Consider the following 67,934-nt stretch of genomic DNA (forward strand, 5'->3'; position numbering starts at 1 on the left):
AGAGAACTTCTACAAGTTAAATGGATATCCCCCTGACTTTAAAGCTAAGAAGAAGTTTGGCTCAGGAAATGCAGTGCATTATGCTCAGGATTCATCAAATGGTGCAAGAAACAATCAAGTTGCTACTGCAGCTAATTTTGCAGATTCATCACAGGTACAACATGGTGGTACAACTGGACAGGGGACTCAGAATGTGTTGCTCAACATTCCTCAGTTCACTTAGGAACCGTATCAACAGATAATTCAACTATTGGAAAAAGGGAGTGAAGGCAACAGTTCAACTACATCAGTGTCAGTAGGTATGGCATCTTGTGTAGTGAACTCATAAGTGTTGGCTAAGTGGATAGTAGACTCCGGTGCTTCAAGCCACATGGTGCATAGTCTTAATCTATTGATTAATCCTAAATTGCTTGCTGATAATAAGGGTGGCACAGTTAAACTCCCTATAGGAAACATAGCTCACATCAGCCATATAGGATCCTCCTATATTATTCAGGGTCAAATGATTAGTAATGTCCTACATATACTTGATTTCAAATACAATTTACTCTCTGTCTCAAAGCTAACAAAGGAGATGAGATGGGCAGTGATTTCTTTCCCGAATTCTGCATTTTTCAAGAGCTCTCCAGTGGACAGGTGAAGGGGATTGGTAGAGAAGATGATGGGATGTATGTGTTCTACTCTGGAGGTGTCAGTACAACTGGATTTCAAGTTCCCCGAACAATTCCTAAACCATTGGTTCCTAAAACACCACCACCTACTATAAATATGATAAAAAATACTGAATAATGGATGTAGCCTTATGGCATAAGAGATTAGGGCATACACCTGAAAAGACCTTGAGGGACATAGATATATTTCAGGACTGTGAATGCAAGAATACTACTGAATTTTGTACTGTATGTCCTTTAGAAAAATAGACTAGGCTTCATTTTCCTTTGAGCACTACTAACACTAATGTTTGTTTTCATACATTGCATAGTGATGTGTGGGGACCCTATAGAGTTCCTACTTATGATGGCAAGAAGTATTTTCTTACTCTTGTAGATGACTATTCTAGATATTGTTGGATATTTTTGCTGCCTACTAAGGCAAAAGTGATTGTTGCTCTTATCCTTTGTTTTAATGATTCAGAATGTCTATTCAGCGTCTGTGAAGATCTTTAGGTCAGACAATGGGAGTGAATTTCTTAACTCTCAAGTGGCTAAGCTACTAAAGTCTAAGGGAATTGTTCATCAAAGCTCTTACATATATACTTCACATCATAATGGAGTTGCAGAGAGGAGACACAAGTACATTTTAGAGGTTGCCAGGTCTCTAAGGTTTCAGGCAGTTGTTCCTCTTAGATTCTAGGGAGAGTATATTACCACAGCTATGTATATCATAAACAGATGACTTCCCTCAATTGTAACTCAAGGGAAATCTCCTTTTGAAGTTTTACTTGGTCATGCTCTTTCATTAGAGCATATGAGAGTGTTTGGCTGCCTTAGCTATGTTACAGATGTGAGGAAGTCTGATAAATTTTCTCCCAGAGCAGTTCCAGTTGTCTTCTTAAGTTATTCTATAACACAAAATGGCTACAAATTGTATGGTATTCACTCTAGGACCTTTACTGTCAGTAGAGATGTAGTATTCAAGGAAGATGTATTTTCTTTCAAGTATGCCCACACTACCTCTTCTATATTTCCTGTCTTGGATCTTACTTCTGCTATTCTCTCTTTTCCATAAAAAAAGTCACCATCTCAACAATCTCAGCACATCCCTTCTACTAATTCTTCATCTAGTGATGATATTCCTCTGAACAACACAACAAGTGAAACTGCAGCAGACACTGGTGACAATTCAGCTGCTGGTGATCTTGAAGTCTCAGTGACTATACATGCTGAGCCAAGCTTGCCCTTCTTTTCACCATTGCCTGCTCCTGAGCCTCCTATCAACAGGAAGTCCAGCAGAGATAGCAGGCCTCACATTTGGATGAGGGGCTATGTTACTCACAACAAAGGGAAGGCTTATTGCTGCTATCCTATCTCCAAATGTGTTAGTTATGGTAATGTTTCCTCATCTTTTGGCAGTGCCTTAGCAGCGTACTCTATCATTGTCGAACCTAAGACATTTGCTGAAGCTGTCAAAGACCCTAAGTGGGTTGCTGCAATGAAAAATGAAATCTTAGCTCTAGAGGAAAACAACACTTGGAGTATAACAGCTCTGTCTCCAGGAAAGATGCCCATTGGCTGCAAATGGGTCTTTAAGGTTAAGTACACTTATTCAGGAGAGAGATGTTAGAAGATTTTTTAATGAACTTTTCATGATGCAACCGAGTTGCCATATTGATACAACACAGTTACTGGTAAAAAGATATAAGGCAAGGCTTGTAGCCAAAGGCTACAGCCAATAGGAAGGTCTGGATTATACTGAAACCTTTTCTCCAATGGCTAAAATGGTGACTGTGAGGTCTGTTTTGGCCATAGCCTCTGCCAAGCATTGGTTCATCTATCAGATGGATGTCCACAATGCTTTTTTGCATGGAGAGCTGCTTGAAGAGGTCTACATGGAGGTTCCTCCTGGTTTTGCCAGCCAGGGAGGGAAAAAGATGTCTTGCAAACTTCATAAGCCCTTGTATGGGCTTAAACAAGCCCCTAGATAATGGAACAAGAAGCTTACAGATACATTGGTTCAGCTTGGATTTACTCAAAGTCATTTTGACTATTCATTATTTACCAAAAGAGTGCAGACAGAATCGGTACTAGTACTAGTCTATGTTGATGATCTGTTGGTAACAGGAAGCAGTCCAAGTCTGATTCTACAAACTAGAAATGATCTAAAGCTCAAGTTTAAGATGAAAGACCTAGGTGAACTTAAGTTCTTTCTGGGGATAGAGTTTGCCAAGTCAAAGCAAGGAATTGTGATGAGCCAAAGGAAGTATGCACTGGAGTTAATTGTTAAACTAGGACTTGGTGGTGCCAAACTTGTTGGTACACTACTGGAGACCAGCTCTAAGCTCACCTCTGTTTAGTTTGATGGTTTCGTGAGCAAAGATTCCTCTAATAAAGCTGATGCAGAAGACAAAGAACTAGAGAATGATGGTCCTTATCAGAGATTGATTGACAGACTTCTGTATCTTACAATGACAAGAATTGACATCTCATATGTAGTTTATGTACTTAGTCAGTTTATGCACATACCTAAGAAATCTCATATAGATGATGCTCTGAGGGTTGTCAGGTACATCAAGACAGCTCCAGGACTTGGTCTGTTGATGCCCTCAGAAGGATCCGGGAAACTTGAAGCCTCTTGTGACTCAAATTGGAGTGGTTGCTTACAAATAAGAAGGTCAGTAAAAGGATATGTAGTTAAGTTTGGTGATGCATTGGTATCCTGGAAGTCTAAGAAATAGGAAATAATTGCTAGAAGCTCAGCTGAAGCAGAATTTAGAAGCATGTCTTCAACAGTTGCAGAATTGACTTGGCTTACAAGATTGTTCTCAGAGTTGGAGTGAAGTTATCGTTGCCTATAGATCTGCACTATGACAACAAAGCTGCAATCCAAATTGCAGCTAATGCCATCTTCTATGAAAGAACCAAATATATTGATATTGATTGTCACTTTGTGAGGGAAAAAATTGTACAAAGTTTGACCAAGACTCATCATGTGCCTACCAAAGAACAAGAAGTTGATTTGTTGACTAAGAGCCTTGGGAAAGTGCAACATGACTATCTGATGTCCCAACTGAAGTTGAAGGGTCTGTTTCAACCATCAGTTTGAGGGAGGGTGTTAAGAAAGTAGTTAGTGGTTAGTTGAGTAGTTAGCCAGCTGTCCAACAGTGCCGGCTAAGCTAAGTTAGTGGAGCATTAGTTAGTTAAGTAGGTACTTAGTGATAGCTTATTTTATATATAAATATATACTAGTGTACAATGTAGTAATAATAAATAGAGAAATTCTTCTCCTCAGTCTCTGCGTAACTGCTTCTCCTTCTCCATAGCTCAGCAACTCAATCTAGATCTAGGATTTCATCATATTCCATGCTTCCTAATTTAGTGCGTGATGGTAGGCTATAATTGCGTATTTTAGTCGTTTATCGCACTCTAATTTACTGCACTTTTATTGTGTTTGAGCTTTAATCACTAGTGTTTTGCACTAATTACGTATTTTATGCCTTGTAAGAGTGATTCTGAGCTATGTAGATATTATGGAACGAATTCGAGCTATTTGGAGCTTTGAAACCTGAGTAAAAGCCCAAGGGAGTAAGCCGGGATCGTGTTCAGGGATCAAAGATCAATTCTGGACGTCAAAATTCAAGGAAGAAGCAACTGCTGAAGAAATGCACTAGTGTGAGGCACTGTGCGAGGCATTGTGCGACGTATTAGTGCAAAGTTTTGTCAAAAATCTTCAAAGTTCAGAGACTGGATTTTTTGTGGTCTGACAGGAAAAAGCATTAGTGCGACGCACTGGGCGACGCACGGAAAGCATTAAGTTTGCAAGTTTTCCTATTTCGGCTAGGAAAGGGAGATTTCGTCTAGGTCCGACCTTACTTAGTATAAATACATGTAAAAATGTTATTTTGAGAGACTTTTGACATACTTTAGACCTAGGGTAAGCACGGAGCCGCCATGGAGGTCGGAATTCATCAGATTCCATCTTTCTTCCATCAAACCTAGTAATCTTTACTTTTTCTTAATGATTTGTTATTTTGCTACCATGTCTATGTGGAGCTAAACTTCATGTTCAAGGGTTGTGGTTATCATGATTATTGAAATATATTAATTATATTACCGTTAATTCGAGTTATCATCTTTCGTTGTTTCTCTAATTCTGTGCATAATTGCTTAATTGTTTGGCCAGCAGTTGAGTTCTATTTACTATCTTTGATATGCTTGGGAAAGCCGTGTTTAGATTAGAGTAGAATTAGAGAGAGTTTGTTTCTGAACTCGTGGATCAGGGAAAGATTTCACGGTTAGGATAGGAATATACCTAACAGTCTTGATTAGTTGAATACTGTAATATATTCGTTCATGATAGATTCAAGACCATAGGAATATAAGATTGATATATTATGGATAGACGGATAGTATTGTGGGAACATGCTATTTATATAAACGATCCGATCAACTAGCAATCATAGATAATTTAGATTAACAGGTGTAATTACGAACTCAATAGGATTGATAAACCGATCACAACTCTGAAAACTATATCTCCCTGGGTTACGTGTTTAAATTTCGCAATAGTAGTTGTAATAGAAAAATCAAACTCTTGATTATCTTGGACAATTAACTGATTTTAGCTTGCTTAGTTAACGGTTAATCTAAGTCTATATGGGTTCGACATCCAACTTTCGAATTATTTTATTACTTGATAGCCACGTATACTTGCGTGTACTTGGGGAACCAACAATGCCTATCAAATAGATTGATCTTATCTATATTTAAGAGTTCGCAATTTTACATTCTGATTTTGTCCTGAATTAGATGATTAAAATGTTCTGTTATGGAATCAAATAATTGGGGAGGAAGGATTAACACGTAGTAGTACAAGCTTTGTAACTACAGTATGAAAAAGTAGAAAGTGACCGACCATAAGTTGGAGTTGACCAGCCGTTCGTTGCTATCTTTTTACTGTGCAACACGTGACCAAAAAATTGACAGGGATAAAAGATGGATCTGAAACTGAGCATCATCAGATGAATAAAATGATCATCATTGTACTCTGTGGCTCAGTCAGTCCACGAGATTTCTGTTAAACGCAAAGCGGAAAAGGTCCAAATGTAATGTGATGAGAGCCCCAGTTATTCCATGGCTGAAAGAGCAGAGGCAGGAACGGACCAGCTTGCTCCCAGAATATCTTGAGTTATTGCAACGTCGTCTATATATATGACTACCAAAGTTCACATGCTGACTTTCGTACTGTTGTAGCTTCTATACAACCAGGGCGGATTTAGGGGCGGAAGGGTGTTCATCTGAAATTTCTTGGCCGAAAATTTTCATTGTGGATATAAGGTTAAATTTATTTTTTACCTCTAGATATTATGTTTTGAATTTCTTTAATACAACTCAAAAGCATAATAATTCAGTGGTCAGGGGGTTCAAAACCTTTGAGAGGTCACTAGTACAATTCTCTCCGCCACTCTATACAAGTATAGTTACGGAAAAGATTTACTTTCAACTCAATACATGCGGCGTCAAATCGAACCACTGCGATTATAAATTGAACGTAATTGAAAACGAAAAATATCAATCGAAGATTAAATTGAAAAACTTTTTGGTATAAAGCGTTTTACCTTCTTTGGGGAGGTTTAATCGAGATGAATCCATATTAGTTGGATTAATCAACTTTGGATATTGAAATTATTAAATTTAAAAGAAAAAGGAAATGAAAATGTAAAATCCTGAAATTGAGATGTACCTGCATCTCTTCAACTCTCACAGAGGGCGCGGATTTATAGTGTTAGCTACAGGTTCACGTGAATGCAATAACTTTTACCCAAATCCTATTAAGTATCCAGAAATTCATTAAATATTGCTTTCTCTGCCCAGTTTATGCGACAACTTTCGCTTTTCGAGCTCCAAACTTCTTATTTTTTATCATATATTGTTCGATCAAGTAAAGGAAACTGAATGGAATTCATAACTGTCTCAATCTTATTTTTTCCGTTTTTCTTTTTATTGTCTAAATATTCAGGAGCTAAAACCATTCCAATGCCCACTTTCGACATGCATAAACTAAACCAATATTTAAGATAAGTACGAAAATGAAAGCTTCTATAAATACAGATATACTCAATACGTCGAAACTCATTGCCCATGGATAAAGAAAAATTTGGACATAGAATCCTTAAGCTTTTTGAAATAAAATTTATATATTTAAAAACTACGTGAAAAGTAAGTCACAATAATTAATAACTTAAAATATTTAGAAGGCATATGAAAAACATATGGTCAAAGAATAATTTATTTTGACTCTTGAAATCCAAACACCTTCACATAAATTAGGACGGAGAGAGTAACTAATATTGATTGTAACACAGTTACAAGTATATTTTAACTTGAGGTCGCCGTAACAATTCTTAACTTTAAATCTTGAATCTGCCTCAACCATCTCTCCACAATTTTGAAATGAAAAAGATAACACAAGAAAACAAACATGTGTACCCAAAGGAAAAAGGAGTGTACAAAAATATAATTGAGATATAGAATGAATGAGCCATGGACTCATTATTGGGGACGAGACTATAATAAGAGCACCCCCCAAACGCAATGGGCATAATTATAGGGGATGGAAAATGATCAAACAAGTCATCAAGTAAATGCCTAACAAACTAAAAGCACAAAAATTTAACACCGAATAAGAGGCGGGGATGGAGGAGGTAAATTTGAGAAGCAGAATACAGCAAATTTTGTGAGATTCAGTGCTCTGATCTAATCAGACAAAAAAATCACTCCAACAATCTATTGTGCAAAACCTTTTCTCCAGTTCGACTTTTCATTATATCTTCAATCATGTATTCGTTGACCAAGTGTATATTAACGCAATCTGCATGATTAACCTTGTTTACTTTAAGATTAGGTTTGTTGATTATATGATCAAAACACGAAAGAAACAAATTGGCAAATTGGCTTATTGATAATTGCAGCAATAAATTGTTTTGCCGTGAATAACACGTGAAATTGCAGGTTGCTTTAATCAAAATTAAGTACAAGTGGTGCTTATTTGAACAGTTTTAAGAAAAAAAGATAGTACAAAAAAGTTCTTTTAGTCTTTTTAAAATAGCATTGAGACACATACTGAAAAACGAAGTATTTCGAAACAAGAAAAAAATCCTGAAACGTAACCGTGTGACCCAAAATTTAGATCTAAGTTCATATACAATTAGATTTTTAGAGAACAAGGTTAATCTAAGTCAATACTAATATCCAAATGACTGATCTAGTGTGTTTGTGATGTATACCAAACGTGTGTTGCTAGATAGCAATATGTTGGAGGAACAATGGAGCAATAAATGATTTAAGAATGTGAGATATAGCAATAAATGACATTTAAGTAAATAATGGAACAAGGTTCACCCAACAAGGATAGAGATTTTTCACTAATTCCTTTGACAATGATGGATAATGATAAGCCCTTGAATATTCTGATTCTTCTTTGATCGGGAGAGAAAGATAGACAAAAAAGTGTAAAGATAAACTTTGTATGTATATGACAAAGACAGAGAATCTGCAGAGAATGTCAATATTATTCTTTACAAAAGTGTTCAAAAAAATCCTCCCTCTAGAACTACATCTTTTCCTATTTATAAGGGTACATGAGTCACAAAACCCTAGATAGTACAACAGAGGGGAATATTCGCTAGGATATTCCCTAGGGAATCTAAATCTTTAAACTATCTGTTACTGCATGCCGAGGACGGATGCTCGTCCTCGTCCTCGTCTTCTGTTAAGCCACCTCGACCTCGACGACGATCTGCCTTCGTCGCGTGATGTCGACCTTTTGAGGTCAGATTGTCATGTCACATCATCGACACATTGCAGCCTTCAAAGGCTTTATCTCCATTGACTTAGTCAACATATAACATGAAGATTTTTGCCCATACAGTTAGTCCTTCCGCTTATCAATGTCGTTCTCCTAGGCGAATTCGGTGAGCGAATAATAGCTGTCATAGTCGTCGTAAAGGGCGGATGATATGGCACCTTGAGAGCCACATATTTAACACTTTTAATCTTCTCGGGTAACTTCTGGAACAAGCCTGTCATGGAAGGGATGTGACGTCATGATGACGCATGTTCTTGATACATCGCGTTAGTGCACGCGCGACCTTTGGATTGGTTCTGCCGTTTCGATTTTGGCTGTAATCATGACGAACCGTTTCAGATTCAATATCTCTCTCCTATAAAGAGGGGATGATTACCATTATTCAAACTTTTACCGTCATTTGCTGCTACTAAGACTTCCTTTGCTTTCCCTGAGATTATTTCTCATTCTTGTTGTTCTCTAACTCCCTCTCCCATTTTCTCAGCTCTTTTTCTCCCTAACATTCTTTGAACCTCTTTAATCATGTCTAACTTATTTTCTGGTGCTCATGGTGGAGAGTTTTTTTGCATGAATGAGGATATCCGGCTACCTTGTTGATTGTTACAGCCTTCGCTCGTGGAGGAGATGTCGCCTTCACCACTGAAGTGGGGGCTCTTCCATTAGTGGAAGAAGTTATTCCCCGCAACCCCGATGTAAAGCCCAATTTGCAGCGACCGCCGGAGCCGGTGACTGAGGTTTTCCGATCTTCTTTGACGACTGAACGCCTAGCGAAATTCAAAGCTAAATATGGCATCTCCGATCAAGTAGAACTTATACCCGCATGCGAGGATGAAGTGTATACCTATTGCCCAGGGTATACCACCCTCTACCCCTATCCCTTCACCATCGGCTATTCTTTTCCTCTTCCGCCTCTGGTGGAGGGATTCTACCATTGCTATCAGCCAGCTTGCACCTTTGGACTACAAGGAGGTCAAGATATTGTCAAAATTTGCCGAGTTGGCCGATGTCGAGATCACTCTCCGGCATATTATGCACTTGTTCATGCCAACCTTCTATCGTCGCACGATGTTAAATATTCGCCACCGTGGAAGCAAATTTCTCATTTTCAGGATGGACGATAAAGGTAGTCAGTAGTTTTGGCTCGACTTCTTTTTCGTTAAGACTGAAGTCGTCGTGACCGATGCCGCAGATTTAACCGAAGCTTGGAACCGTACTCGTAAGTGTTCGTTCTTGCCTTTGCTTTCGACCTAGTCTTGTACTTCTTGTTTGTGACTTAACCCTTTTTCATTTTGTAGCTACAGATCGACCTATTTAATTGGCAGTACACCTCGCTGACTGGGTTAGACAAGTCCTTCATTGCACTGTGGGGATCCGTGACTGTCGAGCTTTTGGCAAAAGTATAAGACGGCTTCTCCCCTGAAAGGTAATACCGTCCTTTAGATAGTGGCGTGTTTGTACTCGTCCATTTTATTTCTCTTTTTTATCATTTTCACATTGTTCTAGGCTTTGTTGCAATAAGGAACATTGTTCTGATGCCTTGCTTTAGGAGAAGAAGGGTTGCTGCATCTTCTACCCCCGCCTCCGTCTCGCCTACCGTGTCTGTCCCCTCCTTAGCTCCGCCCCATGTTGAGGATGAGTAGGTTTCTCCGCATGACGTGGACTTGAGGCCTCGTAAGAGAAAGGCCGTAGACATGGGAGAAGGCATACCTGCTTTCGTCAACTTATTAGGGGCGAGAATGTGGTTTGAGAGACTACGACAATATTCATCGAGGAGGACGTTAGGGCAGCCCCGGAGGTGCCTAAGTTAGAGGAGATCGATGTTGTCCTACCTTCGCAACCTGAAGAGGAGGCGACCATTGTGGATGCCTCTAATAATGGTTCTACGCGTCCTGGGTGCGGGGAGCCCTGGCCTTCTTGGACGGCTCGGGATACTTCTCCTGTTGATGGGGAGAGAGGCAAAATGCCTATCTAACAAGGTGATGAGTCCGACTTCGACCTCGACCTCGAGGTCCTCGAGATGATCGATAGTAGGACTACTCAGGTCAAAGTTAGGATAGAAGGGGGATCAAGGACAATCACGATTCCAGTGAATCATGATTTGCTAAAGGATATTGAGGACGTGGTTAATGCCCTCGGCCCGCTCTACTCTGAAGCCGAGCATGAGACTTTCCGGGAACTGAGAGATAGCACACTGTCAAAGAGCATTGTCGTCCTCGTTCTTAGGGTAAGTATCGTTGTTTTTCATTCTTTCTTCTTTGCTTTGGTTTGATTCCAAGTCTTGTTCTTAATTTCCTTTTCTTTGGCTTGTAGACCATGATCTTGGAGATCGAGAGTGTGCAGAGAGAGAAGAAACGAAAACAGATCTATTAGAGATTCCGAACGATGTATGAGGAGTTCCGCGGGAAGTATGGGGATGCTTAAAGGAGGCTTCGCGAGGAGGGCAAAGCGCCTGCCTTGAGGGAGGAGCTAAGGAAGAAGGATGAGGAATTGCTCGCATTTATGGAGAGGTTCAGCGCTCTCGAAGGCACGTTAAAGAGGAAAGAAAAGGAGCTCGAACTAAGCAAGAGCATGGAGGCCCAGTACAGCGACCTTCAGAGCCAGGTTAACTAACAACAAAGTCAGTTGGATGGGTATCAGTTCAAAATGGACGCGCTCAGGGGAGAGTTCGCTGACAAGAAACATCTGGTCGAGGAGGCAGAGTCCTCCCGTATGGAGACTCGAAGGAGGGCCCACCTTTTAGAGTTGGCGAATGGAACCCTTCGCTTTGAGTGGGACAATATTCAGTCGACGGCTGAAGCTAAGGAGGCCAGTATTGAGGACAGGATTGATGAGTTGGAGAAGGAGAACTCCGAGCTACTTGAGCGTATTTCCGTCGTGGAGGGTAAGAAGACCAAACTACTTGAACGGCTCTCTACTTCTTATGCCTCTAAATTTCCTGCCATTCCTCGAGAGCAGTACGAGGAATGGATCCTTGCCGAAGCTCGCATAGAGGTGATTCGAGAGTTAGGTCAGGCGGGCTTTGTCTTTGAGACGACCATGGAGGAAGCTCGAGTTAAAGCTCGTGAGGCTCGATTGGCCTGCGACTATGATTCTACCACACCTCAGCCTGATACCGAGACGGATGATGAGGGAGGCGTTGACCAGCTCGAGGATAGTGCTTGGTGTGATTCTGCCTATAATCGAAATGAGGAAGGATAGGATGGAGGAGATCAGGGTAGCGATGACCACTAAATATTTAGATTTTGTTTTGCTTAACTTTTTTTTACCCTTCTTTTGTCGGCGTCTTCATGCGCCTTTGTAAAGACTCTTTCATGAATATAAAAGTTAGTTTTTGTTTCGTATGTACCTTTTGATCTTTGTGCATTCTTGTTTTTGTACTTCGGTGAGCCCTTCTATACTTTCTTCATTGCTATCTTCTAGTTGATATGCGGCCAAGAGCCAATAGGTGTTGTTCGAGCTGGTCGAAATTATCTTTAAGTCAAATCGAGACCGAGGTCCAATAGGTGTTATTCGAACTAGCCGAACATACCTTTGAGTTAAATCGAGGCCGAGGGCCGATAGGTGTTGTTCGAGCTGGTCGAATGTTCCTTGAGTTAAATCGAGGCCGAGGGTCGATAGGTGTTATTCGAACTGGTCGAACATACCTTTGAGTTAAATTGAGGCCGGGGGTCGATAGGTGTTGTTCAAGCTGGTCGAACATACATTTGAGTTAAATCGAGGTCGAGGGCCGATAAGTGTTGTTCAAACTGGTCGAACATACCTTTGAATTAAATCAAGGTTGAGGGCCGATAAGTGTTGTTCGAGCTGGTCGATCATACATTTGAGTTAAATCGAGGCCGAGGGCCGGTAGGTGTTATTCGAACTGGTCGAACATACCTTTTAGTTAAGTTTTGGTCGGGGGCCAATAAGAGTTGTTCGAGCTGGTCGAACGTACCTTTGAGTTAAATCGAGGTCGAGGTCAGATAGGTGTTGTTCGAGCTGGTCGAACATACCTTTTCATTAAGTTGTAGTCGAGGGCCGATAGGAGTTGTTCGAGCTGGTCGAACGTACCTTTGAGTTAAGTTGAGGCCGAGGGTTGATAGGTATTGTTCGAACTGGTCGAACATACCTTTTTGTTAAGTTGTGGTAGAGGGCCTACAGGAGTTGTTCGAGATGGTCGAACGTACCTTTTTGTTAAGTTGTGGCTGAGGGTCGATAGGAGTTGTTCGAGCTAGTCGAACGTACTGTTTTGTTAAGTTGTGGCCGAGGGCCGACAGGAGTTATTCGATCTGGTCAAACGTACCTTTTTAAGAGAGCAGTTTCAATGAATGGGTATCTCATTTATTTCAACATCAATGCGTCAATTACATCATTTTGCCCTGAGGCTAATTTTGGAGAAAATTACAAGTTTTGGGTGCTGGCGACATTCCAGTCCCAGTATATCTAGTCCCTTTATTGTTCGATTGGAGATTCTTGAGGAGTCAGACAATGAAAATATGTTTGTTCTCACGTACTCCAACTCGAAATGTCTTGTTCGTTGCCTCACTAAAAACCTCCTTGAGAAAACCCTGTTGGGACAAAACTCAAGTGAGGGAAATAGAGTAAGACTTACGGGGCACTCCTTATTTTTTAGAAGTTGAAGTATTTGAGGTGGCTGATGTTCCAGATGTTTGGTAGGAGCTTCCCTTCCATAGTCTCTAGTTGGAATGAACCCTTGTCCGTCTTGCCTGTGATTCTGTATGGTCCGTCCCAATTGGCTCCTAATTTGCCTTCTCATAGATCTCTTCCTGCTTGTATCTAAGCTTTGAGCACGTAGTCCCTGGTCTTTAGTAACCATACCTTGGCCTTTTTATTGTAGTAGCATTCTACTTGTTGTTTATGTGCGACCATTCTTATGTATGCTATATCTCGTCGCTCCTCGACCTCATCGAGGTCTTGTCTCCTATTCTCATCATTGTTGGTGCCGTTTTCATTGGAGTACCTTAGGTTGGGTTCTCCAACTTCGACTGGTATGACTGCTTCAGTCCCATAGACTAGGGAGTAAGGTGTTTCTCCTGCGCTCGCTTTCAGGGTTGTCATGTGCGCCCACAATACTTCTGGGTGTATTTTTGGCCACAATATTTTTGCCTCCTCGAGTTTATTTTCCATGATGTTTAAGATAGATTTGTTGAAGGATTCTGCTTGCCCGTTGCTGGATGGGAGGTAAGGGGTTGAAAGTTCCCTTTTAATGTGCCATTTTTTGAAAAACTCGGTGGTTTATCTTCCCGTGAATTGGGGTCCGTTGTCACAACTTATTTCTTTAGGTAGGCCAAATCGGCAGATGTTGTTTTTCCATATGAAGGTGATTACCTCTTGCTCGCGAATCTGGGCGAATGCGCCTGCTTTCACCCATTTAGAAAATTAGTCAGTCAAAACTAAAAGGAATTTAACATTTCCTCATCCTGGCGGAAGTGGTCCCACGATGTCCATTTCGCACTTAATGAATGGCCATGGAGAGGTGACAAAGTGGAGGTATTCGCCTGCTTGGTGGATTATTGATGCGTACTTTTGACACTGCTCACATTTCTTTACGAATTCCAGGGCATCTCTCTTCATGGTGGGCCAATAATATCCGGCCTGTATAAGGCATTTGACTAGTGCTCGGTTGCCGGAATGACTGTCGCAGTGGCCTTCGGGGACTTCCTCGAGAATGCGTTGGGTTTGATTTGGGCCCAAACATTTTGCTAAGGGGCCTCCATACGTTCTCTTGTACCAGTCATTGTAAAGGAAGTTATATCTAGCGGCTTGCATTCTCAGCTTCCTGGCTTCATTTTTGTCTCTTGGGAGGGTACCGTCTGGAAAATAGTTTATAATACAATTGCGTCAATCCCAAGTTAATTTTACAGATTTTACCTCAATGTGGTCTAATTCTGAGCTGAGGATATGTATCACGCTCTTATCCCCAGGAGTCATGCTTTTTGTTGCGTCGACCAATTTAGCGAGGATGTCCGACTCAATGTTCTGAGTTTGTGGAATCTAGTCAAGCTGGCATTCGTCGAACTTCGGTAGGTATTTCTGCAAACTTTGCCCTTTGATATGGAAAGCCCCGGTAACTTGGTTGACGACGAGCTGAGAATCGCAGCGTAGCTTTAAACGCCTTGCCCCGTATTCGAGTGTTAGCCTCAATCCTGCAATTACGACCTCATACTCGTCCTCGTTGTTAGTCATATTCGGGCATCTTATTGATTGGCGAATGACTTCACTGGTGGGAACTTCGAGTATGAGTCCCAGTCCGGACCCGCAGGCATTAGATGTGCCATCGGTGTGTAGGACCCAGAGGTCCTGTGTTAGGTAAGAAGCTTTAGTGGCTTGTTTCTCGGTCTCGGGCATCACTTTGGCACTAAAGTCTGCGACAAAGTAGGTGAGCACTTGTGATTTTATCGTTGTGCGAGGCTGATAAGCGATGTTGTGCTAACTTATTCGATCGCCCATTTGGCCAGCCTCCCCGACAGCTCGGGTTTGTGCAATATGCTTCTTAAATAAAATATGGTGACGACCGAGATAGGGTGGCACTGGAAGTACGGACTAAGCTTTCGTGAAGCTAAGACCAGGGCCAGGGCCAGTTTCTCGAGGTGAGGATACCTCGTCTCGGCGTCGATAAGTGTTTTACTGATATAATAAATTGGAGATTGCATACCTTTGCCTTCTCAAACTAGTACTGCACTTACTGCTACCTTTGAAACAACGAGGTAGATGAGGAGATGCTCCTTGGGCTCGGTCTTTGAGAGCAAGAGTGGTGATGACAGGTATTCCTTGAGTTCCTTCAATCGCTTGTATGCATTTAGGCATCCATTAGAGGTTGTTATCCTTTTTTAGCACGTTGAAGAACTTGTGGTGCCTATCAGATGACCCCAAGATGAATCTGGACAGGGTGGCAATTCGACTCGTCAGGATCTGGACTTATTTCTTAGTAGTCAGATGTTCTGATATCCCATCGATAGACTTAATCTGATCTGGGTTGAACTTGATTCCTCGCTTTGATACCAGGAAGCCCAAAAATTTCCCGAAGTTACGCCGAACGCGCATTTCTCGGGGTTCAGTTTTATCTCATATTTCCTCATTATTTTGAATATCTCCTTTAAATAGTCGTTGTGATCCTCGGCCCTCAAGGATTTGACCAACATGTCGTTGATGTACACCTTCATGGTTTTGCCGAGCTGGTTTTTGAACATCTTCGTGACTAGCCTTTGATAGGTACCTCCCGTGTTCTTCAACCCAAATGGCATGACCCTATAACAGTACGTTTCTCTGTGAGTGGTGAACTTAGTTTCTCTTGGTCATCTTCCTCCATGAGTATCTGATTGTAGCCTGAGTAAGCGTCCAAAAAACTTAGTAACTCATGTCTTGTTGCCGCATCGATGAGTTGGTCGATGTGTGGCAATGAGAATGAATTCTTTGGGCAGGCTTTGTTCAGGTCGGTGAAGTCCACACACATTCTCCATTTCTTATTCTTCTTTTGACCATTACCACGTCGTCGATCCACTTAGGGAATTTTGACTCTCTAACGGAGCCATTGGCCAGTAGTTTTTCCCTCATGGATGACCTTGTTGATGGTGGGTTGAACCTTTGTCGGACCTGCCTTATCGGGGGGTAGAAGGGGTCTACATTTAGCTTATGCATGGCTATCTCTTTGGCGATGTCGGGAATATCTGCATGGCTAAAGGAAAACAAATTTGTGTTATCTATTAAGAACTGAATGAATTTACCTGGGTCTTGGAGTTTGCAGCCGATGTAGGCTTTTTGCGGGGGTCGTTGTGGTCTAGCTGGACGGGATCGAGGTCTTATATGGTCGATCCTGCAACTTCGACCACTTCTGGGTCCGTAATGGTATCTTTGGCTTAGACCGTAGGGACCTTGACCTTGCTGATTGTTATGCCTCTTTTTTCTTTTCTTTCTTTTGTTGGATTGTCATGCCGTCCAAGGCGATCCGATAGCATTCTCGGGATGTGCATTGTTCTCCTCGTATGCTGAATATTCCCTAGGGGGTCGGAAATTTTATCACTTGGTAAAAGCTGGATGGGAATGCCCTCATAGGATGTATCCATGGTCATCCTATGATGGTGTTGTATGCGATGTCCTAATCCATGATATGGAATGTGGTCTCCAGTGTCACCCCACAGACAAGGACGGGGAGTGTGATCTCACCCCAAGTCCGTTTAAATCCATTGTTAAAGCCGATTAGTGTAATGTAGCGCGACACTATCTTATCCTCAAGTCGTATTTGTGCGAGGACTCGATGATGGATGATGCACGCTCCGCTTCCATCATCTACCATAATTCTCCTAACATCAGTATCAAGAATTCGTAAAGTAATGCAAGTGCATTATTGTGAGGCAAAGTCAAACCATCGGCATCTGACTCATCAAAGATGATACTTTCTCCGAGGTCGTCATACCGTTCGCGGGTGATTATTCTCTTGAGTTTGTGAGTGGCGGTGAATTTGATGTTGCTGATGGAGGCATCGTCGCTGCCATCAATGATCATGTTGATAGTACGAGCGGGCGAAGGTGGCTTTGGTAGGCTTGGGCGTTCTCGGCCCCTTGCTAAGGTGTTCCTGCCTTTGTCGCTGAACAATTCTTTGAGGTGTCCTTGCTGTAGTAGGTTTTCTATTTCTAACCTCAAGGCATGGTAATCTTCCGTTTTGTGTCCACGTTCTTGGTGGAACTCGCAGAAGGCGTCAGACTTCCTACTGTTTGGGTCAGACCTCATCTTTGGTGGCTATTTTACCTTTGTTCCGAGCTTCTCAAGTACGTAGAGGACACACAACAATTATGAGCAGATATTGGGGGGGGGGGGTACCTTGATCATTCTTGTGAATGTATGATCTCGGCCTAGAGGGTCCGTCTTCACGGCGGAAGTTGGGGACTGGAGCCCTGATGTAGGGTTAATTCCGATCTCTTCCTGGTTGTGCTACCGGTGGGTCTATCCTCGCATTGTCCTTGCATTCCTTCTTGGGTTCGGATTGTACCGAGATGAGTCATCAGGTCGGACCGTTAAGGTGCTCATCATCTGCCCTGACCTCGGCTCAGTAGGCACTGTGGATCTCGTCCCAGGTGGTTGGTGGGTACTTCATCAACCGGCTCAATAACTTTCTAGTCGCCTCCGAACCTTCTCTGCTCATCCCACTTTAAAAGGTTGCCACAGCTATTCCTTCGGAGACGTTTGGTAAGGTCATCCTCACCCTGTTGAATTGGGCGAGGAAGTCCCTCAATCCCTCCCTTGGGAATTGCTTGATGGAGAATATGTCATTCACCCTAGTTTCAACTTTCTTGGCCCCGGCATGTGCCATTCTTGTTGGCCATCTCTTCGAATGTTTATATGGAATAGGCTGGCAACTGTGAATACCATGTCAACGCCCCTCCCGTGAGGGTTTCACCAAATATTTTAAGCAAGATGGAGGACACTTACTCTTTGGTGAGGTCGGTGCCTTTCACGACGGCAACATAGTGAGTTACATGATCCTCGGGATCGGTCATTCCATCGTAGATTCGGAGGTACGGGGGCATCTTGAAAGTTTTTGATATGGTATGAGGAGTCGCTTCTTCCCTGTATGGTTGCTCCATGAACCTGCTAACGTCTCATTTTGGTAATAATTTGGGGGAACCCATTATTGTTTCTACCCGTTTCTGTTGTTCCTTCATTTATTCCTTGAGTGCCTTATTCTCGTTTTCCTTTTCCTCTATTCTTTTCAACACGGCAACGAGAACGTTATCTCATGCACTATCAATAATTGTATGAGTGTTACCTGAAGTAGGAGGGTTTGGTTGGTCGTCTCGTTCATTCCTATGCTGTGTTGCATGGATTCGTGTGGTTTCCACGGTCATGCACGAGGCTTGCTTGATCATTACTTTGACCAAAGTGTCAGTTAACCATACTTCGAGGAGCTTTTTCATAACGGGTGGCGTTCCCTCTCCTGTGGACGTGGAAACCCCTTTTCCATTTGGTTTGTTTGTGCTGCAGAAGGGTGTGGGTGACTTCCCTAATCTGGGGGATGTCTTGGGGTACACCTCCTCATCTTGGGTGTCATACCCTTTGTCGATAGCACTCATAAGGTTGAGCGGGACGTTGTCTGTCATTTTTGTTCCGTTTTCTTGGTTACCTAACATGGAGTATTTGTATACACAGAGAGAAAGGATAACTTTACAGAACGTTGGGTTAGCAAATCACGAGAGTTATAGATCTGAATGGAAACTAAAAACGTGACAAAGAAATCCCCACAAACGGCGCCAAAATGTATGACCCAAAATTTACATATAGGTTTCTTATACAATTAGATTTTTAGAGAAAAAAGGTTAATCTAAGTCAATATTAATGTAACGACCTGACTTGTCATTTTGTGAATTAGCATCTCATTCAGTGACTTAAGGTCTCGAGAAGCTTTTTGATGTATATTATGACTTGCGTGTGTGGTCGAGTTTGGTTTTCGGACGATTCAGGATTAAATTGGAAGAACAATTCTTATTTAAGAAGCTTAAAAGAAAAGAGTTGACCGGAGAGTTGACTTTTGAGCAAACGATTCTGAAATGGAATTTCGATGGTTCCAATAGCTCCATATGGTTATTTTGGACTTAGGAGTATGTCCGGATATTTATTTGGAAGTCCGTAGTTGATTTTGGCTTGAAATGGCGAAAGTTAGAATTGGAAGGTTTGGAAGTTTGACCGGGACTTGACTTTGGTGATATTGGGGTCGGAATGTGATTCCGATAGTTGGATTAGCTTCGTTATGTCATTTGGAATTTTCATGCAAAATTTAACGTCATTCCGGGTTAATTTGATATGTTTCGGCACGAGTTTTGGAAGTTGGAAGATTTGGAAATTTATGAGTTCGATTTGTGGTGTGATTCATAGTTTCGACGTTGTTTGATGTGGTTTGAGGCCTCGAGCAGGTACGCATTATATTTATGACTTGTTGGTATGTTTGGTTGTGGTCCCGAGTGGCTCGGGTGAGTTTGGGGTGAGTTTTGAACAAGTTTGGGCATTTCGACACTCTAATGATGTTTTGGGACAGTTGAAGTGTGGAGGGCACATTTTGGAGTGCGGATGTGCGGCCTCAAACTCCCAAAGTGCGAAAGCAGTAGCAATTGTGCGGACCGCGGTTGAAATTGTGTTGTCCGCAGTTGAAATTGTGCGGTCCACATAATTTCTCTCGCGGCCGCAGAAATGAAATTTTCAGGTTCGATGGTCCGAATTCGGGAGCTTATATCTTTTAATCTATAAGAAATTTTGGAGATAATTCAAAAACGAAAAGTGTTGCTCTTTGAGTCTAGTTTCCAGAAAGGTAAACCACTCATCATTTGGATATTTGTACCAAAAGTTAATGGTCAATTTACTAAAATCTAATAGTAAAGTAGTTGCTGAAGTGCGGACACATAATTTGGACTGCGGCCGTAGAGACCTTAAATGTGCGGACCGCACAAAACAATGTGCGGCCAGCACTTTGGAAGTCAGATGTGGTATCATATAAAATGAGGTTTTCATCTCATTTTTCATTTTTGGACTCAGTTTATGGCAATTTTTCATGGGATTTTCAAGAAAATCATCGAGGTAAGTTATTATAACTCGGATTTGGTTAATATACATGAATATATTATTATTTTCATCATTTAATTAGTATTTTGAAATGGAAATTTAGGAAAAATTGGAGAAATTTCATAAAACGAATTTTTGGGATTTGAATGTCGATACGGAGTCGGATTTGAGTGAAACTAGTATGGTTGGACTCGTAGCGGAATGGGTGTTCGGATTTCGTAAAATTTCTACCGGGATTCGGCATGCGGGCCCTGCGTTGACTTTTTAATATAAAATTTTAAGTTGACGTTTTATTATTTGGAATTGTTTCCGATGAATTTTAATGAAGTTATACAATTAATTTGGTTAGATTTGAGCTGTCCGGAGGTCAATTCAAGCAAGAAGACGATTTTGGAATATCGACCTAACTTCAAAAAGGTAAATATCTTGTCTAACCTTGAGTGGGGGAATTACCCCTTAGGCACTGAGTCCTATGTAGAAAACTGTGTAATTGAAAACCATGTACGCAAGGTGACGAGTACGTACTTGGTTTATATGTGCAAATTATATTGGTTAAAATTCTTAGATACCCTTATGTATTAAATTGAAAATTATTGGCACTTATTAAATCCTCTATTTGTCATGCCTAAATCCTTGTTTGTTGAATTTACTTTTATATGATGATTTGGTGTGATTGCCACCTTGATTTTTATGTGAATCCTGTATTTTTGTTGAATTACTTTCCAGTTCATACTGTTGAAATTGGTATTGAGTTATAAAGGTCGTAAATCATATTGAGACAAAGTGTTAAATTGTGAAATATTATTTTGTTGAGTTGTTCACTCCCAGATATTTTTGTTAAGATTTTGTGCACGTTATGGTCGAGCCATGGGCTCCTTATTGTGAAAAATATTGTATTGTTGATTTCTGTGGCAAGTTATAATATTTGAGCACTTGATGTGCAATCTGTGATATGTTGTAATATTTGAGCATTTGAGGTGTAATTTATGAGATGTTGTGATATTGGCACGTGATATTGTTAGGAGGTTTGTTCGGGTGGTTGCACGAGGTTTATGTCATGCTATTGTTACTATTGATATATGCACATGCGGCGTGACAAGGCGGGCTATATATATATGTGTGTGTCGGTTTGCGCATGTGGCGAGACAAGGTGGTAATATTATTATGCGCGTGCGGCGAGACAAGGCGGACATTTATTTTATTATTACGCATGTGGCGAGACAAGGTGGGCTATGTCGGGGATTGATTTGTGATGGCCTGGGGGCATTTTTGTTTGTTGAAATTTATTTATGATTTAGGACTAAGAGGCGGTACCTCAGGAGTGTACTTTTGTTGATATTTCTCTATGGCTGCACTTGCCTTTGGTTATTTTATTTTTTCGTGATATGTAAATTTATGTGTTCTCCGTGATGTATTATTTGGCTTAATATTAAGTGTTTTATATTTTTTCTGGTATTGTGTTGGCTTTGGCTTTTTCGTACGAGACTCTGAGGATTTGTATTTCTGGTTTGTACTTGTTCTTGATGATTGAGTTGTTTTGAATAAAAGAAATTACTATTATGTTTTAATTTAATAAGTTGTACATCCAAATCAGTAGCTTATCTAATGCTTTATTTTAATTGAAATGCCATTTTCTTCACCCAAACGAGTTCAAAAATAAACTTATTTCTTTGCTGATTTCTTCCTTGGTTTAAAAATTGTAAACTTACTTTATTGAAAATAATTGATCCTGCGGATCTTATATACATTGATATTTTAGTACGTGAGTTGTCTGTGCGGTTGTAATAGAGATATAGGCACGAGGTGCCGTGAAAATATGAAAGTGGGTTGAGACCCGTGTTTTATGATTATGAAATGAGGTGTTAGAGAGTGACTTTTATTTGGAAGAATTATACTCGAAGGATATTTATTTGAATAAATTATATTCGAAAGAATTTTATTTGAAAAACTTATATGTGAAAGATTTTTATTTGAAGGACTTGATTAATTGGTTGTACTTGTGTTCCTTATTCGTTTGAGCAATATTTATGGTGTTCTTGTTACCTTGTCGTTCATATCCCAGATTGATCTTTATTGTCGTCATTGCTACTTGTTTTCTATTATCCCTGCATATTACTATATTGCACAAGTTAAATGACTAGTGAGTATCTTGACTGTACCTCGTCACTACTCCACCGAGGTTAGTCTTGATACTTACTGGGTACCGACTATGGCGTACTCATACTACACTTCTGCATATTTTTGTGCAGAGCCAGGTATTAGAGATATCGGATTCGGACAGAGATTAGAGTATGATCGCAAGGTTTTAAGGTAGGGTTGCTTGGTCGTCACAGTCCCTTGAAGTCTTTCCATTTTTTTGTACTGTCCACTCATATTCGAACAGTATTGTATATTCGATCCTTGGGATCACTGCATGTACTCAGTTAGAGTTCGTGACTCAGTATTACCAGTTTTAGGAGGTTGTTAATTAATTCCGTTGTTAGTTTCAATTATCTTATAAATAAATAAATAAAAAATGGCTCGAAATGTAATTGTAATCGGCTTACCTAGTCTTAGAGACTAAGTGCCATCACGACGCCTGTGGTGGGATTTTGGGTCGTGACAAGTTGGTATCAGATCTCTAGGTTCATAGGTTCTATGAGTCACGAACGAGTCTAGTAGAGTCTTGCAGATTGGTACGGAGACGTCTGTACTTATCTTCGAGAGACTATAGAACTGTTAGGAAATTTCCACTTCTTTCATTCCCGTCGTGCGAAATTTGTTGATTTTGAAATTTGAGCCTTTGTATCTCTATTTTCTCATAAATGGTGAGAACACGTGCTACCGGGTCAGCTGAGCTGACACCCGCGTATTCTGCTAGGGCCGCAAGAGGCCAGGGACGAAGTAGAGGCCGAGGTAGAGGCCGAGGAAGGGCACGTGCCGCAGCTAGAGCACCTGTCAGAGTAGCAGTTGAGGAGCCACCAGTAGCTCCGGTTGGGGGACAGGTACCTGAGACACCTGTTGTCACCCCTGGACTTCAAGAGATTTTAGCACAGTTCCTGAATATGTTTGGTACATTAACTCAGGCATGATTGATCCCCGTTTCACCAAATATTTAACATATTGGGGGAGGAGCTCAGACTCCAACTGCCCGTACTCCAGAGCAGTAGGTTTATATTGGTCAGGTTCCATGTATAGTACAGGTACAACATGTTATTCCAGTTCAGCATGAGGTCAGGCCAGAGGCATCAGAAGAAGAACAAAAGAGACTTGAGAGATTTAAGAGGTATAGTCTACCTACCTTCAGTGGCACAACTACCAAGGATGCCCAGGTATTTATAGAAAAATATCACCGTATTCTCCGCACCATGGGTATTATGGAAGTGAGTAGAGTTGCCTTTATTACATTTCAGCTGTCAGGAGCAGCGTATCAGTGGTGGCAAGTTTATGAAGAAGGTAGACCAGCCGATGCAATGCCGCCAACTTGGGCTCAATTTTTGGAGATGTTTTTGAAAGAGTTTGTTGCCTAGATTCTCCGAGATGCGTGGCACAAAGAGTTTAAACGGTTGCGTCAGGGCACTATAACAGTGTCAGAATATGCCATCAGGTTCACTGAGTTAGCCCTTCATGCACCTAATTTGGTTCCTACCATTAGAGAGCGAGTCCGCAGATTCATTGAAAGGCTCAAACATGATATCCGGTTCAGCATGGCTCGAGAGTTGCAGTCTGATACTCCATTTCAGCAAGAAGTGGAGATTTCTAGGATTTTAGAACGTGTTCGAAGTAAGGAAATGGAGTCTACTGGAGAATTCAGTGGATTCTATTCTGTAGCTATCACTCAACATGGCGGAGGCTCGGGCAGTCGGACAGCCCAGTCCGTAATTCAGAATACTCGTGATGCTCCAGTTAGTACTTTTAGTGCACCACAGGCACGAGATTCTTACAGTGGTTATTCGAGTTATTCGGCACAGTCTCAGTATGAGCAGTCGCGCCCGCATAGGGGTTGTTATGAGTGTGGTGATACCAGGCACATCATGAGAGATTGTCCCAGACTTGGGAGAGGCGAATTTTATTAGAACACTCAGGCTATAGACTTTATTCCAGTTACTACCCCACATACACAACCAGTTAGGGGTGGAGGACAGGCAGGTATAGGGAACCTTAGAGAGGGAGGCCCGTCCCGTTGATAAATTTGATATGTATGGCTAAGGCCGCTACACCAGATGGTGTCGTTACTGGTATAATTTAATTCATAATAGAGGAGCTCTATTCTTATTTTGATTCAATTCTGAGTATCGAGGCGAGTCCTCCTATTATGCTCCACTTATGGGTGAGCTTCGTAATTCTGTAACCTACTTATGTGTTTACCCCTGATGGGAGATTTTATTGTGATAGTCTTATCTATCATTTTGTGTTGTACACTATTGAGGGTGATGAGTCCAAAAGTGACTTTCTATTACTCGCTACAGTGGGTTTTGACATAATTTCGAGATAATTGATTACAATTTTATGAATTATATGCCCTATCGGTATGTGGGTTCATTATGTATTGTGAAATTATTTATCGAAAATTTATTAAAAGAAATAAAATAAATGGAAAGTTTTGGTTTGCACAATGTGCATAATACTTATGATTCAGATTGAGGATGGGATCCTCGCGTTTTCATGTGATTTTGGATATGTTTGAACCGGGCCATGTGCCGCGGTGGAAGTTATATCAGGATGAGATCCTTGTAACTAAATTCATGTGTTTTAAATTCTCCCTTTGTGAAATTAAATTTGTACTATGGTACTAATAGGGAGTCGTGTCTGTTAGGCTTATTTGATAATTTTTGTATGTGTTTTTCTGTGTATATTTAGCCATTTTGTGCTGTAATTTTTGAGTTTTAGCCCATGAAGTGAGTGTCCAGGTGGCGTTAAATGTAACTCGTTAAGTCGGGTAAATAATTATGAGGTCTTCATGCCTCACATTTTGCTGTCAGTGTTGTGAAAATTCAAATGAGGGTTTGATTAATATGAGGTTAATTGATGATGCTGGAATTAATTATGAACATTTATTATGACCAGAGATGTGATTATGGGCATACGTATGATGTGTGCATAGGCACGAGTTGCTACAGCCGGTTGAGACTAATATTGTGTGTTGATGCAAAAAATCAGTGTAAGTAATTTGGTTTTAAAATTTATAAGTATGGATGAAAGAAGTAATCTTCAACTGAGATGGAGTTGTCGGATCCATGTTAAATTTTCGGAGACATAGAATCACCCGCGAGTATGTGTATAGTAAATACACTCAGTAAATTAAAGTCCTCAGAAAGATTTTTGGCATGTTCGAGGACGAACGTATGTTAAGAGGGGGAGAATGTAGCGACCCGACTTGTCGTTTTGTGAATTAGCATCTCGTTCAGCGACATAAGGTCCCAAGCAGCTTTTTGATGTGTATTATGACTAGCGTGTGTGGTCAAGTTTGATTTTCGGATGATTCAGGATCAAATTGGAAGAACAATTCTTATTTAAGAAGCTTAAAAGAAAAGAGTTGATCGGAGAGTTGACTTTTGATCAAATGATTCCGAAATGAAATTTTGATGGTTTCAATAGCTCTGTATGGTTATTTTGGACTTAAGAGTGTGTCCGCATATTTATTTGAAAGTCCGTAGTTGATTTTGGCTTGAAATGGCGAAAGTTGGAATTGGAAGGTTTGGAAGTTTGATCGGGACTTGACTTTGGTGATATCGGGGTCGGAATGTGATTCTGAGAGTTGGATTAGTTTCGTTATGTCATTTGAAACTTGCATGCAAAATTTGACGTCATTCCGGGTTAATTTGATATGTTTCGACATGAGTTTTGGAAGTTGGAAGATTTGGAAATTTATGAGTTCGATTTGTGGTGTGATTCGTAGTTTTGACGTTGTTTGATTGTGGTTTGAGGCCTCGAGCAGGTCCGCATTATATTTTAGGACTTGTTGGTATATTTGGTTGAGGTCCTGAGTGGCTCGGATGAGTTTCGGGGTGAGTTTTGAACGAGTTTGGGCATTTCGGCACTCTGATGATGTTTTGGGACAATTGAAGTGCGGAGGGCACATTTTGGAGTGCGGATGTGCGGCGCCAGACTCCCAAAGTGCGGAGGTAGTGGTAATTGTGCGAACCGCAGTTGAAATTGTGTTGTCCGCAGTTGAAATTGGGCGGTCCGCAGAATTTCTCTCGCGGCCGCAGAAATGAGATTTTCAGGTTCGATGGTCCGACTTCGAGAGCTTATATCTTTTAATCTATAACGAATTTTGAGATGATTCAAAAACGAAAGTTGTTGCTCTTTGAGTCTAGTTTCCAGAAAGGTAAATCAATCATCATTTGGGTATTTGTACCAAAAGTTATGGTCAATTTACTGAAACCTAGTAGTACAGTAGCTGCTGAAGTGCGGCCGCACAATTTGGATTACGGCTGCAGAGACCTTAAATGTGCGGTCAGCACTTTGGAATTCAGATGTGGTACCATATAAACGAGGTTTTCATCTCATTTTTTATTTTTGGACCTAAAGAGCTCGGTTTGTGGCGATCTTTCGTGGGATTTTCAAGAAAATTACTAGGATAAGTGATTCTAACTCGAATTTGGTTAATATACATGAATATATCATTATTTTCATCATTTAATTAGTATTTTGAGATGAAAATTTGGAGAAAATTGTAGAAATTTCATAAAATGAATTTTTGGGATTTGAATGTCGATTCGGAGTCGGATTTGAGTGAAACTAGTATGGTTGGACTCGTATCGGAATGGGTGTTCGAATTTTATAAAAATTCTGCCAGGTTCCGAGATACAGGCCCCGCGTTGAATTTTTAATGTAAAATTTTAAGTTGACATTTTATTATTCGGAATTTTTTTCGATGAATTTTAATGAAGTTATACAATTAATTTTGTTAGTTTTGAGCTGTCCGGAGGTCAATTCAAGCAAGAAGGTGATTGTGGAATATCGGCCTAACTTCAAAAAGGTAAGTATCTTGTCTAACCTTGAGTGGGAGAATTACCCCATAGGCATTGAGTCTTATGTGAAAAATTGTGTAATTGAAAATCATGTACGCGAGGTGACGAGTACGTACTTGGTTTATATGTGCAAATTATATCGGTTAAAATTCTTAGACACCCTTACGTATTAAATTTGAAATTATTGGCACTTATTAAATCTTCTATTTGTCATGCCTAAATCCTTGTTTGTTGAATTTATTTTTATATGATGATTTGGTGTGATTGCCACCTTGATTTTTATGTGAATCCCATATTTTTGTTGAGTTGATATTTTCTGGAGATAATTTCGTTATGGATTATTCATTTGCAAATAATTTATTAAATGATTTCAAAATGAGGCATTAATTTATTTGCCAAAACTTTGGATTAAAGAAGGCGTTGTTCCTTGATGAATTACTTTCCAGTTCATGCTGTTGAAATTGGTATTGAGTTATAAAGGTCGTAAATCATATTGAGGCAAAGTGTTAAATTGTGAAATATTATTTTATTGAGTTTTTCACTCCCGGATATTTTTGTTAAGATTTTGTGCACATTATGATCGAGCCATGGGCTTCTTATTGTGGAAAATAATGTATTGTTGATTTTTGTGGCAAGTTGTAATATTTGAGCACTTGATGTGCAATCTGTGATATGTTGTAATATTTGAGCACTTGAGGTGCAATTTATGAGATGTGATATTGGCACGTTATATTGTTGGGATGTTTTGTTTGGGTGTTTGCACGAGGTTTCTGCCGTGCTATTATTACTATTGATTTATGCACATGCGACGTGACAAGGCGGGCTATATATATATATATATATATATATATATATATATATATATATATATATATATATATGTGTGTGTGTGTGTGTGTGTGTGTGTGTGTGTGTGTGTGTGTGTGTGACACAAGGTGGGAATATTATTATGCGCGTGCGGCGAGACAAGGCGGGCATTTACTTTATTATTGCGCATGTGGCGAGACAAGGTGGGCTATGTCGGGGATTGATTTATGATGGGCAGGGAGCATTGTTGTTTGTTGAAATTTATTTATGATTTGGGACTAAGAGGCGGTACCTCGGGAGTGTACTTTTGTTGATATTTCTCTATGGCTGCACTTGCCTTTGGTTATTTTATTTTTCCGTAATATGTAAATTTATGTGTTCTCCGTGATATATTATTTGGCTTAATATTAAGTGTTTTATATTTCTTCTAGTATTGTGTTGGCTTTGGCTTTTTCGTACGAGACTCTGAAGATTTGTATTTCTGATTTGTACTTGTTCTTGATGATTGAGTTATTTTGAATAAAAGAAATTACTATTATGTTTTAATTTAATAAGTTGTACATCCAAATCAGTAGCTTATCTGATACTTTATTTTAATTGAAATGTCATTTTCTTCACCCAAACGAGTTCAAAAATAAACTTATTTCTTTGTTGATTTCTTACTTGGTTTAAAAATTATAAACTTACTTTATTGAAAATAATTGATCATGCGGATCTTATATACATTGATATTTTGGTACGTGAGTTATCCGTGCAGTTGTAATAGAGATAAAATATGAAAGTGGGTTGAGACCCGTGTTTTATGATTATGAAATGAGGTGTTAGAGAGTGACTTTTATTTGGAAGAATTATACTCGAAGGATATTTATTTGAATAAATTATATTCGAAAGATTTTTATTTGAAAAACTTATATGTGAAAGATTTTTATTTGAAGGACTTGATTAATTGGTTGTACTTGTGTTCCTTATTCGTTTGAGCAATATTTATGGTATTCTTGTTACCTTGTCGTTCATATCCCAGATTGATCTTTATTGCCGTCATTGCTACTTGTTTTCTATTATCCCTGCATATTACTATATTGCACAAGTTAAATGACTAGTGAGTATCTTGATTGTACCTCGCCACTACTCCACCGAGGTTAGTCTTGATACTTACTGGGTACCGACTATGGTGTACTCATACTACACTTCTGCATATTTTTGTGCAGAGCCAGGTATTGGAGATATCGGATTCGGACAGAGATTAGAGTGTGATCGCAAGGTTTTAAGGTAAGGTTGCTTGGTCGTCACAGTCCCTTGGAGTCTTTTTATTTTTTTGTACTGTCCACTCATATTCGAACAGTATTGTATATTCGATCCTTGGGATCACTGCATGTACTCAGTTAGAGTTCGTGACTCAGTATTACCAGTTTTAGGAGGTTGTTAATTAATTCCGTTGTTGGTTTCAATTATCTTATAAATAAATAAATAAATAATGGCTCGAAATGTAATTATAATCGGCTTGCCTAGTCTTAGAAACTAAGTGTCATCACGACGCCTGTGGTGGGATTTTGGGTCCAAATGACTTATCTAGTGTGTTTGTGATATATACCAAATGTGTGTTGCTAGATAGCAATATGTTGGAGGAACAATGGAGCAATAAATGATTTAAGAATGTGAGAGATAGCAATAAATGACAATAAATGGTATTTAAGTAAATAATTGAACAAGGTTCATCCGACAAGGGTGAGATATTCTAATGATTTCTTTGACAATGATGGATAACGATAAGCCCTTGAATATTTCGATTCTTCTTGGATCGGAAGAGAAAGATAGACAAAAAAGTGTAAAGGCAAACTTTGTATGTACATGACAAAGAGAGAGAATTTGCAGAGAATGTCAATGTTATTTTTTACAAAAGTGTTCATAAAAATTCCCTCTGTAGAACTAAATCTATTCGTATTTATAAGGGTACACTGGATACAAAACCCTAGATAGTACAACAGAGGGGAATATTCGCTAGGATATTTCCTAAGGAATCTAAATCTTTAAATTATTTGCATGCCAAGTACGGATGCTCGTCCTCGTCCTCGTTTTCTGTTAAGCCACTTCGACCTCGACGACGATCTGCCTTCGTCGCGTGATGTCGACCTTTTGAGGTCAGATTGTCATGTCACATCGTCGACACATTGCAGCCTTCAAAGACTTTATCTCCGTTGACCTGGTTAACCTATGACATGAAGTTTTTTCACTCATACACTAACAATATTAGTACAATGAATTTTCTTTGAATAACTTTGAAATACTTCATCTCTTTCAACAATTATTATAGATAGTGTGGGACAAATCTGACATTAAAAGCAAATGGGGTGCTACTTTATACTTTACTCTAACAATTCAGACAATCAACTTATGCTTAAAGACCAGTCCACCATTGTTAAATCCTATATTCTACATTAATTCCCACTTTTACGTTTTCTATTTTCCCTAATCTTTTTCTTGGCAATTATACTAGGCTGGCAGAGGTGGCATTTGGCCTTTCTGAAAGGGGTTGGTTGAGGTGGGGTTTCAGTTTCTATTTCTAATATTCTGCAAGGACTACAAAAGGATATCAAAGAATATTGTGTATCTTCATGACATATTCTTGTAGCGAATATTTTATATTATTTTACTGTTAAAATTTATAGTGAGATGGATATGATCTTCTATCCTTAATTAGAGGTTTTAGTACTTTTTTTTAAATCTCTCCCAAATTTGAAGGATCTATAGTGTTTTTACACTTTCCCTCTAGCGTGACTCGAATTCAGAACCTAACGGACGTAGGTAAAGATGTTTTTACCAACTGAGCAAGCCTAAATCCTTAAACTGGTAAAAATCATGTTTTGGATCACTTCTCACTTTAATGAACCTTAAGTGTAGTCAATTCAAATTAATTAGAACTTTCATGCAAGTACCAAAAATAAAAAATATTTTCACATAAAAATACAAAATCCAAATGGAAAACAAATAACTCACTTCAAGATTTGCCTCTGCTTCAGTATCCCAATAAAAAAGAGAGTCATTTAAGTATGTGGAGTCCAAAAGAGCGTCATTACCAATTACCCCGTGACCCACCCACGTAGTATTCCTCCTCCGCCTGGCTTAAATTCCAGAAAGGAAAAAGGTGAGCAGACCTCCAGGCTCCAACCAAAAGTTGCCATATATTTTTTCACTTTTGTTGCCCTTTAATTTCCTCTCTGTCTTACTTTGTGTTAGGGAAGTGAATAATTATTAAGAGCGCGGTGTTTTGGAATACAGAGAGGAGCCAGTGTCATTGCTTTCTCCCTCTGCTCTCACTGCAATTCCTTCCTCAGCTTTTTTAGTTACACCTAACTACTCTTCTTGGTTTCACCGCCGACACTTATTTACTTCGTGTTTGTACCTCCACTTATGACTTCTCTACGCGGTTGTTGAGTTAGGTATGTACTCTTCTCTTCTTTTAGTGTTTCTTCTTCTTAAATATATATATATATATATATTCGGGGATTATACTGGTTTTATTTGCTGCACATTGAAAGACCGATAAGAAAATGAAAATCGTAGTACAATTTCTGTAAATAAAAAATCTCTCACTACTCTGATCATTTTGGTCGACTTGCCGGCACAATTTGAAACTTTAGGATTCTAATCATTTTAAGTTACTGAGTTTTAAATTATTGGGTTTGGCCAAATCCATAACCGAAAACTAGCTCCACCCCTGTTTGAGCGACGTCTTTTTTTGGGGAAAAGAGGTCAGGGTGCTTTTCTTTTGACTGTTTAATCCTGTCCATTTCAAGTGGTAATTGTTGTCACGTAATCAGCTCACTTTTGATACCATAATTTTTGCAGTCTCTCATTCATGGATGGCATGATAAAAATAAGAATAATTGCATATCTTGGTATGTCGTAATTGGAAATGTTGCATTAATTTTTGGGTCTCAACACCATTGCAAAAGAAAGAGGAAGGGAGAAGAAGGGGGTAGTTTATGGCAAAGCAAACCCAACCGCCGACCTTCTTTTTCTATCTTTTTCATTTTTTTCTTTTTCTTTTGAGTTTAACACACTAAGAAACGAGTTTAAAATTATACTATGAACTAACGGTGTAAAGTTATCAGATCACTTGTATGGTAAGACAAGTAAATCTTATGATAAACACTAATTGATTACGTAATAAAAATGATAACTAACCTATTATAATAACCTATTATAATAATATGTTAAAGCATACTTATGTTAAAAATAAAATCTCACTATTAGTGCATATTGTTTTTGAATCCCTAAGAAGTACCTATAAAAGGTACTAAATTCAAATATTATGGCAAGTAATATCTTTTATTAAAAAAAATGTTTATTACACTATCAGTGAACTAAATCTTTTCCTTTTACATCTTTTACTTCTCATACTCAATGAAAAGATCAACGTTTATACTTTTAGAAAAATTTAGTGTTGGGCGATTTGGATTAATTTTGATGTGCTGGGATTTTTTAAATTTGAATATAAAACTACAATTGTTTGCAATCTATATTAATTAGACTAGTAATTCAAACTCCAAAACGTTTGTTGAAACACATCCATCAGGTAAAAGGAATATCGCTCAAATCTTTCAAAAATGTGGTCTGGTAAAAATAATACTCTTATCAATGAAGCACACCCATCGAATCACCTTGCCTTTATACCAACGAAATAAAAATGTTACTGTAGTTCGATAGTGTGTGATAACTTTTGAGGGAAATATGTAAAAGTTAAAGGTATAAAGTACTCCAATCAAATGGGCCCTGTTTGTAAAGATAGTGTGTTGAGCTTTCTGATTTTGTTTAGCTGTCTGGATCATGTATTCATAATTGGCCAAATTACAATAAGGAAAAGAAAAATGTAAGCAATGAAAGAATACTAAAAATAATATCACTTTCCCATTTTCTAATATTCCCCTGCACCCAGATATGAAAGACAGCCCATGTTGAGAGATACCAACGACAAATAGTTCATGAATTAACTTTTATTTATGTCCATATCTTTCAGCTTTTTATGTTTGAAAAGAGAGGAACAGTAAGTGCTATGTTCATTGTATAACACTTAATCCTGGCTACTGACATCTAATGGGGTAATTCTTATTACCGAAACAAGTCTATAAATGGGAACACTGCATTGTCTTTTGCATATGATAAACTACTGGAAACTCAGGCACTCTGGAACTCTAATGTGATTATCCATACAGTTAAAACAAATATTGACGAACGGCTATTTTACATTGTTTTTACCCCTTTCGGTTTTCACTTCTTCCTCCTCCTGTTCATGCAGTGTTTCCGTCTTCTAGATATTGCTTTACATTGGAAAAATATTTTGTTTTACATATCTTTTAAACTCAGCATGTGTAATTGTTTCTGGCTTTTTACTTAATGTTTCTGAGTTTACTATAATCTACTGCAACAGATTTTCATCAGAAGGGGCTAAAAATGATAATAATCTCGTGTAATTGTTGCTTTTTTACCTCTGCTAGAGGCTAGAGAATTCATGCAAGGTGTAGCCAATGGAAAGACGGCCAAAGCAGAGTGGTGAAAGAAAGACAATGGAGAATGAAGAGCTTGTCAAATACATGTCAAGTTTGCCAAGTTACCTGGAAAAGGGGGAAAATCTGCAGGAGAAAGCTTTCAGTGTTGGCGTCCTAGATTGGCGTTTTCTTGAAAAATGGCGACACGAACATGTAAAAGAACCTTGTAGAACTAGTGGTTGTTCACCATCCACCAGCAATACCTTGTCATTTTCCTCAATGGAGGGATCTTCATCCAATTCTAGCAGAGCCAGAAGCTGCTCTCCTGCTCGTCGGAGGATTCATCGTCCTACATCACAATCTTATTATGCATCACCACCTAAAGGTAGTCGTCTTTGTTAGATTTTCTCCCACTGATTAAGGGAATGGGTTGTTTTCTCCTTTCCTTAATAAGTTTGGACAATCCTCACCTCGTGAGCTAGCTTTTGGGGTTGAGTTATGCCCAAGGTCCAATTTCTTAACAGTCTTGATGTCAAATCCTTTGCAGGAAGTTATGTACAGTTGCAAAACCAAAAACCTGGCGTAATTAAATCCCCGGAGATTGAGCAACTTGTCTGCAGGATATATCAGTCTTTTGATGAGTATCCACAAAGAAATATGCAAGAACTCGGCAATGCTCTACACCCGCGGAGGACTCCTCATGTTAGGAGATCACTTGATGGAGAGACTGAGACGAAAACATCACGTTCCAAGGGAAAGATGAAGATCCAAGATAGAGAATGTTTATCGAAAGGAGATTTTGATGATTTTGATTGCATAGAGAAACATAAATCAGATTTCCTTCAAGTACCAGAACCTGGCCAAGAAACTAACAGCTGCACAACTTTCTGCCCACCTGATTCAGTAGTGAAAGACCAGAGCGCGGTGAAATCAAGCAGACGGAGCTTTTCTTGTGGATTTATTTCTGCGTTCTACTATGGACAGTCCTCTTCAGATATCTCTAGTTCCAGCACCCTTCCTCATGATGCTGATGAGTCGAAGGTGGGACAAGCGAGTCCGATAGATGCAAAGGATAGTTGCCTTTCATCTAAGACAATTCAGCCTTCAACATATTCAGGAAACAAATTGTCCAGCCCACCTGGAACCAATTCCAAACAAGAGAAGAAATCAACTGTGATGCTTAAGAATCCAACTACACTTAATTCCGCAGAATCTACAAACATCAGAAATTCCTCTCCAACTCGTCAATTTAGCATGGCAATGGGAAGGATTGGCCAGATTTCAGGTATAAAAGATATGATCACTGGATCACAAGGTGTCAAATGGCCTGCAGAACAATCTAGTCCAAATAAAACTCAAAGTTCGTCCTCAATTGATACAGGCTGTGATAAATCAGACACCACTGGCCGAGCCAGGACTAGTCCTTTGAGAAGGTTGCTAGATCCACTGCTGAAGCCAAAGACAGGCAACTCTGATCACGTTAAATCTTCAACAAGACGTGGTGAATCTCCTACGAAACGCTCATTGAAAGTCAAATTGGATTTGAAGAGCTGTAAATCGATTGATATCGACGATCCACGTTCTAATGGCACATTTGTACCATCAAGATTGCAAGCTCTCCTCCAAGTAGCTGTGAAAAATGGTCTTCCTCTATTCACATTTGCAGTTGACAATGAAGTTGACATTTTAGCAGCCACAATGAAGAAACTTAATCCGAATTTGAAGGATTACAGTTGCTGGATTTATAATTTCTTCACCGTTCGTGAAACAAAGAAAAAGAGTGGAAATTGGTTAAATCAAGTAGAAAAAGACAGAAGTCATGGAATTATGCCTAATATCGTTGGAAAGATGAAGGTTTCTGATGTTCCATTCTCCGAATTGAATAGGCAGAAACTTGACTCACAGTTTAGGATTACGGAATTTGTTTTGTTTGCTACAGATCAGAAAGCATCTGACCTTCACCCAAACGATGAGCTTGCAGCTATTGTTGTCAAATTACCCAATAGAACCTCCATTTGTCCTAATGGAAGTGGCCATCAGGATAGAAACTGCAGTAATACTTCAACTTCAGGTTTAACAAATCCTTTTGAAGATCTTAACATGACAGTTATCCTTCCTGGTGGTGCACATAGCGTACCAAGTAAAGGCGAGCCTTCTTCACTGATTAACCGATGGAGGTCAGGTGGATCGTGTGATTGTGGTGGCTGGGATTTGGGCTGCAAATTAAGACTTCTTAGGAATCACACTAATCATCAAAGGATATCAAGTTGTTCCAAACCCAAACTTAATGCTGCAAGATTTGAACTTTTATCCCAGGTTATGATCTACATAAATACAGATTATCAAAATTTTACAGTAATTTTCGAATGTCTAATACACCATTGTGAAATCTTTTTGTTCTTGTTTGGCAGGGGGAAGCACGGGACAGTAAGCCTGTCTTCAGCTTGTCCGCATTCAAGGATGGCATATTTTCAGTTGAATTCAGTTCTTCACTGAAGGTTCTACAAGCATTCTCCATTTGTATAGCAGTTTTAAATGGTAGAAATCAAGAAAGCTTCCAAATGCAAACTTGATTGCTGAAAAATTCTTCTGAAGTAATCATGTTGCCAGAAGATCCAGAGGGAACCCAAGTGGAACTTCTTGCCAAATTTGTCTCAATTCCTTCACTTTCCCCTGTTGGAAAGGTGCAAGTGACTTGCTATACCAGGCATGGTGAAACATCAAACCAAAGGCTCTACAGTTTTTGTTTTAACTATAGCTAAGCTTGTAAAAAGTAACTATAAACAGGTTAAACATCAGTCAGTGATTGATAAAGTGAATCGCCATGAAGTTGAATAAGGCTCATGACCGAATAAAGCAATTGTAATTTGGTGTTGCTAGTGTAGAGTAATAAGTGTGTATCAGCATATGAATATACAGTAGATATTTCAATATTCCACTACTTCTTGATAGCCTTAGTTATAGCATCCAAAGGCAACAAGGGATGTTTATACTATACCACATTAATAGTATATGAATAGAAATATACATTACTTGACAATGGTTAATTAAGTTATAAAGGTGTACGTTAAATACATGTCATTTCTTCTTTCATTTGGTGTAGATACTGCGTACCATTAATTTTTTTTCCTTTACCACATCATACCCGTCAAATGAGTTAGTTGGACAATTTACCATCCTCAATTCTAAAATTCATAGCAAAACACACGTAGTTAAAAGAACTTAATTCGTTTTTTCTGAGAATTAAATTAACTATACTTGACATATATTTTGCATAGAAATTTTAACCATTTAGTAATAGTTGTATGATATGTATTCTCATATTTTAATTTGTGTTTATTGTTGTTGAATTGTTTAGTTAACGTAAATATTAGATACTAATAAATACTTTTCTGTGATCGTATGTGGATAAAGAAAGTGTTCTCATGGGATAAGAGCGACAACGTTAATTTCTTCCGAAAGAATAGAAAAGGTAGCTCTTGGGTCAAAAAACGGTCTTTTGTTTCTTCCATGTTTCTCTGCTTCTTCTCCCCTGTCCCAACCGAAAGAAACAGAAATCTCCCTCTCCTCTTTCTTTTGGGATAAATAAATATAATGTAGGCTGTAGCAGTTTAGATTCTTGATCATTGCTAAGAATGACAAAGCCTCTCTGTTCCCAGTAGCAAGCGAGGCAGAAAAAGAAACACCATTAACGCCCCTTGCATTGCATTTCTCTTTGTAGAAAAAATTTGTGGGCTGCCTTATTCGCTTGCTCACATTTTGAGAGCATTTGAATATTGACTTTTGAAACACACCGTTATAATCTCTCTTCTTCCTTTTTTTTTTCTCCCAAAATTTTCCCGTTGTCGTTTTCTATAGGTGAGAAAAGGGACTTTTAGAGGAGAAAAGTTGTCACCAATTACACATATTTGTGACCCCTTTATCTCCCTAAAGGTCTTTTTTTTTTTAAATTTAATATATCTGAATTCTTGAAAAAATTATACAATGGGTGCACGTTGTTCCAATTTGTGTTTCTGTTTATGGCCTTCAAACATCAAGTCCCATGTTCTGTATACCTCTGATATCGGTAAGCTCTTTCATTCTTTTGATAATGTGGGATTCTCAAGAATCAATCTTAATTATGTTGTTGGCATTGTTTCTGTGATTCAGAAAAATGGGCGGAGAATGAGCAGCTGAATTTGCCAGCTTTCAGAGAATATAGTTTGGAGGAGCTGAAGGCTGCCACCTCAAGTTTCTCCATTGATAATATAGTTTCAGAACATGGAGAGAAAGCCCCTAACGTTGTGTTTAAAGGTCAGCTTGCTGGTAATGGCCGTTGGATTGCTATCAAGCGCTTCCACTCGTCCGCATGGCCTGATTCTCGCCAATTCCTAGTCAGTATTCTCTTTTCATATCTTGTTTCATTCAAGTTGTAAAGCATTTTTGGTGGTGGGCAATTGTTAGGTCATGTTATGGCTTTGGGTAAATAATGCTAAATTATGTAACCGTTAGAGGGGTTACAGTTTAATTTACTTAATTATGTTTTCAACACTGCGGGCCTGATTCATTTTGATAAAGGTAACTGTGAGACTTGAACCTATAATCTTTGTCTATCCTATACCATATTGAATTATATAACCAACTCATCTAAAAGTTTAAGATGTTAGAGAGGATACACTTTTATTTACTTAATTATGTCTTCAACAAGAATGTGATTTGTATTATATTGATTTGGAAATTGCCTATTCATTGTTAAGGATGAAGCGAAAGCAGTGGGGCAGCTAAGGAGTAAGCGGTTGGCTAACTTATTAGGTTGTTGCTGTGAAGGAGATGAGAGATTATTAGTGGCTGAATTTATGCGTCATGAAACATTATCCAAGCATTTATTCCATTGTAAGTTTTGCTCATTCTCCTTTTCTGGATCTTGTGACCGATAAGATAGAGAGAAAGCAATTGAAAATCCTTCATATTCATTCTCATTGTGGTGTGGTTCATGTGCTTGACATGTCAACTTAAGCAATCACTCTGTAAACTAGTCTCTATCTAATAGGACTTAACAAGATATGCTTTCGATATAATTGCCTAACTGTAGATTATGTTGGTTCAATTGATTTAGGGGATAACCAACCATTGAAATGGGCGATGAGGTTGAGAGTTGCTTTGTATTTAGCACAAGCATTAGACTACTGCAGTAGTAAAGGGAGAGAACTATATCATGACCTAAACTCTTACAGAGTTTTGTTCGATCAAGTAAATTTTCTTTTAATCTTTACCCTACATGTATATCTGTGCTCCGTTAAATGTTCAAGCTATCTTCTGTACTTCATTGTTCTTACTACGAGTCAGCACATGACAGGATTGTGATCCAAGGATATCATGTTTTGGCTTAATGAAAAACAGTAGGGATGGCAAGAGTTATAGTACAAACTTGGCCTTCACTCCGCCGGAGTATTTAAAGACAGGTATCTCATCTGCTATCAAGTTTTTAAGAGTCACCTGTTAAATTCTAGGTTCGTTGGAATTCAAGGGCCCTATATCAATATGTTGGAAAGTCATCATCAAAATTGTGAAACAACTTAAATTTTGGTCATTGTCAAATAGCTCTCATAATGAAGTGTCAGTACAAAAGATTGAAATCTGATTGGCTCACCAATATGATAAAAATCTCTCTTTTCTCTTGGTTTCCGTTTACTCATATTGGTTCTTATACATCAGTTTGAGAATGAATGGTTTAGTCGATATGACGAGTGTTATTGCTGCAAATATAGGGAGGATTGCAGATGCTTTGATAGATAAGAGTGGGTTGTTCTAGTGGTGAGCACCCTCCACTTCCAACCAAGAGGTTGTGAGTTCGAGTCACCCCAAGAGCAAGGTGGGGAGTTCTTGGAGGAAGGGAGCCGAATTTCTATCGGAAACAGCCTCTCTACCCTATGGTAGGGGTAAGGTCTGCGTACATATTACCCTCCTCAGACCCCACTAGTTGGATTATACTGGGTTGTTGTTGTTTTGTCTAATACTATAACATGAAGAAGTTCAATAGTAAACTAGTCCGATGAGTATAAGTGAGTAAACTTAACATGTGTTTATCAAAGCAATTGAAGATAATCCATCTTTTTCAATACAGTTAGTTATTTATTTGGTTCAATGTTTTAACGGGATTGTAATGGCAGGTAAGGTGACCCCAGAGAGTGTGGTTTACAGTTTTGGCGCCCTGTTGCTTGATCTTCTTAGCGGGAAGCATATTCCTCCTAGCCATGTAAGTTCTTGGTTTTGTTTGTTTGAGCTTAACAAAAAGAAAAGGATATGATGATAAACACTCAGATGTTATGGCTTGATTATCTCCCACTTATTTTACAGTATCTCCTCTTTTTTACTTAATTATAGTACCTTGTTCTCCTAAATGAAATAGCCGCGTGGAGTTGAGTTTTCTGATCAGTTTTAGAGCTGGTTTGAAGTTATAATTTTCACGAGGTCTTGGGATTGGAGATTCAAAACTCTGAATTGATGTGAAGAATATATGTTATTGCCCATTATCTTCGATTTCAGTTACTTCTCCTAAACATGCTCTGTTGATTTTTGAACTACAACATGTTTATCAATAGCCTGATTTATTCAATCATTCCCTCAATCCTAAATAGTTTCAACTGAAGCGTTTCTGATCCCAAATTCTTCTTATGCAGGCACTTGACCTTATAAGGGGAAAGAATTTTCTGATGCTTATCGATTCTTGCTTGGAAGGTCACTTCTCAAATGACGATGGGACTGAGTTAGTGCAACTTGCTTCACGTTGTTTGCAACATGAACCTCATGACAGGCCAAATGTGAAATCTCTTCTGACCTCTCTAACATCTCTTCAGAAAGAAAAAGATGTACGTAATTAGTCCTTTCGTTTTGGACTTGATGCATTTTACTTTTTCTATCGTCTATAACAGCTAAGTTGAGAGTATACTGTAATTACATGGATAACAGATTGAAATTATTTTACTTAAACTGACATGTTATTTGACTCTCCAGGCTCCATCAAACGTTCTGATGAGTATTGCTCATGAAACCACCTCACCCTCCCAAGTACCTTTAACGCCGCTTGGTGAGGCTTGTTCAAGATTAGACTTAACTGCCATACATGAGATTTTAGAAAAGGTTGGATACAAAGAGGATGAGGGGATCGCTAATGAGGTTAGTATACTAAGAATACCTTAACAGGAAATGCTATGAGGGGAAGTTTCCTGGTTCTAATGAAACTAAAAGTGAAGATGTCATTCTTTCTCTTGAATTAGCTTAGGATGCTTTGTAGTTACAGATTTATATTCTTGTACTCGCTAATGTCCGAAGCAACACTGGATGTCATTCTGAGTTATAGCAAATTGCAGCTATTAATTAGAATGCCATTACTGTGACAGCAGATCCCATTATGTGAAACTCTTTTTTCCTTTTGCAGCTTTCATTTCAGATGTGGGCTAATCAAATACAAGAAACCCTGAATTCTAGGAAGTCTGGCGATTCTGCATTTCGGGATAAAAATTTTACTACTGCAATCAAATGTTACACAGAGGTAAGCCATCAATTTGGAAAAGCATAATGCATGCACCTCTCCTGTTTCAAACTTAAAATGTTAAAAAAGCGGAAACTGTCATATCACCAATTAGTTGGGATCATGTTAATACGTTTATTTTAGGTCCTATGTTTGCTAGGGATCTTTTAGTCTTGTATGCCAGTAGAAAATATAGAGAACTTATTGGCCTGAGATGAGCTTAAGTAGAACGACATGGTCAATGAAGATTAATATAGTCAACCCCGACTTGTTTGGGATTGAGGTGTATATAGTGATCTAGCTGCCATCTAAAATTGAGTATTGATCAAACAGCTTGTTTTGCTTGCACTGCAGTTTCTTGAGGGTGGAAATGTTAAGTCCCCAACTGTGCTCGCAAGGCGCTCGTTATGTTATCTAATGAGTGACAAACCACAAGAAGCTCTTGCAGATGCAATGCAAGCACAAGTGCAATTTTCCAATTGGCCAACTGCTTTCTATCTTCAAGCAGCTGCACTCAACACCCTGGGAATGGACTCAGATGCCCGGGAAACACTCAAAGATGGCTCCTCCTTAGATTTCAGAAGAATGAGACAGTAAATGTTGAATATACTTCTACACACACAAAAAAAAGTCATTGTACATATCACCTTTCATACATGAATCATCAATATCAGCACACAAGTTTTCTTCATAACATCCATTAGAGCACAGGTGATTAATTTCTCATTCTGCTTCTTCTATTTGGGATAGCTGGTGTATCTCTACTTTTGGTAGTTATTGTGCGAGTTTCACAGACGAAAAAAAAAAGAGGAAAAATTAAACATATAAAGCAACGGAGCCATCATAGTATTTCTTTTAACTCCCCCGAAGGGAAGGATGGTAATTTGATCATTTACTCATGTGAGTCTGATAGATTCTATTTTTCTCTTTCTCCAATATTGGCATTGGAGCTGAAGATGGAGGCTTCCCTTACTTAGAAATTCCTCTGAAAGCTGGGAGATTAGGATCTATTTGTTAGCCAAAACAAATACAAGTATGAAGTACACCAAAACAAAGCATTTCTTACATTCAGATTTCAAAGCTTGTCACCACTGACTATTACAACTGCAACCAAGATTTATGCCAGCACTGTAGTTGTAGGTCAACAGCCTAAAATATTCTATAAACTGTAAAGAAAATGGATATTGGATCTAACTCAACCCCAAACTCATGAAGTGATAATTGTCCAAAACCATATAAGGAGACTGCACATCGCATTCCCTCAACCAATGTGAGATATTCTAACATCAGCTATGGTAGCTGCACGGAGATAACGATATGTCAACTTGAAGAAGTACTCCAAAGCACAAAGTGATCTGTATTGGCAAGCATCAAAACTGTTTTTGAACTAGTATTATCTCCACTGTAATAAACTTATAGAGAAGTCTGTAAGCAAATCCCAGAAATTCCAGAAGTTAGTTCCATGGTCTCAAGTTTCTGACACCTCAGTATGGTGCAAACTCAGTTTCTCAAAACTCAAACAAACACCATAATATTGTTCCAGTTGCTTGCGAGTGCTTCTAGACTCATGGTATGGAAAGCTAATTTACACTTCTGGGGGAAATATGAAACCAATTGAATATAAAAAATATAAAGGATCAGAAATTCAGAACTTTCAAAAGTCAACTGAAATCCACAATATCGTTTTACAGTATGATCAAACATAAAAGAACCCTCCACAAACGGTTTGCAGTTTTTGAGACGCAGAGGACTCACAGGATACAGGCTAAATATATCGGAAGCAAAGTTCGTTGATTGGAACACACTTAGAGCAGAAAAACATGACCACACAACTAAGCACCATGAAATATTTGTACAAAAGTGCAATACTGAAATATAACAGAATACACTGCACCATCACCACAGCTTAATTTGGAACATGGATACAGATGAGATTTCAACATGGATATGGAGGACAATTCGCTCCTAGCTGGTAAGAATTCTTTCCTTATGAAGGGTTTGATGAACAAATAAGTCATTGTTCCTCCTTGTCATCTTCCATTCCCAGTTACAAGTCATTTTCTCAAAAACATCATCGTGAAGGAATGCTCTTGACAAGTGCGTGACATTTATCAAAATCCTCCATTGCCTTGGATATAACTCCGCAACTCAAATAACGGCTGAAAATTCCTCAGCCCAAATATACCTCTACATCATAAATCGCCCAGGGTTGAGTTGTTAGTGATGTCAATTAAAACAAGTACTGCCGGGAGGATCTCAAACAAACTTCAGGGGAATATTTTGAAGTGAAAAAGCCATGAAACGACAAAGGCAAAAATCATGCATGCAAGCAGGAAATTTATGACGCGTCGCCCATGCCAGAATCTTCGGGTTTCAGAAAGGACGGCAGGTGCATTTGATACTTCCATGGTGGTTATTGTAGCATTGCTGGCTTCATTTGCCTGCCCTCCGGTAACGTTCAGTGCTGTCGCACCACAGATTTCACAAATGCTGGATCATAGAGAGAAGATAAGTGAAGTTAGATTGGGAGGGACTACATACACTTTGCTTTGCGATTGCAGATGTTTCATGTTGGCTTCTAAACCAATTACTACATACTAAAATCGAAGCTAAAGTCTCAGAAGAGAGATGACATAGCAGAAAAGGTACTCTCCGGCCTCCGCGCCTATCCTTCCTGACCAACATGCCACCGCATATACATTGATGCACCAAGAAAAATGTACACCACTCCCACCCGCTAATTTTTGGAAAGCTTATGTTGTCCCACCCCTCCTAAATGAAACCACATAACAACCTTGGCTTTCCAAGGTCTTTAATGGAAAATAAGCAACACGTCACAGATAACTCATCGGAAGCAATTGTCTTTTGTCATAGTAGCTCAAAAGGCAGGTAATGAAACATGACGATAAAACAGAACTATAGGTGCAGAGACAGGTGAAACATTTTATGTGAAAAGAACATGCAAAGACTTCAACACTTTTAAAAATGTTTTCCGTTTATTTGAAGGGAATGCCCGATGATTAATTCTCTGCTTCCAAAAATAATTCAATATTGCTCCTAACATGAAGGTTTATTCTAATCAAAACGATTACAGCCCCACACACACAAAAAAAAAGAAATAAGGACAAAAAAATATAAACAATACGGAAACGGTTATTGAGTCAAACATGACCAAAATGCATCAAAGCTCTTGATGTGGGGAGCAAAGTAATATGCATGTTCTAATATTTTTGGATGATGCATAAGAAATGACAAAACTAATAGCTCAAATAAGTTTTTTCTTGTAAAGACGTGCTTTTTAATCAAACCTGGCCACTTAACGCAGGATAAACTTTTCAAGATCATGTATTTTCTATATCCAGTTTTCATTGTCATTTATCAACCACAGGCAAAAAGATCAGGATCTAGTTTAAGATGTGCTGGGAGTGAAGATACTAGATTAGTAGCAGTGACATACTATAAATTATGAAAATTTCTGCAACTTCAACAAATAAGTGCCACAGTTGATAAGACCAGTATCAATCAAAATTTAGTGCTTTGAAGAACCAATATGTTTGATACCCAGCATGCAAGGAGAACAATAATCTTCAACCAGCCAAAGAAAGCCAAAAACAATGTTTCTTGGAGGCTAAATAAACAAAGTAAGAAACCTGAGTGCATCTATCATTAAGTACCTCAAAGAACATAAACAAAAACGGATCTTGGTTGCCTCAAACAAAGAGGAGTAAACCACAGAATAACCGAACCACTAGACGACTTTACTTCACGTTCTCCAAATTTAACCTTAAAGTAGGCAAACTATGCCACGAACCATCTTAAAATTGTACATTATTGTACAATGACGCCATAGGAAATTCTGTGAATACACCTGGGACGAAGGAACTAACTGTGGAAAGAGCTCTAAACTAGAAGAAAGAGTTGTCTGCAGATATCACCTAAGAAAAGATTATCAAGAAAAAAAGGTACTCTAGCAATTCCAATGGGTAGAAGTTAATCTTCCACATTATTCATTTCGCAATTCTAATGACATCAAAGTAGCCTATAGCATTTCTGCATTCATAGAAACATACTATAATCATGAAAAACACATAAGAATTATACTTCCTACATCAAATTTTATTTGGCGAAAAGCATTGTAAAGATCACATTGTTATTAACTTATACGAGACAAGTTAATAAAAACAGGAACTAGAACAAGGGAATAGAGAGCCATTAAAGTAGGGGAACTTACGTGTTTCCCTTGATTTTGAACCAAGTTTCAGCACAGTGCTTGTGAGCAGCAGCCAAATCACCTTTGCAAGAACAGCCCAATTCAATTGCCATTCCTCCAGAGGGTTCTAAGAGTTGGTCATCATCACCAATGCCACCACATTTCAACAAACTCAAATGACAAATTCTACAACTTTTCTCTTCTTTACTGTTATGCACCTTCAACTCCAATTCACCACTCTCCAAATCAATCTCTTCATCAGCCACTAAACCACAAGACCCTGATCTCTTGCTCTGCTCAGTCCTCATAGAGGACCCACATTCCTCGAAACGGTAGGACCCACCTGCCACAGAGCCTAAAGGGGAGTGCCAAGACTGGTCGGAATCAGAATCAGAGAACCGGAAGCTGCCATCAGTAGTCGTCTCGCTGCTCCCTGCCATAGATGGTCTCCTTCGACGGCGCCGGCGCCGTTGACGGCGGCGATGACGGCGAAGATTAGCATTGTCACCACTGCCATTTGCCTCTATGTCAGTGATAGCAGTGTCAAAAGCTGACATTTTTTAGTACCCTAAAAACTGTCTTTTAACTCACAGATTGAGCAGAAGAAGAAAATTACTTGAAACTAGAAAGCATTTAAAAGGGGTTCATCAAAAGTTCAAGCTTTGAAGCAAAAAGACTTAATTCGACTATTTTTTGGTGCTCTTTCATTTCTTGCTTTTTCTCTTCTTTTTGCTTTCTTCTTTTTTCAAATGTAACTGTTAATTGCAATGTGTATATGTAGGAGTGTCAGTTGGAAGCAGACGCAAAGGGGGAAAGACTTATGTACAGTTGTTTATTTCCTGTGGTGCAGAAAAGACATACTAATAATGAAAGAGAAGGGACACCCTCTCCCCCTCTCCACATTCTCAATTTCTTTCCACCAACAGTAATTTAATTTCGTCTGTATTCTGATTTTCCTTTTCTTTTTTCTCTAGTTTATTGAAATTAAAGTTCCAGGCTTCCAGCCCTTTTAGTTTGTAAAATTACAGTTTTTGTGACTGATAAATGAATGTAGGATGTGAATAGATTTGAGATTCACGTACTAAGATATGAAGGAATTAATTGGATATTCAGATTCAGACAAAAACTCGATTTAAAAATACATGAAATCCACGTGCATCCTCAATACAATTAGTCATTGTGGAATTAATAAAAAGATGGTGAAAAAATATGTTATGATTGGCATACCATTCTTATTATCTTGAGAAAATTGAAAGAATCGAAGATGCTACCATCGAGGTTAGTGTAAGAAAAACTTTTGCGGTAAGAGTAATGTGTCCGACTTAACAGATGAAGCTGCTAGAAAAGATTATCATGTGTTGAGAACACAAGGATGAACAATCTCCTTTTTTTTTTTTTTTTTTTTTGCAAAATACATAAGTTAACCCATGGACCAAATTCTTGTTACACACTTTTTGCGGACGATAATCATCTTAGACACTCAACCTTTCTAAAGTCTAACTAAGACATACCACTTTTTTGTTGACCAGTTTTTAAAATATGCATCATGGAGTCATCAGCAACAGGATAATGTGCATCATGGGATATCAACACATTATGATTTGTAAGTTAAGTGATAAAGTTTTTATGTAAAGTTTGGATGAATTTGGAAACTCATTATTTTATTGGTTGTGCAGTGAAAACGAGCAACTTGAAGGTCTTGTCCTTACTCAATTGCCCGAAGACGACATATTTAATCGGGATCTCGCAAATGCGCAGAGTCAGGAAGATAATAGTGATTATGACAACAATGCTGATGAGTCTGCATATGACACACCCTTCCCTGATGAGGGTGATGATGATGAGGACGAGAATGATGAACCTGATATGACGAGGGAGCATGCTCCACCTCCCGTTAGACCAAGAGTGTACGAGTCCCATGTGCCGTTTCACTCAAGTGCGATTCCCTACCTTGATCAGTTGCCAAGTATGCCGGATGTGGATGCCCTCACAAGGGATTTTGACGAAATTCGGACAGTAATGTGGGATGAATCTAGAGTAATGGTGCTGTCAAAAGGCATGCTTTTTGCTGATAAAGCGCGCCTAAGTAGGGTGGTGCGAATGTACAGCATAAAAGAGTGTCGTGAGATCGTGGTTCATGAGTCATCTCCGGAAGTATACAAGGTTATTTTTCGTAAATGGTTTCAAGGTTGTGATTGGATGTTGCGTGCGAGAAAGTTGAAAACAAATATGTGGATTGTGGGGAAATACATTGGTACCCACAATTATGAAATGGACACATTCAGTGGGAATCATTTTAACTTGAATGTTGACTTGATTTCTCTTGTCTTGATTCCACACATTGAATCGTCCATGAGGTACAAGATCAAAGAGTGTATAACATCTATCCACCAGGTATATGGATGTACCATTACCAAAAGAAAGGCATTTCTCGGGCATAAACGTGCGTTTGAAATTGTTTATGGTAAGTGGTATAAGTCATTTGCCGCTCTACCCAGGTACATGGTTGCATTGCAATACTTTAACTCCGGGACTGTTGTTGAATGGAAGCTTGAGCGGAATCCGGGAATACCAGAATACATATTCAGATATGTGTTTTGGGCATTTAAACCAGCCATTGATGGTTTTGTGCATTGTCGACCGGTAATATCCATAGACGGCACTCATGTCTATGGAAAGTATGATATTAAGTTGTTGATCGCAGTTGCTATGTATATGCTAATGAAAGTATATTTTCCCTAGCATTTTCTATTTGTGCCAATGAAAGCCAAGAGATCTGGACATTATTTTTGAACCACTTGAAGGAGCACGCTGTCAAACAACGTTCACGTATTTGTCTAATATCTGATCGGCATGGCGGTATTTTAAGTTCTGTACAGAATTTGCGTGCATGGCAGAAACCGTATGCCTACCACCGTTATTGTGTTAGGAACTTGAAGGCCAACTTCTAGAGGGCTTATCGGAACATCGAGGTGCACTGGAGTAGATGAAATATGTGCTAGATCCTCAGCATCCCTTGGTGATGAGCCATAACTCAGTCGTCGCCCACTATGCATCTCTCGTGTCGGACGAGAATCAACATCCGTCGATGGCTCTGGGGGATCATGAAAATACTGATCCCACTCCTTTCGCGTAATGGCCGTGCCCGCGATCAATAATGGAGCTGACGGGGTCACCTGTGAAGTCCCTGGCGACAACTGAAGGCTGAATAACGGCATGTCATGATGAGCATCGTGTGGCTCAGGGTGGTCACCTGACTGATCATCTTTAATATCGTCCATGGGTGACTCAACACCCCTTTGCTGGGGACCCCGTCCTCGCCGATCACGACAACCTCGTGAGACACCCATTCCTCTCTGTCGACGCCTATCATGTCTACCACGTTCAGGCTCCACTGGTGGCCCATGATGATACTCCTCTGGCAGCACATAAGCAACCTCGTATCCTAAGCGCTCATCATCTCGGGCACATCTCAATGTCTCGGCAGCAAGATCAGTAACTCGACGGCCATACCCATGCAAAGTTATCGCTCCCTCGCCGGTATACTGCAGCATCTGTAGTCCCAACTGGTAGAACTGATGTAAGCCAATAGCCTGCATAACATGTAAAATATTAATTAGGTAAGGATAATGTAACGTTATAAGTAAGTATAACAAATAACATACCAGTACCTCCTACCTCCCGGCGTATGGAATGTACCGACCACCAGCGCGATGAATGGGATTCCCGACGAGAAGTCAGGTAACGCTGCGATACCAACCCATATACTCATGCTCGCCATCCGTACGCTCAGGTGGAGGGGGTGGAGGAATCAGGTCATACCTCTGATCCCAAACGTCAATCTGGGCCTCTATCCAGGACAAGTATGTTTGGTCAACCCTGAAACGATCATCTCGCTGGTAATGTGTCCTAATCCAAGTGGGAGGAATAGGTATAAGTTGCGGTCGACCAAATTGGCGAAGGACTCGCTCGGTGGCATGATGCTCGACAATATCGAGACATATCAGTGGGACGAAAGAGTTCCGCATAGCTCGGACGCGGGAGCAATAATCAGGCAAACCAGCTATGAGCGCGTCATTATATGACCTCCATACGAACTATTAATTAAACACGGGAATCGTCAGTAAACGCAACACATATAAAGCCATGCCAAGTAAACTTAAGTATACATGTACATGTGCGCCTTTAAGCAAATCCAACAAATCCATGTAATAGGGGAGATGATGTCGAGCCTCGAACTCGCGTACGTAGCCTCGCCTATCAACCCACCTCCAAGCTAAAGGGAGAAATGGTGGAGGTGACGCATCCGGAGCCATCGGTGATAGAGGTGGCTGGAACTGCAGGAACCGCTCCGAGGCCCAAACCTAATATAGATTGTGAACGTAAAATTTAAGGTATATTTTTACTATGTATGTTATAATCATGAAAAGAATTGACTATGTTTTCACTTGCAGCAGCGGTAAAAATCCGGCAACATCTCTCTGGGTGCCTATGCACGCCTGACACATCTGCCTATACAGGTAACCTAGAACAGTTGCACCCCAACTGTAACCAGGTAAATCATCTAGCCGCTCGAGATGATATAGAAATCTCAAGATGACTAGGGTTTCCGAAGTGTTCAGGAACAGTACACCATCAAACATCAGCAACAACAACAATCTCGTGTGCTGGTCCATATCCTCCGCCGGTGAATCATTTGTAATCTTCTCATCCATCGCCGCCAGATGGTGCCGGACGGGCGTCAGCTGCAATCGACTCGCCCCACTCAATACAGTCTCCTCCGTTGGCTGGAAATCGGTGAGTCGCTGCAACATATGCAGGTAATGCACTCCCCTATAGTCTCTAAGAGCATGCGGGTAAGCTACAGGTAATCCGTCAACTGGTAGTCCGAAGAGAACCTCCACGTCCTCAAGCATGATGGTAGCCTCGCCGATGGGCAGATAAAACGTGTGCGTCTCTGGTCTCCATTGCTTTATCATAGCCGTGAGCAACGCCCAGTCAAACTGCAACCGGCCGATCTCTATGATCCTGTAGAAACCCGTATCCTAAAGGCGTCTAACTATACGGGGATGGAGTGGGTGGTCCCTAATGAACTCCCACATATTGTCTATACATCGGGGGCGGAATGTCTGGGATAAACACTGACCATCCCAGATGTATGAAGACCTATGATTGCCCTGTAGCAACAGTAGGGTCCAGGATGCACAGAGGGAACCTCCATGACGATGTCTGTAAATTGAACAATATTAATTAAAGTATTTTTCTTTTTGATTGCTTAACGTCTTTAAATATATTGCAATATCTTTTATATTAATATTTACTTGATATTTTTACTATATTATTACTTAAGTTGATACATTTTCTATATTATTATTTTATATGTTAATTTATTATTTTATATGTTAGGTTACTATTTTATATATTAGTTTATTATTTTATATGTTAGTTAATTATTCTATATGTTAGTTTATTATTTTATACGTTATTTTATTATTTTATATGTTTGTTTCTTATTTTATATTTTAGTTTATTATTTTATATGTTTGTTTCTTATTTTATAACTATACATGATATAATTAATAAGTATTCATATAAAAATACTTAGTTTGACAAATATTGTTATTTTTTATGTTATTTTCTTACATTTGTTGACTAACATTCGATAGAGTTTGTGTTTGAACTATCATTTTTTTCAAATATTTTTGGGGTTAACAGATAATTAAATGATTAATTTCAATAACTACAAAGATACTACGCTAAAGGGTACTACATTTTACTACACTAAAGGGTACTAGATTATAATTACGGGCACTACATTACAATTACGGGCACAACACAACACTAAAGGGCACTAAACAACAATAAAGTCACATATTAATATATGTACAACAATAAAATCAAAATAACATTAATCATTCATAAAATAATAATTTATCAATTTTATTAATCTTTTAGCACATAAATAATCTAATTCGGATAAAAAATAACAAATCGCGCGCACATAAGTTCAATAACAAATCGCGCGCACATAATCTAATCTAATTCAGAAGACGAAAGTTGAATTCAGAGATAAGAATATACTTAGAAGTACATTGACCAGTATCATAATTTTTGCATGTATGACGTTATTGTCAAACTTTCTATATACCATATGTGTGCTATTACATAAGTTATTCGGTGTATCTAAGTTTTTCAGTAACATGACATACACATTTTTTTCAAAATTAACCTATATACAATGGAAGATCAATTTTAACTTAGTCTATTATATATACGGTGGCACTAACATACGTAAGAAATAATAAACTTGACAACAAACATGTACGGTAGAAGGCCATTTGGTATTAAAGTATTTAAGTATTCATGTTGGTAGTAATTATTGGTATCATTTTCTACTGAGTCGGAAACTGAAAAATATTTTATTTTTATTATAATCGATCAATCTTTTATTTAGTTGATCAACATATTCATTTCTTCTAGCTAAAATATCTTTTTAATTCTATCATGTGATTTGCACAAATTGCGTTTTGATCTAATGATAGAAATATTTCTCTTATTAAATGCATTATTATTACCATTGGGATTGATAACCAAGTGTTCGGAAAAAATCAAATCATCTTTTATTGGATGTTCTTCTTCGTTTTCGACACGAAGCAAAAGACACTGAATACTGGATCTGTTCTTACTTTATATTTCTTGTTAGTTGAATCTTTTTCATTTGAGGCAGAAGTATAACTTTGGCAAGCTAGCTTTTACAGTCTCTGCTTTTGTTGATTTTGGAACTACTGGTAGGACTTAACAGAAATTACCTCCCAAACCATTAATTTTTCACCAAACGGTTCATTAATAAGAACTCCGGATAATTTTTTCGATTGTTTGATACTTTGCCATAAGTGATTCATCCCATATTATCAATTTTGCTTTTCTTATAAATTTAGCACCATTGCTCTGCTTTGATATATTTGTGATGGTTATTTAAGTTCTTTGAAGAGGTATATCCAATCTAAAGTGGGTGGCCTTACAATAAAATCGTTGTCGGTACACCACTTGCTATTATTACTAACAGTGTCATGCATCTTGATATGATATTTGCAAGTAATGCATGACATAGAAATATTATTTCGATTCCGTAGGAGACATCTACAAAGAATAATCTCGTTATACCAGAGTCGACTCTTTATAATATAGTCTTGAAAACTTGTTCTTGATTAGGATTTAGCTTTGATTGTGCTTCCTTAGTCACTTGTATAGCACTTTGATTCTTAATAATATACTAACATTTTTACTTTGTGTTCTAACGCTCTTTTTATGTAATACATTTATGTATCCTAAGATTTTTTTCAACTTGAATAAGAATTTAACTCATATGATGAATTAAAAAATAATTGAATTGGATTCTCTTGCTAAATAATTAATTAAAAAATTTAATTATTTGGTTTTAACATAGAAAATAATTTATTCTATGTTGATTCAGATCTTAATATTAGTTCATCTCTTGTTTTGAATATTTAATCTTAATTATAATTTTATCCACTATAAATTTTATTTTTAAAGAGTAAAAGATTGATATGACGTTTCACTTTTAGATCTTTATGTTTGAAGAATCATTAGTAGTATTGACTCTTACCAACCATTTTTTTTCTCTTTTTCACACATTTATATTCTTAAATATTTTCTTAGTTGTTGTTTAATAATTGGGTATTTTTCAATATTACACGAAAAATTGATTAAAAAATATTATTTGAGTAGGAAAATAGTTCAAATATAGTATAAAAATATATTATTATGGGAGTATTTTTTTTCTCAATTTCAACTCTTTATGCAGTCCATTTAATATATTTTTTTTGGTATTAGACATTATGGAGTGGTAATGTATTGCCAATACGGAGGATTTTTATGAAATTGATTTTATTAAACCTTCCTACATATTTTTAAAAAGAATTTAATAGACAAAATTTTATTAATTTTAAAATCTTAAATATTAAAAATTAGCAAAGAAGGTATTGTAGTCCAAAATAGGTTATTACAGTTATGTCCTTTCCCTATGAGTTCTTCCGCTTAATATTTTAGGGCTATTTTGGTATATTAATATTGTATTTATGCTTTTATAATAAAATAGACTCTCCTTTTTCTAAATAGATGACAATATAATACATTCTCAAATTAAATTAGTAATAGGACATTATAATACATTCTCGAATTAAATTAGTAATAGAAATTTTTAAGAAGTATATCCTAAAAGTAATGTGATTACATGGCTAAAGATATTTACTTGTTCAATTTTATATGAATTAGACCACCCGAAAATAATTATACTAATAGAATTCCTAAAGGTAATCATATAGGATTCCTAATGTGTAGTATTATATCCTAAAACTAATAGGATTATAAGACTAATATCTAGAATTCTTGTTATGTTATTTTTGTAAATCGACATTGTATTCATACTTTTATAATAATATAGACTAGTAGCTCAAAGAATCCATTTTATCTGCAACTTGATTGACTTATGTTCAATGAATAAACTATGACTGGCCACCACATGTCTAATCTCAGCCATGGAATAGACCAGGATGCATTTATACAGAAGCAGAGAGTGAGTTTCTCCAATAATCAAGCCATGACCCATGCTAATGCACCACTTCAGTCCAAACAGAAGCGCCTTAGCCTCAGCCACGTTACTAGTACAATTACATCTACATGCTCCCAAAGGTAAAGCATATGCTATCAAAGCTGTCCCTGACTACCCCACCAAGCAGTAATATACGACACTATTAGGGTGCAGCTGCAGCAAATAAAAATATCTATTATAAATATTAGGGTGCAACTGCAGCAAATAAAAATATCTATTATTAAAAACTAAAAAGAGCTAGTTTCTGAAATGAGTCCACATTTCCATCACTTCTTTCTAAAATAAGGCAGTCTAGGTGCTATAACTTCATCACAGAAGGCAACAGACTGAAGCTTCACTGAATGCTACTTCATTGACATGAAGATTCCAATGCTAGAGCAGTTAATGAGATCGAGGAAACAGCCTCAAGCAGCTTGAACATCTGAATTTGGGCTACTTTCTTCAGCTTTCTTTATTTGATCAAGACTTCCTTCAGCTTTCTTGAAATTCGCAATGTACTTCCAGCACCTCTTATGTACACCACTCATTTTCTTGGGTGCGTCAGCAATTGGTAAACCTGAACCCAAGACTGTTTTAGTTACTTCCAGAAGACGAACATTAAAAATAGAAATATTAGTAGTAAGTAAATAGGAATGATTTTAAAGTTCATACAAATATCTGGGAAGGCTTGAAGAGAAAGTAAAACGACCTAAAGAAAAATCATCACTAGGAAGTGGGACAGTCGGATTTAAAATTAGTAGTCTGTCGCGTAATGGAATTTAAATAGCCCTTTTGGGACTAATTTCCTCTTAGTCCTTTGTTCCATATTTTACTGGCAAAGCTGGACGCAAGATGCACCATTGAACTGTTAGACTGCACATACCAATTAAACAGGCAATCAACTAGCAGTCCTACAATAAGAACATAACAGGAGTTCCTCTTTCTTTCTTTCCACCCCTATTTCTAAAAAACTCCTGTGCCAGAAACCGAAGAGATGCATCCAGGAAAACAAATCCAAAACAAACCCATGGCTCATACTTAAAATGAGTAAGATCTAAAAGGAGTACCACAATTTAGCTAACAAGAAGCTATGACTTGAGTTGGGTGCAAATCTTCTTTTCAAACTGACACCACATAACTTTTTCTGTTACCTCTTCATGTAAGAATACTTTCACTTAAAAGATCTCCTCAACCCCCACCCCAAAATATAAAATAAAAACTTCATCCAAAAGAATATAGAGAACAGTTTTTTTTTACCACAGCTTTTACAGTTACTTCCTTACTAATTACTATGACCTCCTTCTCTCCCACTACAGCCCAGACAGAAAAAGGCTGTCAGCTTTGAACTACAAGGGAAAAGGATAAGTGTAAGCCCATTTCACAGCAACAATTTTGTTATCACTCCACGAATAATATACCTCTCTGAGCGAACAATTGTATACAACTTTAATATCTGAAAGTTAACCTTCTAACCTTTAGAGTTTAGACGAGTCGTGCTACGTATGGTAGAGCCATACAGTGTTTAGACACCGTATTTGGTTTTAAAAATTCTAATTGAGTATTGTCAGACTCAGTATTAACAATGTCGGTATACCACAATCCAACCCAAGGGTTCATGTAAGAAGCATCCACATATCTTCTTCTGAAAACATATGCAAAACTATGTACGTAGATATTTTTCTTTTCACCACAGATAAAGAATTAGCTATTCATAAAATTGCTCAACTAATTGGAGCTAGCCTCTGCTTAAGCAAGAGAGCCTTATTTTTTTCCTTTCTTTTTTAATAATGTAAAAGGAGAACCAAGAAAGGACAAAGATTTCTTTTTTTAATTTCTATCTCAATATATCAAGAAATAAGAAGTGATATACATCCAATGTTTCTTTTGATAAGATCTAATACAGCTCAAGGCATTCACATTCGCCATATTTGGTCCTCCCTGTTCCTTCCTCATCAACTTCCTAATAAGCTCTTAAGTTTTTAACAAAACTCACATGAAATTCAAAAAATCCAGATTAGAACAGATCCCTGTTTTTCATTTACTAAACTCCATTTTTTGATAACCTTCATTTACTAAACTCCAGAAAACTGGCATTCCCTCCGTCCCAAGAAGGATGATACTTTTAAGATTTCGAGAGTCAAAACGAGTTGTTCTTTGACCATGACTTTTTCATATATCTTTTAAATATTTTAAATTGTTAATTATTGTGACTTATAGTACTTTTTATGTAGTTTCGAAATATATAAATTTTATTTAAAAAAACTTAAAGATTCTATGTTCGAATTCATGGTCAAAATTAAGAAATTTAACTCTCGAAATTCGAAAAGTATCATCCTTTTTGGGACAAAAGGAGCGCTTGTCATCGACTAGATATTTGTAAAATACAGATAACGCATCATACTCTCAGAACAAAAAGGTTAATACAAGAATTTTTGTGCGATACAAGCTCAATGTTCACTCACTCTTCAAAAGACTTGTCAGAAATCCAACTCAACAGCATGACTACCAGATTAGAAGACAGAAAAAGAAGAATATACCAGCCAGTTTTTGCATACAAAAAGTGCCAATAAGATGCTACAACTGATGCATGAAAAACAAGAAAGAAATCTAGTCTGTTGATAAATAGCAGAGAGGAACATCTAATCATATAGCTAAAATATATAACAAACCAAGATGATTCCTGTTTGAGGGAGGCGATTTTTGATAGAATTCCAAACAGGAAGAGTTGAAGATATAAGTGAAGCTATTAACAATACGGTAAAGTTATCAACTGTGTATGCTTATTACCGGCTAATCCAAGTAAAACAAATGTGGAAACTAAACCCTGAGAACGGGCTGGATGTTTGCATTAAAGATCCTAATTTTACAGGTCATCAATAAATAAAGAAATACTACACCTTATTCCCAAATCAGTTGCTATGCGAACCTCTATAACCATGTTTTTAAGGCAAATAGGTGTTCTCTAGGTCTCCCACTTATTCCACACGAGTAAGTTGCTTAATAACAATTACACTAGGTATCGCCTACAGTTTGCAGATCATCATTGTTTGACATAAGGCATAGAAAGTTTCCGACAAATTTTGAACACTTGAGATCATCCAAATGAGGAATTCAGAGCTCAACACTGCTCATTAAAAGCCAAAAGAATGCAATTTTCAATCTATAATGCTCAAGAAACAGTAAATCCATGACTCACCATCTTTATAAGCAAGTCCCCATGCCTTACCATGTTTACCATCCTGCAAATTCAAAAATGAAACCCAATTAAAAAAGTATACATAAACCCTTAAACCCTAGAAAGTAAACCCAAATGTACGCCAATGCATATTACAGCTATTACTTCTCCAGAAAAAGGAGAGGTACCTTATAAAGATTGATTTTTGTGATTTCATAGGAAACACCGTTCCAATGAGTCTTGGCCATGTGATAACCTATACCCCAATTGGGTAGAAACTGGGCCACCTCAAAAAGATTCTTCTTCTTCTTCCGTTTGGGCTTCTTAGGTCGATCGGCGGACGACGTCGTTGAAGGATTGTTAGTAGGGGTCGCAGTGCTCAGATTTCTGAGGAAACTGAAAGAGAACCTGACGTAGCTCGTGGCCTGATTGACTGTAGCTGCTCTGTTTACAAGAGCGTTCGCCATTTTCAGATAATCTGCTCCAAAACTGTCCCCTGTTCAAATGGGTTATGCCTCGGTGCGATGAGAGATGAAACTCCAATTTGCTTCTTCGTCCTTGCGGCGGAACTCTTTCCTCACTTTCTATTTTTCTTTCTTTTTCTTTTTCTTTTTCTTTTTCTTTTTAGGGTGGGATGTGGAGGTAAATAATGAGACAGAAGAAGGCAGTAAAACAGGTTTTAGGTATCCATGACTTTTTAGTTTTTACTGGTTTTTCCGCTATGTGTATACCGAATTATATAATATTTAATTTTATAACATAATATTAATATTATTAAAATAAAATTCCGAACAAATAATTATACATAAAATAAGGTACAAATTTTTACGAATTGGTCCACGTAAATCATCATATATTAACTTTGAAAGTTCGTCCCAAACAAACACTTAACTTTGCAAGCATTAGCTTAAACGAAACAACATAATATGTAAATGTAACCTGGTGGACAAAACATATATTCATTGCTAATGTCTTCATAAAAAAATGTATGTCACAAAACCGCTTAAGTTGGTAATTTAATATTTCATGAAAAGACTTTGTAAGGCTAATTAATAACAAAATATTTAATTTGAATTATCTTATTTAGGGAGTAGTAATTAATTTAAAATATCTTATTTTGATGTTATTTTGCAGGATCTTTTTTCTTTTGACTTAAAATTATTAATTTATTTTTTCAAGATTTATCATTAAAATTCAATTTAATAGGCTATTCGATATATAGGGAATTTGAATATGAAAATAACTTTTAAATACAGATAATATGAGTAGTAATTATTTATTGCGAGCGGTACAAAAAATATTTTTGGTTATTTTCTTAAAGAAAAAAGAAAGGGACCGCCTCTTTTGTATAATAAATACTCTTAATCTGATTTGAAATTCACAAAAGTATAATAATTGAAGTTTACTACTTGTTGTTTAGTTTCAAAATCTGTCTGTTAAAGGAACATAATTGCTGCTTGAATTTAGAGATGAACGATCTATGCGCAAAATAGTTTTTAATTTGAATTTAAAAATAAATTACTTATACTGCAAAATGCAAACACTGCGTCGTCTTGTCTAAAGCCAGTAGGAAAGCTCACGTCCTTAGTAGTTAACTAAGTGCACGTGCGTCACTTGAAAATTCGCTAACGATCTTGTACAAGTTGCTCACGTTCTTGCTATGCCAAGTCAGTCTTACTACACTCAAGATCGCTAAGAGAATGGTAGAAAGAACAAAAGAGAGTTGTTAAATGAAGCTTGGTATTAGAGACAACTTGAATTATTTGTTTGATGAATTACAAATGAATGACCCCCTTTATATACTAGTCTCCTAGGGCTAGTGTGTAATATTAATTGTTACACAAGTCCTTAATATTTACAAGATAAGTGCTTTCTCTAGAATTCTCTACAAGCCTAGAAGATTCCAAGGACTTTCCTAGCAAATCCATAAGCATCTAGGATCTTCCAAAGGAAATGTCCATACTTCTCTAGAATCTTCTCACAAATACTAGCTTTCCTCATATGTAAGCTTCCACATGGTATTAATATATGTCAAATGGTGCCTATGTGGCATGATGACGTGGTGGGTCATCACACTCTCCCCCACCTAATGTTGCGACGACCGCGGCGCAATGTTGCTGCATAAACTCTCGGATCTTATCTTTGAATTGCCATAAGTCTTCATATCGTTCCCACGTGGCCTCCTCGGGATATTGCCCCTTCCAATGGACGAGGAACATTGCGGTGGCTTTCTGCCCTTGTTTTTGCCTGGCTTAGTAATCAATAATAGCCTCAATCTCCTGGTCATGTGAGGCGATGATAGTAATAGGCGCTCGACTTGATTGGCCCATACTTGGATCATCCTTGTCTTCATGATATGGCTTAAGCATACTGGCATGGAAGATAGGGTAGATCTTAAGATATGATGGCATGTCAAGCTTGTATGAGATCTTGCCTACCTTGGCGACGATCTTAAATGTCCCCTCATACTTGCGAATCAAATTCTGATGCATGCCCCGTAGTGCCTTGAACTGTCTTGGGTTAAATTTCACCATGACCATGTCCTCAACTCTGTAGTCCGTGGGACGCTGCTTACGGTCAGCAAACTTCTTCATCTTCTTAGCTAGCTTATCCAAGTAGGACTTAGCAGTGTCAAACTGCTCCTCCCATCCTTTGGCCATATGATAAGCCCCCAAACTCTTTCCCTCGAACGCGGCTGGTAATGAATGTGGAGTTTGTGGCTGTTGACTTGTGGCTAGCTCAAATGGTGTCCGCCCCGTGGACTCACTCCGCTGCAAGTTATAAGAGAATTGGGCGATGTCTAGGAGCCTTGCCCAATCTTTCTGATGCGCGCTTACATAATGCCTCAAGTAGCATTATAGTAAAGCATTGACCTATTTTGTTTGTCCATCCATCTGTGGGTGAAAACTAGTGGAAAAGTGCAGTTCCGTGCCAAGTATGTCGAATAACTCTCTACAAAAGTTTCCAGTAAAACGGGGGTCTCGATCACTGATAATATGCCTTGGTAAGCCCCAATACTTCACCACGTTCTTAAAGAATAGTTTGGCGGCTTCCTTGGCAGTGCAACCTGGTGAGACGGGCATGAAGGTGGCATATTTGGAAAACCTATCCACCACCACCATAATGGTACCATAACTGTCAGACTTCGGTAGGCAAGTGATAAAGTCCATAGTCACGCTCTCCCATGGACGTTCTGCAACTGATAGTGGCTCCAAAAGTCCTCCTAATTTTTGTTGCTCAACCTTGTCCTGTTGATAGACAAGACAAGTTTGCACATAACACTCTATATTATCTCGCATACATGGCCAATAGTAGACTGACTCAACCAAGGCCCTAGTGCGACGTTGGCCTGGATGACCATCCCACATTGTGTCATGACTCTCCCTTATGATCTGCCGTCTAATGTCTCCAAACTTAGGCACGTAGACTCGCCGACCTGTGGTAAGTAGTAGGCCGTCTTCGACCCAAAAACGTCCTGTATTGCCCTGGTTGGCTAACTCGATAAGTTGTTTGGCTGTTGGATCATGTTGCGTGCCTTCTTTTATAGCCTCACGAATGTCCCATCTTGTTGAAGTAATTGCAAAAAGCTCGACTTTTCGGCTCAAGGCATCGGCTACAACGTTACCTTTGCCCGGCTTATACTCCAGCACATAATCAAATTCGGCCAAGAAATCCTGCCACCGAGCCTGTTTTGGGGTGAGCTTCTTCTGCGTCTGAAAGTAGCTAGTAGCTACATTGTCGGTCTTGACCACGAACCTCGACCCAAGCAAATAATTTCGCCATGTACGAAGGCAATGCACAATAGCAGTCATCTCATTCTCTTGCACGGTGTAATGCCGCTCCGTCTCATTTAACTTGCGGCTCTCAAATGCTATGGGATGCTTATCCTGCATCAAGACACCCTCAATGGAAAAATCTGAGGCATCTGTATGCACCTCAAATGTCTTGGCAAAGTCGGGTAATGCCAAGACTGGCTCCTCTATTACAGCTGCCTTGAGGTCTTCAAACTCCCTTTGACAATGCTCTGTCCAAACCCATGGCTTGTTCTTCTTTAGCAACTCAGTCAATGGTGCGGCCTTTGCTGAGTAGACACCGATGAACCGACGATAGTAGTTAACAAGGCCAAGGAATGATCTCAATTCAGTTACGTTTATAGGTGTCTCCCACTCCTGGATAGCACGCACCTTAGCCTCGTCCATGTGTAGCTCGCCATTGCTAATAACATGGCCTAAGAAGTGCACCTTTGATTGTGCAAACTCGCATTTCTCCCTCTTTATGTATAGCTCGTTCTCCCGCAAGACTTGGAAAACCTTCCTTAAGTGCTCCATGTGCTCCTCCAAGGTATCGTTGTAGATGACTATGTCGTCTAGAGGTAGACTATCACGAACTGATCGAGGTAGGGATGAAAAATCTTGTTCATAAGGGTGCAAAATGTGGCAGGTGCATTGGTTAAGCCGAAGGGCATCACCAACCACTCAAAGGCTCTATATCTCGTCACACATGTTGTCTTTGGCTCATCCCCTTCTGCAATGTGAACCTGATAGTAGCCCTTACGAAGATCCACCTTGGTAAATTACTTGGCTTGCCCAAGTCTATCAAATAAGTCAGCAATGAGCGGGATCGAATACTTATTCTTCGCTGTGACCTTATTAAGTGCTCGGTAGTCTATCCACAAGCGTAGTGATCCATCCTTCTTCTTCTAGAACAATATTGGTGCGCTGAAAGGTGCCTTTGATGGGTGAATGTGACCAGCATCTAGCAGCTCTTTCAATTGTTTCCTGAGCTCCTCTAGTTTGGGCGGTGCCATACGATATGGGGCAAATGTGGGTGGCTTAGCCCCTGGCTCCAACTCAATCTTGTGATCCACCTCTCGCCTAGGAGGCAAATACTTAGGCAACTCCTCGAGCATGACGCCTTTGTTTTCCTCAAGCAACTTCTCTATGCAAGGCGGCAGTGTCTCTTGAAAACTCTTGTCTTCCTCTAGACTTGTGGTGGTTGCCACGAACGTCGGCTCCCCCTTTGATCCCCTTGACAACCTACATAGTTGAGAGTTGTGCTTGGATCTATCCGTGTGGCATAGTCACTGTAGGTACCATGCAGTCTCCTTCTCGCTCTATAACCAAGAGATGTTCGAGGTAGGGGTCGATCAAAGTATGACAATGTCTAAAGAACTCTTGCCCCAATATGATGTCAAAGATATTCATAGCGGTTACGGTAAAGTTTGTCATACCTTTCCAAGTTCCCAATTTGACACCAACTCCATTAGCTACCCCCCGAGCATTCTGTACCTCGGCATTCACAATCTTGATGCGAGAGTTGGTTGGAGCAAGCTTCAATTCTAGTCTCTTTGCGGCAGCCTCGGTCACGAAATTATGAGTTGCTCCAGTATCCACCATTGCACGAGCAGGCTTGTTGTTGATGATGAGATCCACGTACTGATTGCCATTCTCGGTAGGTTGGATAGCTTGCTTCGTGACAACACCACATAATCTGATCATACCCAACTGTGCAGTTCCCGAACTCTCTGCTTGCGGCTGCTCCTTCCGTTCACGGCGCTGAGGCTCTTTAGGTCGGGACAATTCCTGAAGTTGTGTGTCCCTCCGCATATGTAACATCCCTTCTTCTCGGCCTGTGCCTTCTTTTCAGTGTAGCCCTGACGGCCACTCAACTTTTTGGAATCTTGAGTCTTGTAGTATTGTTGTCGTATCTCCTTGCCTTTGCCACGGTCTCCCCCACCTTTGACATTGTTAAACTTTGTTTCTTTTCCTTTGCCTTTGTCGTGCTTGTCATGCCTGAAATCCATCAATGATTCAGCCTCCACTATGGCTTGGTCTATATTTGCGACTTGTCGGCATTGTAACTCCTGCTTAGCCCAATTTTGCAACCCGTCCATGAAGTGGAACAACAAGTCATCATTGGTCAGGTTGGGGATTTGAAGCATAAGGGTAGTGAACTCCTTGACATAGACACGTATGCTCCCTGTTTGCTTCAACTCCCTAAGTTTGCGCCTTGCCTCGTACAAGACATTGTTTGGAAAGAACTGTCTCTTGAACTCAGCTTTGAACTGATCCCACATTGTCACGTCCTTAGTAGTTAACTAAGTACACATGCGGCACTTGACAACTCGCTAATGATCTTGCACAACTTGCTCACGTTCTTGTTATGCCAAGTCAGCCTTAGTTCCATCTCGGTCTGTGTACGTCCCCCCAAGTCATTTCGGATACTCTCAATCTCTTCAAGAGTGTGCCCCACAAGAATGCTAAGGGTGCCTTCTACCTTCCTCAAGCGTTGGCCAAAAATCTCCACGGCATTCATCCCCGCATTCATCTTCATCACCCACTCTTTACCGAGCGAGACGTCCTCAGGAAGGACCTCCACTTTATCCTCGCTCGCCTTAGTGGCAGATGGTTCTTGGGATATAATTCCTTCATTTGACACAACCTCGGGTGGCACCTCCTGGCTCTTGTTGGTGGCATTCCTCTTTTTGTTATGGCCGCTCTTGCCAGCAGCATCCTGGATGACGTTGGCTTGGGTGTTGGCAGCGTTAATTTCTCCGTCGTTCGCCATTCTCTTAGTTGAAATATTTGCTCTGATACCACGTTGTCACGTCCTTAGTAGTTAACTAAGTACACGTGCGGCACTTGACAACTCGCTAACGATCTTACACAACTTGCTCACGTTCTTACTATGCCAAGTCAGCCTTACTACACTCAAAATCGCTAAGAGAATGGTAGAAAGAACAAAAGAGAATTGTTAAAGGAAGCTTTGTATTAGAGACAACTTGAATTATTTGCTTGATGAATTACAAATGAATGACCCCCTTTATGGGCTAGTGTGTAAATATTAATTATTACACAAGTTCTTAATATTTACAAGATAAGAGCTTTCTCTAGAATTCTCTACAAGCCTAGAAGATTCCAAGGACTTTCCTAGCAAATCCATAAACATCTAGGATCTTTCAAAGGAAATGTCCATACTTCTCTAGAATCTTCTCACAAATACTAGCTTTCCTCGTATGAAAGCTTTCACATGGTATTAATATATGCCAAATGATGCCTATTTGGCATGGTGACGTGGCGGGCCATCACACTTGTCTAAATAAAAAGCCAGTAGGGAAGCAGAGCGCAATAGATAGATACAACAATCATTTTCTTTCTCCACTTGTTAAAATAATGATCACACGATAGAAAAAATATATAGTTTTTTTCGTAAGTTAAATACTTTAAATCATCTCAATATATGTGCAGAACTTAAGCACCATTTGTGAATTAGAATTCGAAGACTCGACTAAACATTAAATAAAAAGGTCAAAAGAAAGGTATGAGCGCAATTTAATAATAAAAAAAGACAAACAGTAAGAGAAGAATACCTTTCAATGATGAATTTTATAGAATTGCTGATAAGACTAAGTACTCATGGAGCGTTTTTAAGTCGCTCTACTTAACTGTATATAAATACATACTTATTTATTATCAAGAAGTTAGAACACTCTTCGTCTTCTATTCCTTTGGAATATATCTGTGTGAGTTTATGAAACAAAGGTTTTTTTTTTATTTGAATAGTAAGCCAACCATTTCTCTATTCTAAAAGATACCAACGGTTGAAAGACAAAATCAAATGGGAATCGGTAGAAACTATTTTAAGCATTATTGACTAATGTGAAAGATCACATCCCTTCAAATAAATTTGGTATTTATTTAAAAATTTTGGTATAAATAAAATATTTAAATTATTTAGAAAGGTATTTAGGTAATTTAACCTTTTGATTAAGAGCTTCCCACTTTTATAATAACTAATTTCTCGACACGTGCGTTGCACGTGTATGTCAAGTTTTGTAGTAGAATTTTATTAATAATATTAAAATAAAACTTCAAAAGAAAAAAGTATAAGTTTTTATGAATGATCAATGTAGATCATCATGTGGTGACCTATTTGTCGAAGTAAAAATGATTAGATATCACCTAAACCTACGAATATGAATAATTAAAGTTTAAATTTGGGCAGAAGGAGACGATTTTTTTAGTAGTATTTGTTGCTATATCAGTCGCTATCATAGTTTGTTGTTGTACACAATCAACTGAGTTGGTAACACCTTTTCTCGCTTGGTTATTCATTAGTAAAATACCTTAAAACACCCCTAAACTTAGCACGGATTATTGGTTATACCCTTGAACTATTCGTAGGTTTAATTGTCCCCTGAACTTATCCCCTTGGACAATCTCATCCTAGGTAAGAGGTATGCACTCGCCTGACACGTAGTTTTTTCCTGACCATGTGGCATTTTTGAATAATAAAATATATAGTTGTAACAAATAAATCATTATATATGACTCTGTGATAATTAACGGTTAAAAAATAACCCACTTGAAAGTTATTTTTTGTATTTTTTCACTTTTACACGCTTAAAAGAGAATGTATCCATACTCTTTGCCACATCAGCGTCCACCGGAGTAATGCCTATCTGATAGTCAAGTTTAGGGGGGTGATTGAGACCACAAGTGTAACTGATAATCCGTGTCAACTTTAGTGTGGTTTTAGGGTTTTCCGCCGTATTCATTTTTAATTTATTATATGTGTTGTTGCACACATATATTGTTATTATTGTATTGAGGATAAAACTCAATGCAACAAAGTAATGTTCGAACAATATTAGTTATTCTAGTATATCAAAATTTATCTTGATCATTTCCTTATTTTTAGATATTTTAGCATCGATTATAGTTGTAAATATTTCACTTGTTAAAGTTTTTGCCTTGTTCTTAAGAAACTGTAGCCTCTTTTTTATAATCACATGCATATCAAAAGTTATTTTCAAAAGAAAGTATTATTTCGATATAATAATCCGTTCATCATATGTCTTCCTTAGAATGGCTAGTATATTTTTGTCAATTTTATGATATATACTTAAAAAGATATAAATATTATTAGTGATAGAAATGCTTAATAATTACATTATTTACTTTTTAATGTCAATTATATATAGAGAAATTTTCAGAAATGACTATTGTTTAGTGGTTATTAACTTCCTATAGCTACCATATACATAATTACTTTCCGTAGCTACCTTTCAGTTATTATGGTAATGTATTCAATGTATTCGATTCATGAATACAGTAGCAAAAATCGGCTAAAAAATAGGGCAGTCCAACTGTCAGCTATTGTATTCACATGTATTCATACCATGTATTCATGAATACAACGTAATAATAGGTGTCTCAAGTTATTTAATAACGGAAAGCTGCTAATTTAACGGGATACACTCCTAATATAACTCACCTAAATCAATTATAACACACAACATTATCAATCCAATTAATGAGAAGATTTATCAGACGCTAAACACCAAAAAACAGAACATTCTTCAAAGTTTCAATCCCTCTTTTTTTTCTGATATAGTTCGAGTTTTTTTTCCTGACATTGTTCGAGGTTCTGCTCGGAATTGATACAAGTATCTATAGAAATATTTTGAAATTCAATTTTCTGTATATGAATACATCATGTATTTATGTCGGATACAACCTGTAATAGTAACCTACTGCCTGCATATTTCAAAATAAACCTAGTGCTTGTATTCTGTTGTATCTAACAGCCGTGCTCAATGTATTCAAGTTTATTTTTGTATTCACAATATTTTATTTATTCCTAATACATGGTATTACTGCTTTATTGAGTATATTTTATTGATTGTATTCATTGATTTTCTATTTGTATTGAGAGTATTTTACTGTATTTCACTGTATTGTTGTTTTAAATACAAATGGATACAATTAGGTTTAAAATACAGATAAATACAGTTAGATTGAATGCATAACTAATTGATGAATAACATCAAAATAATAGAACTAACAATGTATTTTAAAATATTGTTGTAAGAACTCAAATACATATAAATACATCTAAATACAACAGTCAAAAATCATTGTAAAAAATAAAAATCAGTGTATGACTTATCGAATACATATAAATACATCTAAATACAAGAAGAGAAAATCACTGTAGAAATTAAAAATCAATATATACGGACTCGAATACATATAAATAGATCTACAATTAGGGTCATTGCGTATTTTTGTTCTCCTTTCGGCTTCAATGGTTGCTGATGAACCTGCAAATACAGGTTCCTCTTGAGTGATTTGCAAATCGAAAGATGACTTTTCGAAATTGAGTGCTTTAGTGGGTATTCTACAGAAAACCTAACAATGGTGAATATTTTTTAAAAAAAAACTGTTGAAGAGAAAAAGAAGAAGCTTTAACTGGCCAAAAACCCAAAATCTTTAGTGGTGAGTGATGAAAATATGTGTTGATTTACGACTTGCACAATTTCATAGTTCTTGACATAAGCAAGAAATCATGAATCAGAAGGGAAAAAAATTTGTGTCATGCCTCCACGTCCTGTGGAATTGAGAAATATCAATTTTGAAAATGTTAAGAAAACTTGCAGAAAATCATGAAAAAGCTCACTGTTTTCATGGCTGAAGACTAGTGATAACCATGGAAAAGCTCATCGTCTGTCGGAGGAAACCAATTTTCTGGTTCATATAGGAAAGAATGAGAGAGAGATCGTGGAGAGAGAAATAAGATACTATGCGTGATTTTGGGAGAGAATAAATTGAAAGAATGATAGAGAAAAATATTAGACAGCGTATTTAATGGCTTAACATTAGGAAGTGACCATATGCTATAAAAACTAAAAGGTATCTATAGAAAATAATAATTTAAAAGGGTTTTTATTTATAATAAATAGGGTGTAAAGTTTTGCTATTGGAGGTAAAATTTCCTTATATATATTTTTTTTACATGTCATTCCTAATGATAAATTTACTCTAGCATAAAAGTATAATTAAATATTTTTGTCACAAAATGTAGCATATGTAAATATATGTACATATATATGGATTTTGCATGCGCGCACACACATATAATTATACATATACGTGTAGGTAATTTTATTTTTATTTTACTCAACCCACTAAGAAGAAGAATTCTTAAAATTGGAGTAGTAGATTCAATAAAGAAAAATATATAGCAATACACACGTCAAACTCTCAAGATTGGATTTGGCATAATAGTTACAGAGAATGTCATATTGTTTTGTATAACCGACCAAAA

General features: G+C 38.3%; 4 protein-coding genes across 6 annotated transcripts; 2 read left to right on the top strand and 2 right to left on the bottom strand.

The window, feature by feature from the left end:
• Positions 1–30,838: 30,838 nt before the first annotated feature.
• Positions 30,839–36,257, top strand: LOC107765762 (uncharacterized). 3 transcript variants are annotated; one of them, XM_016584447.2, is made up of 5 exons: positions 30,839–30,975; positions 31,068–31,270; positions 33,329–33,704; positions 33,867–35,635; positions 35,731–36,257. In XM_016584447.2, exons 3-5 carry the CDS (start codon positions 33,359–33,361, stop codon positions 35,890–35,892), a joined length of 2,277 nt encoding a protein of 758 aa, XP_016439933.2. In that variant the 5' UTR covers positions 30,839–30,975; positions 31,068–31,270; positions 33,329–33,358; the 3' UTR covers positions 35,893–36,257. The 3 variants fall into 3 exon arrangements, with proteins under 3 accessions (XP_016439933.2, XP_016439934.2, XP_075099637.1); XM_016584448.2 differs by lacking the exon at positions 30,839–30,975 and having other exon boundaries at positions 31,066–31,270; positions 33,262–33,704; XM_075243536.1 differs by lacking the exons at positions 30,839–30,975; positions 31,068–31,270 and adding an exon at positions 31,463–31,582.
• A 905-nt stretch (positions 36,258–37,162) lies between these two features.
• On the top strand, positions 37,163–41,553 carry LOC107765767 (serine/threonine-protein kinase BSK5-like). Its single transcript, XM_016584453.2, has 10 exons — positions 37,163–37,385; positions 37,469–37,692; positions 38,056–38,191; positions 38,415–38,548; positions 38,655–38,760; positions 39,469–39,554; positions 39,979–40,167; positions 40,313–40,474; positions 40,737–40,850; positions 41,184–41,553. Exons 1-10 carry the CDS (start codon positions 37,304–37,306, stop codon positions 41,424–41,426), a joined length of 1,476 nt encoding a protein of 491 aa, XP_016439939.1. The 5' UTR covers positions 37,163–37,303; the 3' UTR covers positions 41,427–41,553.
• Positions 41,554–42,634: 1,081 nt separating this feature from the next.
• LOC107765764 (uncharacterized) lies at positions 42,635–45,865 on the bottom strand. Its single transcript, XM_016584449.2, has 2 exons — positions 45,061–45,865; positions 42,635–43,319 (listed from the first exon to the last, which is right to left on the bottom strand). The coding sequence occupies exons 1-2, from the start codon at positions 45,594–45,596 to the stop codon at positions 43,097–43,099; spliced, it is 759 nt and encodes a 252-aa protein (XP_016439935.1). The 5' UTR covers positions 45,597–45,865; the 3' UTR covers positions 42,635–43,096.
• A 7,659-nt stretch (positions 45,866–53,524) lies between these two features.
• LOC107765765 (uncharacterized) lies at positions 53,525–57,443 on the bottom strand. The gene is made up of 3 exons (XM_016584450.2): positions 57,014–57,443; positions 56,847–56,889; positions 53,525–54,227 (listed from the first exon to the last, which is right to left on the bottom strand). Exons 1-3 carry the CDS (start codon positions 57,290–57,292, stop codon positions 54,076–54,078), a joined length of 474 nt encoding a protein of 157 aa, XP_016439936.1. The 5' UTR covers positions 57,293–57,443; the 3' UTR covers positions 53,525–54,075.
• Between the last annotated feature and the right edge of the window lie 10,491 nt (positions 57,444–67,934).

The sequence above is a fragment of the Nicotiana tabacum genome, chromosome 22 (genome assembly GCF_000715075.1).
Source record: "Nicotiana tabacum cultivar K326 chromosome 22, ASM71507v2, whole genome shotgun sequence".
Lineage (NCBI taxonomy): Eukaryota > Viridiplantae > Streptophyta > Magnoliopsida > Solanales > Solanaceae > Nicotiana > Nicotiana tabacum.

Excerpts from the sequence above, each read along its gene's own strand:
- LOC107765762 (XM_016584447.2), top strand. The coding sequence starts at position 33,359 with ATGGAAAGACGGCCAAAGCAGAGTGGTGAAAGAAAGACAATGGAGAAT. Across the intron at positions 33,705-33,866 it reads TTATGCATCACCACCTAAAG|GAAGTTATGTACAGTTGCAA; the intron begins GTAGTCGTCTTT and ends AATCCTTTGCAG. Across the intron at positions 35,636-35,730 it reads GATTTGAACTTTTATCCCAG|GGGGAAGCACGGGACAGTAA; the intron begins GTTATGATCTAC and ends CTTGTTTGGCAG.
- LOC107765767 (XM_016584453.2), top strand. The coding sequence starts at position 37,304 with ATGGGTGCACGTTGTTCCAATTTGTGTTTCTGTTTATGGCCTTCAAAC. Across the intron at positions 38,192-38,414 it reads ATCCAAGCATTTATTCCATT|GGGATAACCAACCATTGAAA; the intron begins GTAAGTTTTGCT and ends CAATTGATTTAG. Across the intron at positions 40,168-40,312 it reads CTCTTCAGAAAGAAAAAGAT|GCTCCATCAAACGTTCTGAT; the intron begins GTACGTAATTAG and ends TTGACTCTCCAG.
- LOC107765764 (XM_016584449.2), bottom strand. The coding sequence starts at position 45,596 with ATGTCAGCTTTTGACACTGCTATCACTGACATAGAGGCAAATGGCAGT. Across the intron at positions 43,320-45,060 it reads TTCAAAATCAAGGGAAACAC|CATTTGTGAAATCTGTGGTG; the intron begins GTAAGTTCCCCT and ends TCTATGATCCAG.
- LOC107765765 (XM_016584450.2), bottom strand. The coding sequence starts at position 57,292 with ATGGCGAACGCTCTTGTAAACAGAGCAGCTACAGTCAATCAGGCCACG. Across the intron at positions 56,890-57,013 it reads CAAAAATCAATCTTTATAAG|GATGGTAAACATGGTAAGGC; the intron begins GTACCTCTCCTT and ends TTGAATTTGCAG. Across the intron at positions 54,228-56,846 it reads GGGACTTGCTTATAAAGATG|GTTTACCAATTGCTGACGCA; the intron begins GTGAGTCATGGA and ends TCTTGGGTTCAG.